General features: G+C 28.6%; 2 protein-coding genes and 3 long non-coding RNA genes across 8 annotated transcripts; 3 read left to right on the top strand and 2 right to left on the bottom strand.

The window, feature by feature from the left end:
* Positions 1-10,011: 10,011 nt before the first annotated feature.
* Positions 10,012-11,724, bottom strand: LOC137816195 (uncharacterized). Its single transcript, XR_011081779.1, has 2 exons — positions 11,669-11,724; positions 10,012-10,971 (listed from the first exon to the last, which is right to left on the bottom strand). It is a non-coding gene; the product is annotated as an uncharacterized lncRNA (long non-coding RNA).
* A 6,723-nt stretch (positions 11,725-18,447) lies between these two features.
* On the top strand, positions 18,448-18,993 carry LOC137816194 (uncharacterized). The gene is made up of 3 exons (XR_011081778.1): positions 18,448-18,677; positions 18,756-18,855; positions 18,931-18,993. It is a non-coding gene; the product is annotated as an uncharacterized lncRNA (long non-coding RNA).
* A 761-nt stretch (positions 18,994-19,754) lies between these two features.
* LOC137814289 (uncharacterized) lies at positions 19,755-21,713 on the top strand. The gene is made up of 5 exons (XR_011081630.1): positions 19,755-19,819; positions 19,929-20,475; positions 20,555-20,833; positions 20,912-21,013; positions 21,090-21,713. It is a non-coding gene; the product is annotated as an uncharacterized lncRNA (long non-coding RNA).
* A 2,732-nt stretch (positions 21,714-24,445) lies between these two features.
* LOC137814288 (actin-depolymerizing factor) lies at positions 24,446-26,463 on the top strand. The gene is made up of 3 exons (XM_068616928.1): positions 24,446-24,696; positions 24,874-25,139; positions 26,083-26,463. The coding sequence occupies exons 1-3, from the start codon at positions 24,673-24,675 to the stop codon at positions 26,231-26,233; spliced, it is 441 nt and encodes a 146-aa protein (XP_068473029.1). The 5' UTR covers positions 24,446-24,672; the 3' UTR covers positions 26,234-26,463.
* A 2,491-nt stretch (positions 26,464-28,954) lies between these two features.
* Positions 28,955-31,819, bottom strand: LOC137814287 (inorganic phosphate transporter 1-4-like). Of its 4 annotated transcripts, none has more exons than XM_068616924.1 (2): positions 31,650-31,819; positions 28,955-30,892 (listed from the first exon to the last, which is right to left on the bottom strand). In XM_068616924.1, exon 2 carries the CDS (start codon positions 30,829-30,831, stop codon positions 29,206-29,208), a length of 1,626 nt encoding a protein of 541 aa, XP_068473025.1. In that variant the 5' UTR covers positions 30,832-30,892; positions 31,650-31,819; the 3' UTR covers positions 28,955-29,205. The 4 variants fall into 4 exon arrangements, with proteins under 4 accessions (XP_068473025.1, XP_068473028.1, XP_068473026.1 ...); XM_068616927.1 differs by lacking the exon at positions 31,650-31,819 and adding an exon at positions 31,492-31,647; XM_068616925.1 differs by lacking the exon at positions 31,650-31,819 and adding an exon at positions 31,411-31,582.
* Between the last annotated feature and the right edge of the window lie 38,764 nt (positions 31,820-70,583).

The following is a 70,583-nucleotide window of genomic DNA, read 5'->3' as shown; positions in this document are numbered from 1 at the left end:
TAATAATATAAATAGTATTAATAAAAATATATATAAAATTAACATTTTTATAATATTAATAATATTAACATTATTTATAATATTAATAAGTATTTAATAATATTAATAAATATTTATAATATTAATCATATTAAATAATATTAATAATATTAATATTATTTAATAATATTAATATTATTTAATAATATTAATAATATTTAATAATATTAATAATATTTAATAAAATTTAAAATATTTAATAATATTAATAATATTTAATAAAATTTAAAATATTTAATAATATTAATAATATTTAATAATATTAATAATATTTAATAATATTAATAATATTTAATAATATTAATAATATTTAATAATATTAATAATATTTAATAATATTAATAATATTTAATAATATTAATAATATTTAATAATATTAATAATGTTTAATAATATTAATAATAATAATATTTAATAATATTAATAATAATAATATTTAATAATATTAATAATATTTATTTATATTAATAATATTAATAATATTAATAATATTAATAATATTTAATAATATTAATAATATTTAATAATATTTAATAATATTAATAATATTTAGTAATATTAATAATATTAATAATATTTAATAATCTTAATAATATTTAATAATATTTAATAATATTAAATAATATTAATAATAATAATGATATTAAATATATGAAGAATGTTATTAATTTTTATTTTATTAATTATATTAATATTGATAATTATACTTATAAATATAATAATAATCATAACATGACAACAAAACTTGACTGGTGTAATGGTTAAAGCTTCTATGGACATATCTCAATGACTCTGCCGCAGTTGAGTTCTAACATTAATTATATACGGATTTATTTTTTAGGTAATGTTGATTTCCCTACGGATTTTGTTAGACATCCGTCAATTTTCGGTTTTATCCTTATAAAAAAGTTAAAGCAAGTGAAAGTCAGCATGTATATCCTTTTCAATGAATTCATTTTATAAGTTTTAAATTTTTTTTTTTAAAGATAAATAATTTTATATAAATTTCAATTCTAAAAATAAATTTAGAAATTTAGAAATATAAAAATATAAATATTTAATTATGTTTTATTTATATATTTGGTTAACAATTATATATAATTAAAATCATTTAAAAAAATTCCAAAACATATTAATTATAAAATAAAAATATTAAATATATACTTATAATAAAAATAAAATTATTATATATAATTATAATAAAATAAAAAATATTATATATATTAATAAGAATGAAATAAAAAATAATTATATTATAAAATTTATATTTATGCATATAATATATAATCTTTGTATATAGATTTTATAAGATAATGGATTAACCTTAAAATATATATATATATATATATATATATAATCGATTATAAATATTAATATAATTATATAATATAATAATAATATTATATATATTTATAATAATTAATTTTTTATTAATAAAATAAAAATAATGTTTAAAATTAATTTCCAAAATAATAATAAAATTATAAATAATATTATTATTTAAAGAAAATGATTAGGATAAATTTATAAACTTATATTTTAATATTTTATCACACTCATCGCATCACTCAAAAATTCACTACTTTACATACCTTAATTCAAACAACCTAACTTTCTTCATATATTTATCTTAAATAATTTCAAATTCACTCTCTCAAATGATCACCTTTCTTCTTCCTAATCCAAACATACCATTAGAATACACCACCACAACCTCTGAGACAAAGTAAAAATGAAACCATGTGAATAAGAGAACAACAAACATGTGGATAAGTAAAAATGAAATGATGTGAATAAGAGAACACGAAACATGTGCTCTTAAGAGAGAAGTAAAAATTAAATGATGTGAAGAAGAGAACAACAAACATGTGACGCGCTGCCAACTCAAACCAAATAAAACAATGGGAGGGAAGACATGATAGTGCAAACGAAAAAACATGTGACGCCGGTTCTTAAGTATGATATCATAATCGAAGTATCCTCTTATCCTAAGGAACTGATGGCGTGGAGATATTCCTTACTACTCCTACGGTTTAAGCATTCACGATTCTCAAGGACTCAACATTCATTAAGACAGATAAAGTCAGTCACGGGCATACCTTACAATATGTCTTTATTTATATGGGAAACTCACTGCAGATTCAAACAAAAACAAAAAGAATAGTTATGTTCACTGACTTTTTTTATTCCAATAAACTAACTCATTTCATTTCTGAAAAAACAATCTCATATACATGTCACAACATCATTTATCACTGTATACATGTTTATGATTGGTTCTGAGAATTTTATTTCTAGGAATTCAATTCTTGGGAATTACTTTATGTTGAAAAATTGATTCAAATTCGATCTACAGAAAACTCAATTTCTAATTAGCAATAGTGTTGTGGGATGTTAGAAATTATTTAGCATTTAATTTAGACAAATTGAATTCCTAATTGCGAACCCTTTTGTCAAACATGCAAAATCTGCTTGAAATTTGGTTGGATAAAGTTTTTTACTTTTTTTTTCAAAAATAATGAAAAATGTACAAAATTTAGAAAAAATAAAATAAAAATGTATTTAACTTGGAATTAGTTTAAATTATTTTTTTAGTTAAAATAATTTAAAATTAATCAAATCAACACTAATATTTGTTTATCTTAAAATTTATATATCAATTTAAATTGCATTGGTCAACAATAACAGTATTTTAAAAAAAAGTTTTTTGTAAAATGTCCCTATTTTAAAGTATAAGAAAAAAGATTTTTTTATGAAGGAGATAAATATTGATAAGGAGATAAAATAGATGAAGGAGAAAGTGAGATTGAAATTTTTTGAGTGAGGAGATTTATCATCTTTTAAATTTCAATTTTTATATTAAAAATAATTTATGGTTCCTATTCATGATCTAAAAATACATAAATTCTTAACATAGCAATTAAGTTGACACTAACTTATATTTTTTTTAATAAAGAATGAAATTAATTAAAATGAAAAACAGTTGAAAGATGTCCCAACCCATATAAAAAAAAAAAAAAATACTTTCACCATGTATAGAAAAATGATTCCCACAGAATAAAAACTCCAAAAAAAACCAAAAGAGTTGCTGGCATGACAACACCTATATTACAGCAGAACAAAATACTGCACCTACAATCCTTAAAAAAAAAACAGAATCCAAAGAAGCATTTTACAAAAAAAAAAACTTAGATAAATATAAAAATAAAATAAAATTAGTATCAACTACACTAACAGTAACCTTGTTTATTTAAGTTAGCTTCAATGCTAGTTTAATACTAACATAAACAATTTTACTTATTAACAGTTCAATGGTAATTTAATATTAACATAAACAATTTTATTAACAGAAATTAAAAATAGTTAACATCCTAATGAAATTGACTAAAATCACTCTAGTAGTATCCACATTAAGCAAATTCTATTAGTATTAATTAAGAAAACGCTAATATGACATTAACACAAATATTTATTTATTAAAAAAATAAAACTAATTTTATGTTTTCTATTTTCTTTAAAAAATAATATTATATATCACATTAAGTAGATTATTAGCATCCACATTAAGTACTCTCTATTAACATATCTTAAACTAAACTAATCTTATACTAATACAAATATTTATTCAATATTATTATTTTAAACTTAAAAAAAAAAACATAATAGTTAGTTTAGCTAATTCTAATAGCAACTCAATTTATTTGACTAACACTAACATTTATAATCAAATTTGATGTTTTTTTTATAATGACGAGCATAAGATAATTTTTTATACGCTCTTTGCTAGAAAAGAGATTAAATAAAATGAATAAAAATAAAGAAAAGTGTAGAAATAAGAGTGAAAAAAATAAAAAATTAAAGGAATTTGATTGAAGAAAAATAAAAATAAGAAAGAATAGTACAGTTAAAAAAATTTGAAAATTATTTTAACCTTTTCTCTTTTCTAACAATAGAAATTAATTTAAACTCTTTAATTTCTTCTCAACCAATACTTTGGGGACTTCAAAATCTTATCCCTAAAGTCCTCTTACAAGTGTGTGAAGTATAGTTATATTACAGTGATGAAACTCCAAAATTTCTATTGGAGTGTATAGTTTTCTTTTAAAAGTTCCAGCAAATTAATTTTTCTCATTGAAAATTAAATGTGGACCATGAAGCCTTCGAATAGTGGCTATAAAAGGTGAGATAGAGTGTGTATTCACATCCTTTGCTCAAGATAGATCAACATGTGTGGTAGACTACTAAGTTGAGTATGTCTCTCATCTATTTCTATTTTTATTACATTATTAATTTATAGCTCTTTCTCCTAATAATTTTCTATTGCTTCTGTTCTTTGGTTCTATGTTTATAACAATGCTCTATTTCTATTGTTTCATTTATACTTCAATTTAAAAATTGAAAATCTACTGAATTATGAACCAAACTTTATCAAATTGTATTTGATTTTTTTTTCAAGCCATGCAATTAGGTACGGTCAGTGCTTTGGCATGAAAAGGTGACCTAAAAACAGTAAAATGTATCATACTTTTTTTTATTCAGTATTTAAATTAATTAAAATAAAGTTATTTAACTTTTCACAATAATTGTTAATCTTGTGTGAGGTCCAACTCAAGATAAACTGATTGAAATGGGAGCAAGCATCCGAATGATATACTGAGGTCTCCCCCAATCCACTTACTACACAAACTCCAAACCTTCCAAGCTACCTTGCATTTAAAGAAAACATGACTCTCATATTCCTCTTCATCCTCGCACTGAACACACAAATTACTTTCTAAAATAAGCTCTCTTTTAACCAAGTTCTCACGTGTTGATAACCTATCAGTCAAAACTCTCCAAATAGTAGTCATTGAAAAATGGTAAAGCCTTAAGGTTCCAGAAAACCTCATATATAGAATCATATATGTACCCTCCTCAACCAACCTTAACCTACTATACGCCGAACTAACAAAATAGTTTGAACTTTCATCCAACTTCCATACTCATTTATCCAAAACCCCTACGGACAAAGCCTTGTCCTCAAGAAGAAACATTAAACGGGCTTCCTCATCCACTTCCCACGCAAACAGAGAGTGCCTCCACTCCACCACCTTCCAAGACCACTTGTTGTTGTTTCAATTCTCCACTTGTGACACAACAACACCTTTATCTTTAGTAATTGAATACAACCTCGAAAATCTTACTTTTAAAGTCTCTCTTCCAACCTGAATATATTCTCAAAATTTAAAATTAAACAAAATTAATAGAATATATAGTATATAGTATGAAGAAGACTCATATATAACATTATTACTGTTTATTTTTCTCCCTATATCATGAACATAATTGAACAAATTAATACAACACATACAATATGTATGTGTACATATTGTAAGTAGATTTAATTATCATAGTTGACACTATTAATATTTATTTGCCTGCATGTGATGAACAAAATTGGACAGATTAAAAAAAAACACAGTATATAGTAGGAAGTAGATTTAGTAAGCATAAATCATAATGAAATGTTAATGTCATTTGAAATTTAACATACATGTAATTAAATGACAAAATTTACAGTAATTTAAAATTTTATGCCTAAAATGCATAAAAAAAACAAATTTTCAAGAAAATAATACATTGGACACACTCAACACCAACATATCCAATTCAACTTCAACATCATAATTGATACAACAACAGTAATCTAAAAATAAATAAGAAAATCACAAAACCAACTTTTTAGTACATTGCATAGCTACCCAATCCACTTTGTTATGCATTACTAATATATATTAAAATTAATTTGTTGTGCATATTAATATGATGTTTTTCTTGCTAATCTACTTTGTTACTGTTTTCATTATCAACTTATGTATATAAACTTCTATTTACAATTTTTAATATAGAATTTTAGTGTATGAGCATTGTGCTATGTATTTCAAATATATACTTAATATAATAAATTGAATTTACTTGAAAGAGCTTGAAAACACATTCATCATTCAATCAAGATTACTATCACTAAATGATGAAATCTTTAGGATTGTCGCATCTCCTTCAAATTCTTTCATGCATTCTGCTATTGACTCTCTCATTTTCTAAAGAAGATCGAAAGGTAAATAATATAAATTCTATATATTTTGACCTAGCTATTGAAATTGTTTGTTATTACAAAAATATACTTTTAAAAACATATACTCGAGGTATCTCTATTGTACAATACTTCACTTTGTATTTTTTTTTTCTAGACTAATTTTCACATTCCTTCTATATGCTCTATCTGTGAGAAGTTATATCTTTCCAAAAATTGCTCTTAGGTTTTTATTTTTTTATGATTTTTTAAAATAATTCTAATTATATATATATATATATATATATATATATATATATATAAAAGAAAATATTGGATTGCTTTCAAGTTAAGAGGAGTTTGGATTATATTCAAAATAAACAAATTAACTTAAAAATGACTTTAAATAAGGTTGAACATATTATTTTAAAATGTTGAAACATCCACATGAAATTCACGTAGTGGGACTATTATTTAAAAAAAATAAAATTTAATTCATCTTGTTCATACACTACAGATTTACATAGTCTACATGGGAGCATATCCAAAGGACATGGAAATCACATAATCATTTCACACCAGTATGGTTCATAATCGTTATTATATTGTATGCATACATTCATTATCATTGGTTATTGAAATGAGATCACATTGTGTAAATGATATTTTAAACCATCATTTCACACTTAAATAAATTCTTGTTTTATTATAGCATAATATTTTATTATAAAAAAACGGTTCTATAATATTGTTTTTACTATTTGACATGTTAAAACTTTATTTTTCTTAGTAATATAAATGTCACTATATTGTAACCATCCATAACCCTTCAGACGATAACTATAGTAATAATCAAATAATAAAATTTAAAAAAATATTTTTATCGCAATTCAATTAAAACTAAAGAAGAAAAAATAAATTATTTTTCAACCACATCTATGGTACAATAAATTCAGAGGAATACAACTAAAAATGCTATGAACAATAAATCAAGAGAATGCATAAATCTATAATGTTATTGTAATTAAATTTAGAAATTTTAATATAAATTGAAATTGAAGATATTAGATCTCTTATTACCTATTTAGGTATTAAAATATGGAGTGTTTATATAAATGTGATTATATCACTACAAGAAAATCATGATAGAAACCAATTTCTAGAGACCAAAATAATTAGTTACAATAGTAATTAAATTAGAGATCATTTTAGAAACTAAAAAAATGGTTTCTAAATTAGTTTCTATTATTTAGATAGTTTCTAAATTGGTATCTAATTAACAACCAATGTTTTAACTACCAATTATTTAGTTTCTAAATTTGATAGCAAAAATCTTAGTTGCTAATTAGATACCAATTTAAAAACTATTTAAAAATAATATAAACTATTTTTTTTTAGTTTCTAAAATAGTTTCTAATTTAGTTACGCAACTAATTATTTTGATTTCTAAAAATTGATTTGTATTTCATAATTTTCTTGTAGTATGGAAATGAAATAAAGTTTGGGCTAGAAAGAGATGCAATTCTCCCATTCAACAAAGAACAAGGGTACCTCTCTTACATTCATAACAGTTAAATAAATTATTATTTTATTATAATATAATATTTTATAGAATATTTATTTTTATTAAGGGTACCTCTCTTACATTCATAACAGTTAAATAAATTATTATTTTATTATAATATAATATTTTATAGAATATTTATTTTTATTATTTGCAATGTGAAAGAAACTTTATTCTTGCTAATAAATGTATTCCTGATAACTATAATGTAATTGATGGTGGGTAAAGAAATAGGAGAAAAATGAATTATATATGTATGACAAGAAAGCTCCATAAAACACTGTGCATGACCAACCTCTTCATCACCACTTTAATGAGATTATGACCAACCATAATGTTTCTTAATCTTTCAAGCGGGATAAAGATCATGAAGTGTACATGTATACTCTAAAACTGCTTAGGTATGGAGTGTTTTTATCAACAAAGAATAGTATAAGATCTACTTTAGGATATCTCAACCTCGTACACAAAATCCATAAAATCCAAAACAACTAAAGATATTGGTTTCTAAAAGAAAAACCCTACAACCAGCTCAAACAAATTCTTAAGGATCTAAAAACCCATTTCCTGTACGCAGCCAGCACCCATTAGACCACATTCTTCAGAGCCAATTGAAGTAACAGAGATTGTGACCGCAGAGGCTCATTTGCACCGCTAGACATTAAAAGCTTAAGAGGAATAATGGCCTAGAAAGTGCCACCACGTGCCTCCTCATAATAAAAACCAGCACAGATACAACTTGCAAAAGGCATAGAACCAAAGAGGAGAAAACTACAGACTTCTTTTTATATCCCTTAACTTGCTGAGGTATGGAGTGTATTATTATAGTTGCTGATTTGAAAAAAAAATATGTATGATAAAAGTACAACTTACCAAAAGATAAAAAAAAGGTGAAAGCAATGTTTGGGGCAGCCCAAAATTCTGACCTATGATGGAAGAAGTTGTAGTTCTTAATATCTTCCACTGTGAATCTAACTTCACCAATGCAACCCCAAGATAGCTACTAATGAAAACGAGGTAGCTACTAAAATATTGAATGGTCCCAGGTAAGGGCCAAGTTTAGTTATTAGAAATGATGCATGCTTATCTACTCTATCAGTGATGACTAAAAAGCAAACCCTAATATTCACCACTCTTGTCTTGATTCTGCCACAAGATGTTTTCAAAGAATCTCTAGAAAATTTCACAACCCGCTTTTATCAATATTATATTTTTAAAATTAATTTTGTATTTGTGCTTGTGTTTGGTTTTGAGGAAGGGGAGGTAAGAAATAATGTGTGATGTTTTCTGGGATGGAAGAGAAGGAGAAATAGTTTTTGAAACTTCTGGATTAGGATTCCGGGTATTACTCAATTTTGAATTTCAAAATGGCTATCATAGTTTTTTTAAATACACATGCCTCGTGTAATGCCATCACTTTCCTTAAATTGAAATATTGAAACAACTAAGTCAAAAGGGAAAAAGAAATTGCAGAACCCAAATTTGCCAATATTAGAAAAGAAAAATATTCTTAGACAACCCAAGTTTAGCTTGTGCCAAAATACAACTAATGAGGTGGAAAAATATTCTTAGGTGGTAGGACTGCTTTTGTCAAGTGAAGAAAAAAATTGAAAGAAAGATTCTTAGATGACAGAGGTAATTTTGTCAAGTGAAAGAGAAAATTGAAAATCATAACGTAACAGATAATTAAGATAATTAATATGATAAAAATAAAATTGAAAAGTTAAAAGTTTATTTTTTTACGTTTTAAAAAAATTATTCAATAATTTTCTTTTAATAATATAATAAAATATATTATATTTAAATTTAAAAAATTTTAAAAAATAATTAAATTTTTTGATATTATTAATTATTAAGTAATTAATTTTTTAAAATATTAAAGTCTATCCAAGATAAAAGTTTGATAAAAATATTCAAAAAATTAATTAAAATTAAAAAAATTCTCATATTTGTGTTACATTATTTCAAAAACTAACCTTCTCAAACAAATTTATGTTATGATTCCCAAATTTATATTAAGCATATAAAAATCTATTTTTCTCAAAATTAAATAAAAATTTAAATAATAAAAGTTATAGGTTATTATGAATAATATATTTTATAATCCAACAAATTTATTGATTTATAATTTATGAAATTCATAATCTTATACTCAAGCATTAAAAAAAATTGTATACCTAATATCTCTTTAAAATAATTTGAAATTTTAAACCTTAAACATAAAAGTTATAAACTTATTTATATTATTAATATAGTAAAATTTAATAATTTCTTTTATTAACCATATACATTCTTATTTTTTTTTACAATATTAATAAACATTCTTTATAAGTTTCTCCTAGATTATTGTGAGAAATTCAAAAAGTTTAATTTTGTAACCTAATCAATATAATACATACTCATTACATATAACAAAATACTATCATCAAAACAACTCTAAAATTTATAAAAATAAAAAAGTATTAAAAAAAAAACATGAACGGGGCAGCAATGTGTAAGGTTCAGCAAGTTGAGATTCAAGCTGAACCACAGATTGAAGAACCACAAGCTAAGCCATATGGCTTGTTCTCAAAGGAGTTCTTAACTCCTTTGAAACAAGCCATTAGCTTAGCCTGTTCCGGTTCTTCAATATGTGGTTCAGCTTGAATCTCAACCTGAAGAACCTTAGACATTGTTGCCGCCTGCTTCATGATCCTTCTGGAAAAGATTTTGACTATAAAATGCAATATCAAGCAAGAACCATGTGCTTGATGTACCAAGGAGATGCAGTCCATGGCGAGTTAAGAACTCCTTTGAGAACAAGCCATATGGCTTAGCTTGTGGTTCTTCAATCTGTGGTTCAGCTTGAATCTCAACCTGCAGAACCTTAGACATGTCTGCTGCTGCCTACTTCGTGTTCTAAGATACTAGAGCAGTAACGGGCAGTTTCCGACATCTTCATCCGCCAGTAGTAAGTCAATGCCGCTGGGAGTGCTCCCACCATCACAATTATCCTTCAAACATAGTCTGCTTGTAAAACTGTTGAGGCAGAAGCCCATTAGCACCTGAATTTGCTCATTTGTCTTATAAAACTCAGACATTCCTCTTAAATAGCGTATCCGGACACACTATCGAAAATATACTTTGTATATAAATCTTTATTGTTAATTTATATAATTCATAATTATATAATATAAATATGTATCCCCGTGTCCTACATTTTAGAGATTATACGTATTTTTTCATATCAGTATCATATAAGTGTTTGTACTACATTACTTTTCAAGCGAAAATTACAAGGTTATGTCTGTATCTCTTTATCAAAAGCTTTCCTTTTCTGCAGAAGTGTAAACGAGAGTCAGACTTGATCAATTGTGAGAATTCAATAATAGCTGATCAATCTGAAGAAGTTATCAAATGAAATCAACCAATACACGTACAGTTACATCACCTGTTAGTCCACTATGAAAAAGTTGTTTACCTATACAATAACTATAGATTACACCACTAGTTGAAGTATTGAACCATCCAATAATTCATAATTAAGGCTAAGAAATTAGCCTCTATATAGTGACCAAATATAAGGAAGATAGAGAGCTCTCAATACAAAAGTTATTAAAGTTGTCAAGCTACCGCAGAAATTAGGAAACTGGAAGGAACTCGTACCATCTCAAAATAAAAACAAAAAGTAGTAAATAAGGACTTTCTAGATTCTCTCCTCACTTCTTTTTATTAAAAAAGTGCAATCTAAAATAACTTGGCAGTAAATTTCTTCGAAAATTATTATGTTTTTAAATTGTTTCTAAAGAGAAAAGAAAACAGAAACAAATCTTTGGATAAACAGAAATATAGTTGAATCTCATTTGAGAAATTTTCATACCGAATGAAACCATACATGCACAAGGTGCGTCCTTTGTAATATTAGAAGTGATGAGAAATAGCAGAAACAGATTAGGATGAAATCAGTATCTGAAATGTACATTAAAGGAGACACATGAAATGAATCTGAACTACAAAATTACAAAATTAATTACCTGTAGTGGAGAAAGGTTGTAGAGAGAAGAGAAAGATGTGAAGTGCAAGATGTGGGAAATGTATGAAGGGAGGGGGAGAATTTATAGGAAGAGAAGATACCAAAACATGACATAAAACAAATACTCTTTCTTAACACCAAATTAAAATACCTTTTAAGCCTACCAAAATTTACTATTTCTCAAATTTTCTTCTCTTTTCAATACCATGATATGTTAGTGATGTGTTATACAAATCATGTGATACCTAAACAAAATATGTACTTAACATATTTTTTTAAAGTTGTGAAAGCTACCCACTTTTTTGTTACACAATTAGGTACCAGAAAATTTGTTGTGGGATGAGATCACTTTATACTCTCCTAGTTTCAACTATAAGTCAAATTTATACCACTCAACTTAATTTACCTTTTACACTATTTGGCCAAAAATGTCATTCTTAGTTATATGTCATTCTTATTTAGTTTTTATTTATTTATTTGGTGAGTGTTAAATATCATCACAAAAAAATATACATATAAAAAAACTTGGATTTGCTTTCCATCATATATATATATATATGAAAACTCTTCATATCTAAATATTTATAATAAAAAAATGAATAAAGAGTGAAGGAAGAGAGAAAGTGAGAAAGAAAGAAAGCTTAAAATTGTATGTGAAAGTGAGAATGAGACCTTTATATAGAAGAAATGAATACAAAGTGAAGGGGATGAGAGAAAGTGAAAAAAAAAAGAGCTTAAAATTGTATGTAAAAGTGAGAATGAGACCCCTTTTTTTATATAGGAAAGGAATCAAAAATATTTTGTGAGAATTCACTTTGCTGTTCTAGTTTCAAAATTCTGAATTTGATATTCTTTCGCTAACTTTCTCCATAACAGCTTTCCATCGTGTATATATATATATATATGAAAACTCTTGAAAACTTTTCATATCAGCAACAATCATTATACCCAAAAAAGGATTAGTCGCTAATCCAGTTAATTAGGAAGAACTTATAAATATTTAGAAAATATACTATTTTATTATATCTTATAATAACTACTGTAATTTAAAGGTTTTATACAAAGATTTAAAAAATGATAAATATACAACTTTTAAAAATAATTTCACTAAAATAACCTAATTTTTCAATAAACACATTCGTGTCAACGAGGATAATTAATTATAGACAAATTAAAATTTAAAACATTAATACTTATTGAAAAATAAAATTAAAAATTCCATTTCAAGTATTTGTTTTATAAATTCATACATTTTGGGAGGAAGAAAGTGATTTTTATTTTATGAAAAATCTAATTAACATTCTAAATCAGTTGAGATTAAGTGATTTTACTTATATTTGCGGTTAGAGGTAATATATGTATGATTAATTTTTTTGTCTTTCTTAAATTTTTTATTGGTGTCTAATGTGCGGCAAAGTGTAATCATTTCTCAGACCAAAATCTCAAAATTTCAACCCAAAAAATTTCCTTTTTCTGGATTTGGTGCTTAGAAAGGAGAAAACTAGAACACAAAAAATACCACGAAACAAAAAAATAAAAATAAAAATAAAAATAAAAGGAAAAAAATAAAAAATAAAAACACAAAAAGTGGTCTTACCTCCATATACCTACTTTGTCAAACATCATAGATCTAATCCTTGATGGCCATAAGGAGGGGCTTCTCGGGATCAGAATCGTCTCTATCTGGAACTCGAAGTCGCACGAAGAACCTCTATACAGAAGAATCTCTATACAATGTCTCCAAAACGATATAATAAATGACAAGAATGAGAGTGAAGAAGTGGGTGTAGAAAGGCCACTGTAAACCATGTGAAAAGAACTTGTATCTGGAGATGAAACAAGAGAAAAACGCAAAGACAATAAGTAACCATTCTATAAAATGGGAAAAAAATAACATCATACTTTATTGAAATTTAAAAAATGCATTGTAATTTGTTTTCCAAAAAATAACAATATTTTATCTAAATTCAAAATTTCTCTATCAACTCTGTTATTTGTTTCCTAAAAAAATAAAATATATTTTATCTAAATTTAAAAAAATTTCTATCAACTGTTATGTAATTATTGTTTTTTAAATAATATAAAAAATATGCTTTGATAATTACTCAATGACAATATAACTAAAATAGAATAATAAAATAAAAATAAATTTATATATATATTAAAAACAGTCGTAGAAAGGAATCCTGTATAAGTATAGATATAGTATTAGGAATTAAATTCTTAAGAAATAAAGAAAATATTTATCTCAAATTTTAAAATAATACGTATGCATAGCACAGTGACAGAATGTTGTTTCCTTTTTTAACATGAAATTGGGACCTTAGTTCACATTTCAAGGTTAGGTTGTCTCACCATCGACTTTATGGCATATTTTGTTGACTTTATCTACACGCCTCTTTCTAATCTCAACCCATACCTAAACAAATTTCGAAATAATTGAAAACATATTTTAACAATTTAATTAAATAGTATTCACACATTGATTTATGATTTACAATAAATCCATAAGCATAAATTAAGAAGATTTTAGTATTTATTATTATTAAGTAGATCAACCTATTCAAATAACTAAAACAAAAATGAAGTCAACAACTCAGTAGTATGTTGTTAAAATAGAATTAGCAATTAAAATATTGAAGCACTAAATTCATACACCAACAATTCAGTAATCAAAATTTTATTATCTACTTTTTTTAGAATTTTAATGTCTATCACCAAATTAAATCAATCATTAAATGTTTAAGATAATAAGATATATTATTTTTGTTGCTAAATTAATTCTAATAAATTTTTGGTTGAGAAATGGGTTGTAACTAGCATTTTCTTATTTGAATTTGTTGGCTAATTGGTCGCTAGTATAATTAACGATCACATTTTTTTTTTATTAAGAGATTAAAATTGTCGGTCTCTACATTAACATTTTTTTTATAGTAATTAATTAACTGGGGACTAATTTCATTTAAAAAATATTGTTATCCTCGAGAAGACACTTCATCTTCTAATCCAAATGAATTATAACTATTTATTTGACACATTTACGAAATAAACAATATTTATCATTATCATCTTAACTTAGTACTACATGAATTAAATTGAGATAGATCCCTCTCAATTAACTTGCTAAATCAAAATACAATTTTTTTAATGTCTAACCAGATTTGACTTGTTAATAATTAATTATATTTACTTAAAAACCTTGTATCTTAATTATTTAATACTCACATTTTTAACAAAGTCAAATTCCTAAATAAGACTAGTAACAATGTTTAATAATAGAGAGTTAACATGTTTTCACAAGTACTTAAAAATAGTTTTAAAATAAAAATGATATTTGAATAATTTATTATTAAAATGAAAAGTGTATATAAATAGAAGAATCAATCATTTAAGTTTTATTTTAATATAATAATTATCTTTATAAAAACCATTTTATTTTCCTCCAATGTCTTCCTTCTAAGGTTTTGACAACCTCCTTCATTAAACTAACGATCAAAGATTACCACTAGACTCTTAGCAGTGAATACAACAAAATTGATCGATTATAATTTTAGTTAGAGTAAGTTTATTTTTTCTCATTTTTCCTTTGGATCAATTTTGAGTTTTAGTGTACCTGAGTAGATATGGTTGCATATGATGTTTATAGCTTCAGAATTAGTTCCTATTAATTCGTCCTATTTATGTTATGGATGTACGGACTCAAATCCCTTACACACTACACCAAGATAAATAAATATGTGATATTACAAATATATCATTCACTTTGCTACCAAAAGCTTGGTGACACCAAGCTTAATGAAGGCAACATCATACCAATTTGCATTTGTCTTGACTAATATGCTATTAGTAATTGTCATATTTAATTTGAAAATTATATAGTAAAAAACTTTATTTTGTTTGAGAAATATCAAAATACCGTGAAAACATAATTTTTTTTTTTTTTTGTGTTGTGCACACTTTATTACGCTATAACCTTTTTTGAAAGACGTATTATTTTATTACATAAAAATTAATACTTATTAGTATAATTGAACATTTTCATAATCTCTCAATAACTTTTTTATTTGTTCCAAGGAGAACAATAAAGAGTAACAATTTGGATGTATGTGTGTGTAATTTGAGAAAAATCTAAGATCTCAATGCAATTATTATTATTATTATTTTCTAAAGGCATTAATATTCAAAACAAGAATATTCAATCTAATTGAATCCAAATATTGTGGGTTATTATATTTTAAGTGTTTTGATCAAACTCATTTTAATAAAATTAAAATCATTGTTTAATAGTTTAGGGTTAAGTTTTGATATTAAACTCATGAATCCAATCGAACTCATATGTTATATAAAATATATTTTTTAATTTTAGTATATGAAAGATGAATATTGTAAGAAAATTACATATATTAAACATATTATATATATATATATATTTACTTTGTCCTAACTTTCTTACTTAAACATTTCTTATATAAACTTTAATTAAAGTATCTCAACTACTTTTTGTAATTTCTATTTACAGATTCTTTAGTCATCTTTTACTTCACCAATATACTATAATCTAAACTTTCTTTCTAATTGTTAATTTTTTATAAAAAGAATATTTTTTTATAAAATAAAATTTTAAAAATACTAAATTTAAAACTAACCCAATCTCATAAAATCAATTTATAAAATAAGATTTCCAACTACTTACATAATATAATTTAATCTTATCTTTAATCATTAATTAAAGTAAAGTATTCTTATATGTAAAACTCCAATAACAATTTAAAAAAAAACATAATCTATACTTAAACATTAATATCACTCACATTATATAGCATAAATTGTATATATTACTCTCACTACAAGGAAATAACAATTTAGTCACCGAATTTAGCGACCGAAAATTAGTGGTCGCAATTTGCAACCGAAATAGCCACCAAATACCCGTAGTGTTAGATCTGCGACCGAAATAGCGACCGACTGAATTATTTATCATGTTAGTTAGTTTTGCGACCGAATCCGCGACCGAATATGAGAGTGAAAAAACCATTGGTCGCTAAAGTGGTGGCTGTTTCGAATAAATTGGGAAAAATATATCTGCAACCGAATTAGCGACCGAATATGTTTATTTTTTAGCCACCGATTTTATTTCGGTCGCTAAATTTTATTGCTTTTTTCTGCCACCGAATTAGCCACCGATTATGTTTACTTCTTAGCCACCGATTTTCTTTTGGTCGCTAAATATAAATGTTTATTTTTGCCACCGAATCAGCCACCAAATTTATTTAGTTTTTAGCCACCGATTTTGTTTCGGTCGCTAGATATAATTGTTTATTTTTACCACTTTTTAGCCACCGAATTTCTTTTGGTCGCTAAATATAATTGTTTATTTTACTACTATTAATAATAATAAAATTGATTTTTATTTTAAAAAACTATACAAGGATCACACAAACTTTTGAATATTAATGAGTACTCGTCCGTTTAAAAAATAATTAGTTGTATTACTGGTTTCTTTTTCTATTTAAAAAATATATGTCAAATATATTTGTAATTTCTTAAATTTAAACAAAATTTATTAAATACTCTTTTTAAAATATCAGCTAAAATAAAAATTCTAAATAAAATTACATAACAAAATATTATTATTAATAAAATTAATCCTTTAAAAAAAAGTAAATTATGCTATATAATTAAATTTAAATAAAATGATATCTTTAAAATAACTTTAATTTTATAAAAATAAATAAATTTTTAGAATTAAATTGTAAAGAGTTTTTTAATTATTAAATTTTAATTATTAAAATATCCATATTTACTATCATGGATATTTAAATATTTATTTAATATTTATTTTTAATTTTACACAAATGCTATATTTTTTAATATTTTTTAATTTGAAATTTGTTTTTTTTTTAAGCTTTGGAGTTATTTGGAAGTGCAGGTGTTGTTAGGGCACGAAATACCCAAAATTGCTTATAGGAGTGAAGAAAGGTGCAGAGGAAGCTACAGTGGTGGTCGGAGGAGGAGGAAGCTGCAGCGGTGGTCGGAGGAGGAGGAAGTTGTAGGTGATGGTCGTGGTGCGAACGGAGGTACGAACAGAGGCGAACGAAGGTGTGAGCGGAGGCGAGCGGAGACGAACGGTGTGAGCGGAGCCGTGCGGAGGCGAACGGTGCAAGCAGTGCGAGCGGTGCGAGCGAACGGTATGCCTGTCTTTTGGCTATATGATTGATTGAAAATAGCTACCCCTAGAGTCGTATTCTTTTGGCTTTTTTCTTTTCTTAAAGCTTCATCTTAGTTCTGTCTATTGAAGTGAAACTCCAATTCTGATTGGAAAACAACAGCAAAAGCATATGTAAAACTGCATCTAAGTTTTGTTCTAGTTAATAGCTGTTTGAGTTGAGTAAACATATTTGACCATCATTTCAATCAATATATCAATACCTTGGCAGTGAATCCCCAACAAATAGCAGTTTTTTCCCTTGAAGCTTTCTGAGGGCTAGCTTTGGGTTGAAACTGCAAAATATAGTCATTTTGGAATGTAGTTTACATAAACTAATCATACTTGTATATGATAAAAATGTTTATATACATAAAGCAAGTTCTACAATTACAATTGGCAAGTTGGAGTGAGGAACTTACCGTGGCAAGGTGCAATCTTCTGGCTGTCACGTGCAATCTTCTGGCTGCCACTCCCAGTGACGATAGTCAGAATCATTCCTCCCATTCTTGACACAAGAAAATTGTCTATCTATATATGGGCAGCTTATGTCAGCTTACTTGGTGGAGGAAACATCTACATTTGCCTCATTTTATTATCCTGATCATGTTGAAACAAAAAGGACTAGGATCCCTCGTAATCTTGAAGTAGGCGAGGGTTCTTCACGTGCTCCTCCTATTTCAATTTTCAATTATCCAGGAAGAGAAATCGGAAAATGCATGACATATTATCTAAATCAAAAAGACTTTGATGCTGCCCAATTGTATGTTCTTCAAAACTGTGAAGAGGTTCAACCATACTTTGAGTAAGACAATGTTCACTCATTTGAAAAGAAAGTTAATTATGTTGCATGAGGTTTGAATAATCAATTTCTTTGTTGCAGTATTTATGTTGAATATTTAAGAGAGATTAGTCCTACTGCTTCAGAAGCTCAAATTGGCCAATACATTTCATCCTATTTTGCTACATGGTTCAAACAATATGTATGTTTTTAATTTGCCTTTTATACAAATTTTACTTTTAGATAGACATTGTGTAATTTATAATCTTTTGTTTAGGTTCTAAATCCAGAAAATAATATTGAAGATCCATTATTGGTTAACTTAGCATGGGGTCCTAAGAGAAAGGTTCAATCATGGTCTATCTATGTTATTAATGGATACAAATTTCACACTGTTCTTTGGAGTGAAGGCATGAATTCCACTAACTATGGTGTTTATGTACGAGGAACCAATGGTCAATCAGAGTCAGATTTTTATGGAATATTGTCTAATATTATTCAATTGGAGTATACTGGCTTTCCAATATTGAATGTAGTTCTCTTCCAGTGTGAATGGTTTGATAATACTCCTAATATAGGAACCAAAGTAGATAAGAACTATGGGATCGTTCAAGTAAAAGAATCACGGAGATATAATAAAGCATATGATCCATTCATATTTGCCCAATAGGCAAAGCAAGTTTATTACACCAAATATCCAGAGGGACACCAAGGTTGGTTGGGAGTAATTAAAACAAAAGCTCGTATTAGAATCATTGATAACACAGTAAGTGAGGTTGAGCATGACACTCCATACCAAGATGATGAGCTTCTACAACTTGAAGTAGTGCTACATGTTGATCCAGAATTCATTCATGATTCTCTTGCTGATGTTGATGGGGGGGGGGGGGGGGAGGGGGGGAGAAGAAGTAGATATACAATTACTAAATGAAACAAACATAGATGAACAATACGAGGAGGAATACATTTCAAGTGAGGATAACATTGAGAGTGATTTTAGTGACACAGATACCTCTTCGGTAATTCATGCATTAAAATTGATTATATACCTTGTCCAAATTATGTTTAACATTAATTTTATTGTGGTTTCCCATAATTGTAGTGAATAACAGGGAAGAAAACTGACATATTTGGTTGACATATTTGGTTGTAGAAAACACAATCAGGTTTGAGTCTTTTGATCATGATTACTTTATTTGTTTATTCAAAATTGATTGATCCACTTTGATTATTGTATTAATTACATCTTATATATGTAATATTTTTTACTTGCAGATGACACCAAGGGGTAGAGGTGGTGGTCGTAGACCACCTAATCGTGGTGGTCGAGGTGTTCGTGTTGATGATATATCTTTACCCAATACCAACATTCCCCCTTCGTTTGTTCTTCCAACAACTATGGAGTCTACACATCCTATTTATGAAGGAGCTGCCCCACTTCCTACACTTCACGGACAAGATATTGAACATCATGTAGGAGAATCAAATCCTACTATCTTTTCTACAGAGCCAACTATGAATCAACCTTCACCGATACAAGACTCTCTTACACCTGACAATGAGTCTGGCAATGTAGTTGATCAAAGACCCTGGCTTCATGCAGAAAGAGGAGAGTAAGTATATTTTAATCTAATTGTAATTCGTAAATATGATCTAATTTTCATATATCATTTTGACAATATGTTTTGAACATAATTTTTCACCTGCAAATGGACCTTCCAATGTAATCTCACGAATCATCAAGCAAAAATATGACGAACCCAGTCCCACTTGGAAGAAGGTTCGTCTTGAGCTTAGAGATAGATGGTTTGGAGAGTTCAAGGTAATTTGAGTTATGATTACATTTAAAATGATATTTTATTTTTCTACAATGTTTTTTTTCTAATTTATTTTACATGCAGAAAGAGTATAGGTGGGATATGGAACAAGACCAACTCATTAGATCCATTTTTGATACAAAAGCCTCCCGTATCTTTAAAAATGCTATGAGTAAAGTTAGGCATGGTCAAGATAAGGGGACCTGGATTCCACAACTTGTTCGAGCAACCTTGGACCAGCATTGGAGTTCTACAGAATTCCAGAACAAGAGTGCTATTGCCAAGGCGAATCGGGCTGTTGAGAAGGGAGCCTCAGCCTACTGTGGTGGTTCCATATCTACCGCAACTCACTTTGAGAAAATGGTAATATTATAATATTTCTTCTCTTTCTATATTTAATTTAAATACAATCTATTATATCTTTTTATTGAATTTATGTAGACTAAAGAGCTTGAATGACAACCAACTGCTTGGGAGGTTGTAGAGAGAACAAAGAAATTGAAGACTGGAGAATGGGTCAATGACAAGACTCGCGACCTTGCGGTATGTTTAAACTTTGTTATAGTTTAATTTTTACTATATGTTTTCTTCGTAATAATCAATTTGACTTCATTTTCAGGAGAAATATAAGAAACGTCGAGAAGAAGCCCAACAACAGCAAATGCTTGAAAGCGCATCTTCGCAAAACTCTCATGTTGCCTCTATTGATGACAATGAAATATACATCGATGTTGTTGGAAGTGGAAATAAAAAAGGGAATGTCTATGGTCTTGGTGTATTGAGCAAAAGGTTTAATAGTTCAACAAGTGCTCACTCTGCTGCAAGTCAAGCTCCAGTAGTCCATCAAATAGAAGAAATGCGTGAGATTATTCAAAAGCTAAATGATGAACTTATGACAAAACGTGTCAAGGAGCGGACACTTGAAGAAAAGATGGAGCTATTGATGAAAACTCATGAAGAGCAAAGTGAACGCATGCGCAAACAAGATGAGAAGATGCAACTCATCCTACAACACATTCAAATGAATAATCCCGCATCAGGCTCTTCAGATCCTACTACCAGTGGACATCATAAAGGAGACCAGAGTAGAGATGACAGTTCAGAAGAAGATTAGTTATATGTTGAATTATATCATAGATTTGACTCTTTTAACTAGTTTTCAACAGTTTTAGTTGTGTAGTATGATTTACCTTTAATTTGAGCACAACTTCTTCTTAAACTATGTATTTGAAGTTCATTACAATTGAGCTTGATTGAATTTTGAGTATCTTTATAAGCAGGTCTAAATTTTTTTATAAAATGGTCAAAATACCATTTTAAATAGGTACTAATAATACAAATAAAAATAGCCACCGAAATTGATTTGGTGGCTATTTAGCCACCGAAATCAAATCCGTCGCTGTAGAAGTCTCCATTTAGTCACCAAAAGATTTCTTGTTAGCGACCGAAAATGGTGGTCGCTATCACCTTCTAATTCAGTTACCGATTTAGCCACTGAAATTTGGGTAGCTAATTTGGATTTTGAATTTCTGTGACCAAATTTTCTGCGACCGATTTAGTCACCGAAATTTCGGTTGCTAATTTGGTTTTCGAATTTTGGTGACTAAATTTATCTGCGACAAATTTAGCAACCGAATTTTCGGTTGCTAATTTAGTTTATAAATTTTGGTGACCAAATTCTCTGCGACCGATTTAGCCACCGAAATTTCGGTTGCAAAGTAGCGACCACTTTATAATTCGGTCGCTAACGGCTTTGCGACCAGGGTTTTCGCTTCCATCTTTATTTGGTGACTGTTTCGATCGTAGATATGATTAACGACCGATTATAGTGATTTTAGCGACCGAATTTGGTGGTCGCTAAAAGTGATTTTTTTTGTAGTGTCTCTTGTACTAAATTATCAAAAAAAAAATGTGACACAAAATGAATTAATGACACAAAATCAACCACAATCAAATATGCAGTAGTACCAACACAAGATGCAATAAACCAAAATTTCATGAAATATATAAAATTTAATTTTAATATAAGAACTGATGAACTAGTTAAAGTTGTTAATTCTCTAAAGTGTTCAACCAAACAATTCGAGATTCAATACATTGACAATCAATCTCTCCTCTTGTTTATATATAAAAAAAATTATAGGAACACTTTAAATTAGAGGTAGTACTTAATATTTATATTGAATTTCAAATGAGAAACTAAAGTTCACTTAATGCAATGTATTACACAATTTCAAAGAAACTTAGCAACATAATACTTGACTATCAAACTAAGTTTATACCTTTAATGAACCAATCATTACAAACAATTATATAACACACACTACAAAAAAATCATTAAATAAAAACGAATTTTAGAGACAAAAAATAATTAGTTACTATATTGACTAAATTAGATACTATTTTAGAGACTAACAAAATTTTTGGTATCTAATGTAGTTTCTATTACTAATAAATAGTTTATAAAATGTTATCTAATTAGCTACCAAAATTTGTAACTAAAACTTTGGTAACTAATTAGATAACAGTTTAGAAACTAGTTTATAAATGTTATTAATAATAGAAACTACTTCATATACCAATAATTTTTTTAGTCTCTAAAATAGTATCTAATTTAGTAAATATAGTAATTATTTATTTTTTGTCTCTAAAATTGGTATCTATTTAATAATTCTCTTGTAGTGACACATGATTATATAACTCATAATTTAGAAAATAATAGAAAATAATAAGAAAATAAATAAAACTTGCAATGAGAATTCTTCTTTATCATAAATTCATTTTAATGTACCATATTTTTATAAATTAAATATCATACTTTTATAAAATTGTAAATAATTACAAAATATTAATTATTTACCTCATGTTCTTCATCCTTTCCATTAATCCACTATAACTAGGGATGACAAAAAGATGAGACGGTTGTGAGTTTAACCATACTTGTAAAAATTTATCCTCATCCATATATCCAATGACTATAAAATTTTTGCCTCATCCCCATCGTTATCAGGTAATGATACTCATATGTTATGCTGATATTTGTCGCCCTTTTATTATTTCAAATATTTTTTTACAAAAAAAAAATCAAAAGACAGAAAAGATGTTATTGTCAAGGTTTGAATGTCAAAAGAACACATTCTAAGACTTTACACTATTGTACACTTGAAATTGAAAGTTAGATATTCTCTTGTGAAAAAAATAATATTAAAATAGAGTTGAAATAATCAAAATGTATGTTTTAAATAAATGAAGAAGATATTTTTAAATATTAAAAAAAATTATATAAAAAATTTCATGCTGACATGAATAGTGAGTTAGCATTGACGTAAACAATATAATATTATAATATATTTTATATTGGAATTCCATTTGTTATGTCAGAAAAAAATTAATGTCATATGCTTTCAAGGACTCATTTCAATTAATTCAATACTAAAAATATAGCTAGTGTTTAAAGTTACATTTATGAATTATAGAATTCAAAATGATTTTTTTAAAAGATAAAATAGACTTTTTGAGTCAACTATGATGTTGAGTGGAAGGTATAGAGGTGTAGAAAGTAACAACAGGTCTTTTAGTAACACTTTGGTTGTGAAAGAAATGTAAAATAAAAAAGTGTTTCTTCCACACCCCTACATTCTTCAAAATACCGAAATTATCCTTTATAATTTTAGGTGTTTTCAAAATAGTAGTTTCGTAAGTAAAAGATATTTTCGGAATAGAAAATTCATAAAAAAAATAATTCCAAAACATCTTTTTGAAACACATTTTTTTATTTATTTCTGAATTTATAAATCTGTAAAACATGTTCTGGAAAAGACGTTCCGAAAATATTTTGGAAAGAACAATTGGAGAGTCATTTTTTAAAGGGGGAAGAAAGTCTTTTTCAAAAATGAGGGGTGCAGGAAGAAATTTGTAGAGGTGCAGGAAGAAGTTGCCAAAATAAAATATACGCGGCGAAGGGATATGGCGAGCATTGAACAAAAGTGGGTCCCATGTGCGGTGGAAAATCCTTGTTTTTTTCGCGGATTCACGTTCCCGATTACACTTTGCGTTGCTAGAACGCACCGCCCTTATCACCATAACGTATTCTGATCTCTTTTATTCACTCAACAATCTTTTCTTCAACTCTTTATAATAATTTCTCTTCACTCCTAACCTTCCATACTTCACTTTCTCCTTCTTCAACTCCACTCCTCATCATGTCTTTCAGAGGCCTAAGCAGGGTAACATTTTCCTTCTCATCTACATCTCTTACACTTTCTTCTCTTTTCTTTTCTGTCATGTTTTTCTTTCATTGGTTTCATCAAGTTTTGGCATGTGAGTGTTCGTGTGTGTGTGTTTGATTTCAAAATCACGTCTTGGTTTGAAAGTCTTTTGACCCAGATGCGTTTAAATTCCAGCCAAATGCTTCATCAGGCATGGGTGTTGCTGATGACAGCAAAAACACCTTCATGGAACTGAAGCAGAAGAAGGTCCATCGCTATGTGATCTTTAAGGTTGATGAAAAGAAAAGGGAGGTTGTGGTTGAGAAGATCGGTGGCCCCGCTGAGAGCTATGATGATTTCGCTGCATCTTTGCCTGAGAATGATTGCAGATATGCTGTCTTTGACTTTGATTTCGTCACTTCTGAGAACTGTCAAAAGAGCAAAATCTTCTTCATTGCATGGTTAGTTTAGTTTCTCTCTATGTTTTGGTTTTATATGTTAAAGAAAAGGATCTCTAATTTTGTCCACAAGTAAAAGCTTGGTCGCACTAACCATGGCATGATAATTGTTATGTTTTTCTTGTGCAAACAAAGTAAATTCCGCACCTTTTATGATCATATGTTTGGCAGTTTCTAAATAACCATGCCATGCTATTCTTGTAAGCTCGTGTTAATATTGCCTTGCCTAAGTGTCACTCTTTGCTTGTTCTCTCTGATATTATAGAGCTGAATGTTCATTGTTTTATTTGTCTTGGGGTTAAATTTCTTGTCTGATTCATTCCTTGGTGGGATAAGAATTTGTTGTTGATTAGGTAGCCTATCTTAGTAAATATGGTATTTTGAGATTTTTGGTCCATGTCTGAAACCCCTCCTTTTCCAATCTGGATTATCAGTCTCAGATACCAGTATTTAAGTTGCGGATAGACCATTACTGGATAGAAGTTCTTATGTTTATACGAAAGATGATACATAAGTAATTTATCATAACAAACATTATCATGTTTGATGCTTAATTTCAACCATATCAAGAGTAGGTTTCCATCATCATGTATAGTTGACTGGTTTATTTTCTTTATTTGCTAGAAGAATGCCAAACCCTGCCTTTACATATTTACCTAGCTTTTCAGAAAAAAATAGTATAAATGTAAATATCAAATACTCTTCTAGTTGAGCTGATTTAGCACTCTAATTATTGCATCTTTGGAGCTGGTTGTCCACGGAAAGACTATTCTGTCTCTGATCAATCATTGTTCATTTCTTGTTTGAGGGGAACAAACTTGGATTGGACTATTTTTATTCCTGCCTACATCCATCTTCAACATCATGCTTCTTAATTTACATTTTATGTGATTTGATTTGACCAGAAGTATCATTCTTAGTTGTTTCATTGCATGATGTGGATTAGGTCCCCTTCAACGTCTCGGATCCGTGCGAAGATGCTCTACGCCACAACAAAAGAGAGGTTTAGGCGTGAGCTAGATGGTGTTCATTATGAAATCCAGGCTACTGACCCCACTGAAATGGATCTTGAAGTGCTGAGAGATCGTGCACATTGAAATGTTTATGTACTTGAAATTCATTTTCTTTTCAGAATCTACTAGGATTTTACTTTCAATGAATTACCTACTTCATGCTTTATCATCTGCAGAGCCCATCTTGCCACATAATTATGCTTCCAATAATATGAATCTGAAGGGCGATGGGTTTTGAAGCTGAGTTGTTATTGATGTAAATCCCAATTTGCTAAACCTGTGTTATAGAGCGTGACTTTATGGATCCAGATAAATGTGGTGGGTATAAAAGTATATGTTCGTAGAGTTAGCAAAGAATATCTAGAAAATTTCACAACCTGCTTTAAAATTAACCTTGTATTTGTGCTTGTTTTTGGTTTTGAAGAAGCGGAGGTAAGAAATAATGTGTGATATTTTTTGGGATGGAAGAGAAGGAGAAATAGTTTTTTAAAAGGTAGAAATCATTGTACTATTTCTCATTATTTACACGTTATTTCGGGCCTTAGAACTTTGACTATTTGAAAGAAGTAGTATATGATAATGATACATTGATAACTTTATTTTTTATATAACCATATTACAACACCTAATATTATTATTTTAATATTTTTTATATAATTTGATTACAAATTTATTTTTTATTATATATATATATATATGTATATATTTAATTTTAAATTTATTACATCAAAGATTGTATACTTCAAGAGTTCTTTATCAGTAGTGTGATCAGAGTAATGGGCTAATGGATCTTGGAGCCATTTGGATAACCTTATAACGACTATTGCTTCTTGTATCATACGAATTAATTGGGTTTGCACTCAATCATGGTAAGAAAAAGACAAAATTACCCTCTAGGTTTCAAAATTAAAAATAGATTTTGGCTTTGTGGTTTGGGGTTCTCATTTTTGCTTCTGTCTTGGGTATGTTTTCTAGATCCACTGAATTTCGTTGGTTATTTGCATTTGTTTACAGTGATTTTTGGTGGTATTTTTACACTCATTTAAGACGTATTTTGTCGTTCTATACTGTCGTTGTTGCAAAAAAAGTAACATCCTCTTTTTGAAATTCTGGATGTATTACTGAAATTTGATGGGTTCTTGCAAAAAGGTAAGATTTTTTTTAAACGGCTGGATTTAGGATATTGGGATATATTACTGAAATTTAAATTACAAGATGGGTTTAAGTACAATAATTTTATACTTTTAAAATGAATATGAATTCGTGTCCTGGGGATTATAAATGACATCAATTCGTTATAAAAAAAATCATTTGAGAACACAAATTTTAGAATAACTTTTCCCGAACGAATTGATGTTCAATCTAAAAAGTATATTTTGATAATAACTCTTAAATACAAAAAGTTCAAAAAAAAAATATTTTTCTACAACTACAGAATGCGTCTGAAATAGGTGTTAAAAATCACCAAAAATATCGTAAATCATCTCACACAAGTGTAAATAATCAATAACACAGTGAGTCCAGAAAAAAATACAAGACGGAAGAAAAAGATGAGAACCTCAGCCACAGGAGCAGTGCACATGAATGTAGAAGAAGGAAAGCCAAAATGTATTTGTAATTTTAAAATCCTGGAAGGTAATTTCGTCTTTTCCTTATCGTGACTGGGTGCAGATTACAATTCATATTCATATGCTGTCGGGAGTAATAGCCCCTTATAACTTAGGGGGTTGAAAGAGGCCTCAGCACATATATTGAAGGAGATTATCACTGAAGGAAATCAGTTCTGGAATTGCTGCGTTTATTTCTAGTCAAATTCCAAAATACCATAGCCTCACATTCCTAATTTTAACTTGTTTTTAAGACTTTCAGAGTGAGTCTTCATATGCGAGCTTCGATTCAAATACATGACCCCAAACTGTTTCAACTTTTGCAGAGGAAATAGTATTCTCACTGTACTCATCATTTAGTAGTACATCACCGAATAATTTAACAAAGCAAAAGGACCCAAAATTCCAGCACAGTTCGTGAAATAGAAATATGATTACGTGATTAATCTAATACCTGCTAAAATATCAAATTATTCAGTTTTGGGGTCCCATTGATTATATAATTATCATCCATGCCATCACTGAAGTCGTTATACCGGCATGGAGTTTTCAACTGAGAATATAATATAAGTGTGAAAAGTGAGATGTTGTGGTGAAGTATGAATTTGTGAGATATAAAATAAGAATAAATTATGTAAAAGTTACCTGTAGCTCATGTCCAAAGAAAAGTCTATTGATCATTGGTTGAAAGCAGTTTCCATCGAAGAATAACTTGATCTGTGTGGACCATAAAGTGATGCGAGAGGTAGACAATTGAATTGAATATAGTAAGTTAATAATGAGACTGAAAACGTCAGTGCAACTCCCCACTACAACTTTTGCTTTCAAATTTCAATTAGCAAACGTATTTGAAGTGTACAAGTCAAATATTTGTGCCGTGGACAGACTGGAACTGCAACTGCTAGAATTATGGTCATATTTCACGTCTATACTCACATTGAAAAGTAAATAATCTTCATCTGTTTTCACGTAAGCACCTAGGAAAAGGGGCACAGTTCAGAAATTTCAGACGATAAGATTCTTATACTATTTATATTCGTACTGTTCCATCACGGAAACTTATTCAACTGTAGTCTTTTTTATCTTAAGATTTCAATTACACACATGACTAGTGTAATGCCATCAGTTTCCTTAGACTTAAGAAAATTGAAATATTGAAACAACTAAGTCAAAAGAGAAAAAGAAAATAAAGATAGCATGCAGAACAGAGCCGGTCTGTGAAACTAGTTATTAAAAGTTCTATACACCAATAGTGATTATACATCAACTGTAACTCAAATTTACCAATATTAGAAAAAGAAATAGCCCTAGTTCCTAGTCCTGCTACATGATGTCCAGGCAAAGTTTAACAGAAATATTGGCGAGGGGCAAGGAAAGCTTTTGTGCTTTCCAAGTCTAATTGAAGCCACTCTGCTTTATTATAGCAACAACATTATAGATGAATATATCCTAAACATATGGAACAGTTTTGTTGTTATTGTTGTTAATAGAATGTGACTTCTCTAACTCTCCCTCGGTCCCAACATCCTCCTCATTCTCACCTGACATCTCCTCCAACGATCTTCCCTTTGCCTCAGGAACCAAGAAAGTAAAGAAGAAGCCTAAAATGTTAACTACACCTAAGACGATAAGTGCATTTTTTACACCAATACCTGCAGGGTACCCTGCATCAGCTTTGCTTTTGTCCTTGTTTTGTGCCAAGTACAAGAACCCAAAAGAACCAACTATAGCTCCAAGCTTCCCAGATGCTGATGAAATTCCATGACAAGTACTTCGGAATCTAGCAGGGAAAATCTCTGCTGGCACCACAAATGTGGTGGCATTAGGCCCAAAATTTGCAAAGAAAAAGGTCAATGAATACATCACCACAAATCCTATCCGGTTATCCCTATGAGTCCAGTGGTCATAAGGGATGGCAAGAGCAAACATGAAGACAGTCATAAAGAAGAACCCCATCAATTGGATAGCAAATCTTCCTATCTTGTCAATGAAAGCCACCGTGAACCAGTAGCCAGGAACTGTACTGCACAGAGCAATGAGTGTTTGAGCCCTTGCAATTTTGTAAACCTCCTCAATAGCATTCATGGTTTTGGCCGGAGGTATCCAACCAATTGCACTGAAGATATCCTTCTGGAAAAGATTTTGACTATAAAATGCAATATCAAGCAAGAACCATGTGCTTGATGTACCAAGGAGATGCAGTCCATGGCGAGTTAAGAACTCCTTTGAGAACAAGCCATATGGCTTAGCTTGTGGTTCTTCAATCTGTGGTTCAGCTTGAATCTCAACCTGCAGAACCTTAGACATGTCTGCTGCCGCCTGCTTCGTGTTCTTGGCTACTAGAGCAGTATAACGGGCAGTTTCCGGCATCTTCATCCGCCAGTAGTAAGTCAGTGCTGCTGGGAGTGCTCCCACCATCACAATTATCCTCCAAACATAGTCTGCTTGTAAAACTGTTGAGGCAGCTGGATCAACCTCATATGCTGGAGCTTCAAACCACTTATTGAATGCAGCTGACATTATAATTGCAAATATACCACCTGCCAAAATGCCAAACCCCTGCATGGCAAACACTGCAGCAATGAAGGCACCGCGAGTCTTCTTGTTAGAGTACTCAGACATTATGGTAGCAGAAAGTGGATAGTCTCCACCAATACCAAATCCAAGCCAAAAGCGAAAGAAGCAAAGAGTTGACATAACAGATTTTGCACTATGACCGAATGAAAGGCCGGAAGCAACGGAACATAATACCATCATCATCAGAGTCATGCCGTAGACTCTTTTCCTTCCCATCTTATCACCAAGCCAACCAAAGAAAAGCTGACCTGAAAGTGTTCCACAGAAAGCCACACCATTTACAGCAGCTGCGACATTGGGAGGCAATGTACCGGGCTTTGGTGCACCATCAACATGGTAGTATATGCGGCCGAGCAACTTTGTAACAAGTGATATGCAGAATAGATCATATGCATCGGTGAAGAAGCCCATTCCAGCAATGATGATTGCAGTGAAATGGTACCATTGTGTTTTTGCCACATCAAGCGCATTTAGCACCTGAATTTGCTCCTTTGCCATGGCTTTTCAAGCCAAAATTACAAGGCTATGTCTGTATCTCTTTATCAAAAACTCCCCTTCTCTGCAGAAGTGGAAACGAGAGTCAGACTTATCAATTGTGAGATCTTTGATTAAACAAAAAAAAAACTAAGAATTCAATAATAGCTGATCAATTTGAACAAGTTATCAAATGAAATCAACCAATACACGTACAGAAATTAGCCTCTAGAAAAGTTGTCAAGCTGGAAGGAACTCGTAAACTAACTTGCCAGTAAATTTCTTCGAAAATTATTGTTTTTAAATTGTTTCTAAAGACAAAAGAAACAGAAACAAAGCTATGGGTGAGCAGAAATATACGAAGCGAGAAACAGTTTCAAATGCGCCCCAGATGCAAACAAATTTTAAGAAACAGTTATGCATTTATTTATTTTAAAAAGAGGTTACAGATTGAAGATCCTATAATATCTCTAGAAAGCAAAATTTACGCAAAAGTCAATGTTCTCAAAACTGAAACAATACCGGAAAAGAAAACTGGTTAATTTTGAAATTATCATAACAAACAATAATTAGACTCCCAGATAATATCGAATGAAACCATACATGCACAAGATGCGTCCACAAGAAGTGACTAGAAATAGCAGAAACAGGTTAAGATGAAATCAGTATCTGGAATGTACGTACATTAAAGGAAAACACATGAAATGAATCTGAAAAAAACTAAGAACTCGGGGTAGTTGAGTGATGGTCCCGTGATGCATGCATGGGGTGACACATTAGAAAGACTTTGGCAATGCCAAAAGAAAATATAATTGCAATAATAATATTATAAAATGAATTACCTGTAGCGGAAAAAGTTGTAGAGAGAAGAGAAAGATGTGAAGTGGGGAAATGTATGAAGGGAGTGGGAAGAATTTATAGGAAGAGAAGCTAAGAAAACATGACATAAAACAAACATAATACAGTTTCTAAACCAAATATTCCACTCGCATATACCCCTCCTTTTCCGCCCAGTCAAGTCAACCCCTCTTATGCCTTTTAACACCGTTCCTTCTCCGAAGCCCTTGGATCACTCTGCATTCTCTCTTTTTTTTTTTCACACACTATTTTATACTATATAATACTCTTTCTTCACACTAAATTAAAATACCTTTTAATCCTAAAAAATTTATTATTTTTTAAATTTTCTTTAACTACATCATATATTATGCAAATCAGGTGATACTTAAACAAATATGTACTTATTACTGGAAACGTTTAGTCAACTTAATGAAAAAGACTAAATTATTATTTAAAAAATAACACAACCATCTTAAAATCTTATAAATAATGTTCTATCAACTTGTTGTTATTATGCATAATAGTTATTTTAATATATAATAATTTTTTATTGATTAATTTATACAAACTGTTGGACGGACTTAAAAAAAATTGTAAAATATTCTATACAAATAATTGTAGTTCAGTTTAAAAAATTGAAATTTCATTTATACGCAAGACGTTTTTTCGTGTTTAATGAATAGTATGTAGAAATAATTTTGTACATGGTATTGTTTTTATTAGTAAATAATTGATAATATAGTGTCTTTATGAGAGTTTAAAAGAATCTTTCTGTGGTGTTTCATAAAAAGAAACTAAGTATTTTGGCTTTAAGAAATTGAAATTCCATTCACACAGAATTGATGAAGTTGTTGCGTGTTTTAATTTGCTTATAAGAACTCCATCGTCTATAAAAGTGGATAGTTTAATTTGTTGTTCAACTCATGGCCATGGAATGGAACCACCAAAACTTATACTCTCTTACTTTCAACTGTACTAGTCAAATTTATACCACTCAATTTATGTGTTGGATCGATGATTAATTAGTTGTGATTTTTAAATTGCAACAACATTTTAATTAATATTTTTTTGTTTTGACTTTCAAGTATCATAATGAATTAATTCATACGTGTTCTCTGTGGCTTTCTGTCTTTTACATCCCTCAATTATGGTCGCTATTAAATAATAATAATTGTTCTTCTATGAATTCATCTTTCTATAATGTTTTTTTTAAGCCAACACTGTGACACATACATATACATACAAAAAATCATTGATTATTTATTCGATAACTATGTGTAGATAACACACTGTGTCACATGCTCTTTCGTGACGTGATTTACTTTTGATAAGTGATCGGTGTCTTTGTGTGGTGTGGAAGAAGAGTCGGTAAGACATTTACTTTTTGAATGTATGATCTTTTGGAGAATTTGGGGTATGTGTCTCGAGTGGTTGAGATTGTCTTCGGTCCTACATCGTGATGCACAAATGTATTTTAGGATGTTCAATCCTATAGGTTTGAATCACGCATTTATCAGGTGCTGGGGGACATTTGGGTAGGTATTGTTAGTGAAATCTGGAATCACAGGAATATGGTTGTGTTTGAGAATGGGCGGGTAGACTTAGTGGAGGTGTGGTACAAAGGAAGACTTGGTCTTGGGTCACAGTAAAAGAAAAATTGGCCAATTTTTCCTACTCAGATCGGTGTTTGGAACCTCACTGTTGTATGAGATATTAGAAAGACTGATTATTTTTGCATTATTTAACTAAAGATTTTGCCCAGTAGTAGAGGTGTGTTTTGTGCAGGTTTCATCGGGTTCGCTTATCTGGCAAGGTTGGATTAAGGTGTGTGGTCTGGGCTGCGCTTGGAAGGTGTCGAAGATGTCAGAGGTTAGGTGTGTTGAGTTTTGGCACTTGGTTTGGCACCTTTGTTTGCTTGCAAAGATCCTGTTTAGTAGTGCGGTGCATGTCCTTTTTTGAGAGTGTGAGCTCATGGTGGGTTGATGTAACTATATTTGTGGGCTTCTATATCTCAGATATTATTAAATATTTTTAATATTATTAAATATTTTATTAAATATTTTTAATATTTTTAATATTATTAAATATTATTAATATTATTAATATTATTAAATATTCTATTAAATATTTTTAATATTATTAAATATTTTATTAAATATTTTTAATATTTTTAATATTATTAAATATTATTAATATTATTAATATTATTAAATATTCTATTAAATATTTTTAATATTATTAAATATTTTATTAAATATTTTTAATATTATTAAATATTTTTAATATTATTAAATATTTTTAATATTATTAAATATTTTCAATATTATTAAATATTTTTAATATTATTAAATATTTTTAATATTATTAAATATTTTTAATATTATTAAATATTTTCAATATTATTAAATATTTTTAATATTATTAAATATTTTATTAAATATTATTAAATATTCTATTAAATATTATTAATATTATTAATATTATTAAATATTCTATTAAATATTTTTAATATTATTAAATATTATTAATATTATTAAATATTATTAATATTATTAAATATTATTAATATTATTAAATATTATTAATATTATTAAATATTATTAATATTATTAAATATTATTAAATATTATTAATATTACTAAATATTATTACTATTATTAAATATTAAAAATATTTAAATATTATTACTATTATTAAATGTTATTAATATTATTAAATATCATTATTATTATTAAATTTTATTAATATTATTAAATATCATTACTATTATTAAATATTATTAATATTATTAAATATCATTACTATTATTAAATATTATGAATATTATTAAATATTATGAATATTATTAAATATTATGAATATTATTAAATATTATTAATATTATGAATATTATTAAATATTATTAAATATTATTAATATTATTAAATATTATTAATATTATTAAATATTATTAATATTATTAAATATTATTAATATTATTAAATATTATTAATATTATTAAATATTATTAATATTATTAAATATTATTAATATTATTAAATATTATTAATATTATTAAATATTAAAAAAATTAATATTATTAAATATTATTAATATTATTAAATATTATTAATATTATTAAATATTATTAATATTATTAAATATTATTAATATTATTAAATATTATTAATATTATTAAATATTATTAATATTATTAAATATTATTAATATTATTAAATATTATTAATATTATTAAATATTATTAAATATTATTAAATATTATTAATATTATTAAATATTATTAATATTACTAACATTATTAAATATTACTAATATTATTAAATATTATTAATATTATTAAATATTACTAATATTATTAAATATTATTTATATTATTAAATATTACTAATATTATTAAATATTATTCATATTATTAAATATTATTCATATTATTAAATATTATTCATATTATTAAATATTATTAATATGTATAAATTAGTTATGGTTATTATTATTTATGAATATTAATTATAATTTTATAATTCTTTATATTATTTTAATAATTTTAATATTATGTATATAACTATTATGATAATAGTTGGTAGGTAATATAGATCCGTGGGTGATAGTTCGTAGGTAATAAAGATTCGTGGTAATAGCTAGTAGGTAATAAAGATTCGTAGGTAAAAGTTGGTAGGTAATAAGATCCGTAGGTAATAGTTGGTAGGTAATGTTGAATTTACCTACGGATTCAGAATCTGCGGGTAATGTCTGTAGGTAATGTTGTTCGTAAGTAATATTTGTAAGTTATGCTGAATTTACCTACGAACTCAGATCCTTGGGTAAAAACCCGTAGATAATATTAATTTTTTTTGTAGTGTTAATTGTGTATATTTTTATTGAGAATTTATATGTTATATGTATTTGAATATATGCTTTTGGTATGGTATATTATTATATATTAAAAAAAATATTAAATAAAAATTAATTTTAGAGATAAAGGATAATTAATTATTATATTAAACAAATTAAATATTATTTTATAAATTTAAAAATATTGGTATATAAAATATTTTTTATTGTTAATAAAAAATTAAATTAATTTTCAAACATGAAAGTTTTTTATAAAAAAATAAAATAATATTTAATATTAATACTAAAATTTTAATTACTAACTATGTTATATTTTAAATTAATTTTTATAGATACTAATTATATGAAAAGTCGTCAAATTAAAAAAATTACTATGCCATTAATATAAATAATTTGTACAAATAAAATGTTTACAAAGGGAAAGTTTGCTTTCACTTCTTTTCTATCTACATTTACTTGACAAATTTTTTTCAATATAAAATATTATATTATAGTAATAAATATATATAAATAGAACATTATAATAAAATAATAATTTATGAAGTTGTAAATTGAATGGATGAGAAAAATAAGTGTTAAATTATCATTACTTTAAAAAATGGAAAAGGTTTATAGGGCACTAGTTTTTTTCTCTCACTTTAACTTTGTAATCTTTTTTAAAATAAAATATTATATTTTCTTAATAAAATTTAATATAAATAAAATTTTAAAATAAAATAATAATATATTTAATTGTTAATGAAATGCATTTAAAAACTGTCAACCTATCATTGTTATAATCTGGTATTAATTATTAATATATCATTATTCAACGTATCAATCTCGTACACAAAAAACACAACTCAAAAATGATAGGTTGACATATCATTTTTTTAATAATACTTTTTCATGTGATGACAAATGATTGTTGTTACTTGAGGTGTCAGCCTAACTGAGATCTTAAGTAGCATAATGATGTCTAATATGAAAATTTTTTATAAAAAAAAATTATATTAATTAAATTACAATTATAAACAAGTGTTTTTTAATGTATAGTTGTCAGAGTACCATTTTTTATATCTTAGTTATGAATCAATCTTGACTTAAATCAATTATAATGTCTTGATTTTATTGTCCATATTTATGTATTTTTTGTCTTCTGGATTTATCTGAAGGGTCTTGATGGTTTGATGAATCTATGTTGAATCTCTAGAGAAAGTTAAAGGTAAGGGAATCACGATTGGGTAGTTCATGTGTTTATTTCGATGTGCTGGAGCCAAAGATGATTCCTTTCATGCTAGTCATAGTAGCATGGATGATTTTCGTATCATTTTTGTCAATTTCAAACTCTATACATTACTCAATAATTTCAATCCAATTTGCAAATTAAGATGTTGTCGGAAAATATAGAATAAACATATAATCTAAAAGTAATTCTAAAATTATATTATATATTACAAGAAATAATACTAATAATATTTAATAATCAATAAGTGAGATAAATGTATGTAGGTTAATGAAGTTAAATGTTGTGTTATTCAGTCGTTCAACTGTGTAAAATAAATTAATAGTTCAACCAATATGGTCATCATACAAAATAAATGGTCATCGTATACAAAATAATATGTTTCCATTAATGTAATTTCCCAATCAGCTCTCCCCAGGCTGCAACTGTGTTGTGGCCTTGTGCTCGTGCGGGTTCAAGTAAATACTACACAAAATATTATCAATATAGTCATAGTACAAAATAAACTGTCGTCGTACGTACAAAAAAAAATATGTTTCCATTAATGTAATTTCTTAATCAATTCTTCCTCCGATCACAACTGTTACAAAAAACATTATTACAGTAATCACAGAAAAATGAATGGATTTTACAAAAGACAATTTATCCTCCTACAGTTGAGTTTTCTTCCGATGATGGCAAGGTATTTCATTCTTCAAACCATTCTCGGTAGCTAATAATGTCATTTTTTTTTATTCTCTACCATGTTTTTGAGTTGTGTTTTATGTACGAGGTTGATATGTTGAATTTTGATAATTGGTACCATAATATAACTCTGATTTTTTTTATTAAAATAAATAATTTTAAAATTATATTAATTAAATTACAATTATAAACAAGTGTTTTTTAATGTATAGTTGTCAGAGTACCATTTTTTTTTTGTTCTTGTTTGTTTTTGTTTTAATTTTTGTATGTGTATTGGGCAAATTTTTGTATAAGAGTGATATTTCATTTGACAGGAAATTTTTTTTTTTTCTTACTTTTATATTCTAGGAGTGTTTTTTTTTAAATTGCATAAACATATCCTAATTATGAATCAATCTGGAAGGGGAGAAATTCGGGTATATGGTTAAATCGGCTTACCTCCGTCTAAGGGGGGGATAAAGTTTGAGAGAATGGGACGGTGTATAATAAGTTTTGGATGAGTAAAGTTGTACATACTGCACTAGTTACGACTTGGAGGGTGTTGGAAAACAAGTTGGCCACTAAGGCTAACCTGGTTAGGCGCGGGATTACGGTTGCAAGTTCTATTTGCAGCCTGTGCGGGATGGAGGAGGAGACTAGTACCATCTATTCTAGGAGTGCAGATTTGTTTGGTTACTGTGGAACCATTGTTATGTATGGCTGGGTGTGCAGGATGTGTTTCATAATGTCCCATTGTTAAATTTTTTCCAGTAGTTTAGGATGAGCAGTGCGCCGACTTCGGTGGATGAAGTTTGGGGAAGGATTTGGATCGCAGTAGTTAATGAGGTCTGGAGGCACATAAATAGGGTTATCTTTAAAGGGGGAGTAGTAGATGTACTTGAGGCTTTCGCATTGGTCCAACTAAAGACTTGGTTTTGGGTTTCATCCAAGTCACGATCTGCGTTTTTTTCCTTTTCTGATTGGTGCCCATAGATCTGATGGTTTGTATTATGATCATGATTGAAAAGCTCATGTATATGTTTAGCTAGATGTGATGGAGCCAAAGTTGATTCCTTTATGTGATGTTTTTTATTTGATCCATTAAAGTATCATCACAAATACGTTTTAAGCATTATAATATATAATAATATATAAAGTTTAAAAAAAAATATATAATAAATATGTTTTAAATATTTTAATGTATAATAGTTTTCATATGCATTTTTTAGTATTTAAATAAAAATAAAAATAATAAAAAATAGATAAATTTATTTTACTATTATAACTTAATTTTATATATAATTAAAGAAAAATATATTTTATTATTTAAAGTAAAAATAATACAAAATTAGATAAAATTAATTTCCTATTATAAATTTTCTTTATATATAATTGAAGAAAACTATATGTTTGGTACTTCAACAATGAGACCACTTTCCATATTTCATCCTGCTTTTACCATTTTTTTTTATCAGTAATAAACAATGAATAAAATGTGAACCATTTAAGGGGTGGTCCAACCCTTATACAAAGCACACGACCTTTAACCTTTTCCTCTCGACACGTCCCCGTCAACGTCTAAAGATACCACTACTTAATTAAAATCAGAAAGAATAGCCTACAACACTCACTTATTCCAAACAAAAACCTCATGATATCATCCCCATACAGACCAAAGGGTCTATACACCAATCAGAGAAGGAGAAATTCGCAGCCTGCGACATGGATGTAACCCAAGACCAAGCCTTTAGTTGCACCAAAGCAAACACTTCCAATGCATCAATTACACCCCCTTTAAATATTACTTTGTTTATATGCTTCCAAATCTCGTTGACAACTACGATCCAATCACTCCCCAAACCTCATTTACCGAAGCAGTCACATCACACATCCTAAACTAAGAGAAATTTAACAATGAAACATTATGGAACGCACTTTGTGATGGGAAAAACGCACGCGAAAGCAACACACATAATCTCGAATCAACTGTAGAAAAATAAGCGACACAAGATTTAACGTGGTTCGGTCGCCAACTGTAACCTACATCCACACGGGCAACTATTAGGTTTACATTATATCATGTTGCACACCAATTACAAGTACAATGATCTCTTTAAATAGAGATAAATAGAGATAATAAAGGGAAACAATGATTAAGCCCACTCACTAAAACATGGTGTCTACTCAGCCCAACCCAATTGGTCCTGGCTTCATACCCAACAATCTCCCACTTGAAGCCACGGAACAATGTTCACCTGCGCTTCAACTGTGTACATGGTGTCTTGTCAGCCCAACCCAATTGGTCTTGACTTCATACCCAACAATCTTCCACTTGAAGTCACGGAACAATGTTCACTTGCGCTTCAACTGTGTACATGTATTTCTGTAATCTGTCGACAAAACTCAATGTTCCACCACTAGTTGCCACCAACCTTCTTAATCATTTTGAAGACTTCGTTAAAACTCCCCTGAGTTTCAACACGTCAGTCACTGAACCGTTCTCTGTTCCTACTGACTCCCACTTACAGGAACTGCCAGATCCTGGATCAACCTGAGAACAAACACTCTCCATATTCAACAAGAAATTTTTTGGAGAAGTTTCAACCGCTGGAATACTGGTTCTCCTAACCCACTGTCGTCTAGGAACCTCAGCTGAAGCACAACCCGTGCTCCCACTGCCACAAGTACCTCTGACTGGTCTACCTGAACCTTTCCATGCTCGTTCATCCTGAATCTGACATGTGGCTCTGAGTTTCTCTCTTGTAAAGACAACCCTCTTCTGCCCACGAGATTTTGTGAACCGGACTTTGTTTATCTTCTGAACTGGGATGGTCACTCCCTCAGACACGGTAATCTGACTATATACAAAGAACCTCTCTTTCTTCCACAGGCCATGACAAGATTTCCCTTGACGACCTTCCACTGCTGATTTCCGAACTTCACTTCATGTCCCTGTTTGTCCAACTGCCTAACAAAAATCAAACTTTTCGTCAAGCTTGGAACAACTTTGACATCCTTCAAAGTCCAAAAACCAACTGGTGTCTTCAACACTATGTCACCCATGCCCATAACATCAAGAGTTATGTTGTCTGCTAGTCTTACCTTTCCAAAGTCTCCAATAACTAGATTATGCAATGCTTCAGAATCCATGACCCAGGAATCCACACTGCTATCCGCGCAACAGACTAAAATGTCCTCGTCCGCGAAGTCTTCTGCAATGTTGACTTATTTATCATTTGGGCATTGATTCTTGAAATGCCCCACCTCCTTGCAGTTCCAACATGTTACACTTGAGCAATCCCGAGTCTTTGACTGACTCCTTCTTTTGTTCTTGCTCCTACTATCTCTGATATTTCTCTTACCTCTGATGACATATAACGATTCACTAGATAATTCCCCAGAACTCCTTCTTCGGACATCCTCGCCCTGAACTTCCTGAGACAGTAGACACACTAAGTTCTTTTCCCACTCAAAAAGATTCTTTCTCCAACCAAAATTTCATTCCCAAAAGTTGTTGTTCCAATCCACTAGCTCTGCCACCGAAGAAGCTTTTGAGACACTTAGTGAAAACAACCTCGAAAAAAAACTTTTCAACGCCCCCTGCCCTCCCAATTGTCTTCCCAAAACAAAACTTCCTTCCCATTACCCACCTTCCAAACATGCATTGTTATTGATCCACAGTGTTTTCAATGGGGTTTGAGATTCCATTCACTAGTGCAGATAAGTTAAACAAATGCGGCTATTTTAAATTTACAAATGCGGTCATAGAACCGCATTTGATCAACACGCATTTGTAAATCTGGAATTTACAAATGCGGTCCTATGACCGCATTCATAAATCACATTTACAAATGTGGTCATTTTAGGTAACCGCATTTGTATATTATTCTGAATTAGGGAGTGGGTTTGGGGTTTAGGATTTATGAATGCGGTCTTGGTAAAAACCGCATTCATAAATCACTATTTACAAATGCGGTCATTTACTAAGACCGCATTTGTAAATGCGAATTCACTATTTACAAATGCGGTCTTGGTAAATGACCGCATTTGTAAATAGTGCTTTTTTTTTTTTGGTACATCCTGTTTTGTGCAGAAACCATATATTTAAATAACCTGCATAATGATTAAACCCCAGCCAGACAAATACAAAAATGTAGTAACCAATTGAAATCATCAAAATGTACATTTACAAGTGATCAAATTACATATAATAAAACCACTAATATTGTTTACTTATGCTAGAGTTATAAAAATTAATGAAGTATGTGGACCAAGAATCTCTAACATATGAAATGCCTTCCTCACTCATTGGTGTTTCTTCTGTGAATAACTGCATTGCAAAGTTGACATAAATTAGTTTCTAGATATATATATATATGTTCAAGAATTATAAAAATGATTTAACATATACCTCCTTCCAACCAGTTTTAACACCTAGTCTTATAATGATAATCATCCATTGCATAATGTAATAGCCACACTCATAGCTTCCTGGTTGTTTATTACACTATATAATTCAATAAAAAGTAATATGTTAGTATATTGATAAACAATGATAATAGAGAAAGAAAAAAATTACAAACCTTTATTCTTATCCAGTTCAAATTATTTGAACTTGATCGACCTTTTAGGATGTTATATCCACGCCATGAACTGGTTAATACAAAAAACCTCGTTAGTAGATGGTTAATTAGTAACATATACAAAGTTAAGTTTATACTATACTTACGTATCAATGATATCCTTAAATTTTGTGGGCATCTTCTTGTGTAGGGAACAAAACCACACAGCAGTCTTATCAACCATTGATAAGACAAGTAACTGCCAATGATGCCTATATGATCATTGAAAAGAGTTAGTAAATATTTAAAACATGAAATAATAATAATTGATGACATATAATTAAACTTACTCATTAATGTAAGGGCATAAATAAATTTGTTTTCCCTCTTTTTCCAGGATGTTAGTGATGTATGCTTGAGTCTCAGTTGAGTTTGGTCCAACGGGATTAGTATATGCAGGATCTACGAATCCATACATATTTTCCTTCCCCTCAGTGATACAGACTCTATGCAAAAACCTACAAGTTTTTAGTTAAAGCATAATCAATAATAATTTAACATAAAGTAAATTGAATAATAGGTAAAGATACTTACATCATAAAAAATTGAATTATACTTATATTGAGCTCCTGGTTCCCAGATATAAATTCTGATAAATCTGTGTTGTAAATCATCAGTGGCAGTTCAGTGTTGATTTGAAAAAATGTATTATCCCACGGAATTGGAAAAGGATCATTGCCAATCTGACTAACAATGAGACGTAGGGAAGCCATAGGATCGTCAACTGGAACCTCACGCTTCTTTTTCGGACTTGGTGGCTGAAAAGGTTCCTACAAGATAAACAACATTTGTATTAAATTATATGTAATATATAAATATAAATAAAAAATAATATAATGAAACGAAATTAATACATGAGGTTCGGGCATAGATCGAATGAGCTCTCTGGGCCAGGCAACGAATGTCTGAAATGCATCGGCCACAGTGGTTACCTCATCTGAAGGTAGTGGAACACGAGCATCAGGAAATCGTACTTTTTCAACTGTTACCTTCGCCATATCAGGGGAGAGAGGAACGTTATGTAAGGTGGTGGCGTTTTTATAGACTTTTCCAAGTGCCACCACCCGAGGAAGTTTGCCGCCCACTACCAGTAGCTCACAATCCTCTGTCTGCCCATTGATATCATCCCCTGATGTTGGAGGAGCCGCACAACTCCCCTTTGTGCTCTTGGGAGTGGGACTAACAAGGGGTTCAATCGGCTCAGCACAAACTTGTTGCGATAGAAACTCTTGTCGCATTCGATCATTCTCCTTTTTCATCTCCAGCCACATCAAATCAGTCTCCTTTCTCATCTCCTCCATTATTTCTTCACGTAACTTAGTCTTCATTTGAGTTTCCTTCTTGGAGGAGGAGGATGGTTGTCGTTCTGAAACTCCAAAATAAAGTTTAATTCCGACCCCTTGTCCAGCGGCACGAACACGACCAGAGTGTTCAGGTCGTCCAATTGCTTCAACCAGGATATCGTGACGACCTTCAGCAACAAATGTACCGTTGGATTCCAAGGAATCCTGCAAGAGTACACAAAAATCATATTTTCAATCATTAATATAATTAATGCTTTAAAAAAATTGAAAATAACAAAAATAACTTACAATTTTTTCGATTATAACCCCGGATTGCTCGGAACTTGGTGCACCGGACTTTTTAATTCGGGCCCTCTTCCATTTTTCATGGCGAAAAGGTGGTGGAGGAGAAGTGACCCCTGTTTCCACATTCTCAGAATACGTCCCCTGTTGAGATTTCTCCTTTTCCACCATCAGTGTTTGCTCAAGTTTTCTATACCCCAAACGAGACATAACGTGCGGGGTAAGATTCTTCAAAGCTATCTCTTGAGCTTTCTTCCGACGATCCTGTCATAATTGAAATAAACAAACTGAAGTAAATAAGATAAACTTATTAATGTAATATAAACAAAAAAGTTACTTCACTTACCATCCAAGCCTCATTTTCACGGCTTTCTCTAAAAAGACGCCATGTCTCTTCATCAATATGTTGGTACTTTAAACATGGATTTTCGTCTTTAAGGTCGCCAAAAATGTATCTCGAAGTCAGTCTTGACTTAAAGGTACGAAATTTAAGTGCGATATTGGATAATATCTTTGATCGAAGCGGTTCCACATCAGGAATGTCAAAGTTTGCCTAGAAAATAACATCATCAAATTAAAATTAATTAATCAATATTAAAAAGCATTATATGATAACAATAATAATGTAAAGCTTACCAGAACATCCTCCCATAGCATGTTCCGATCAACCTCTGAAACCTCATCCCATGAATTAATCAAAATGGAGAGCCTCTCACGAGAAACAACTCCAAGATAGCTCATAAACTCATCTGCCTTAGAACCAAAAGCCACTCCAGTGTTGACGTCAATGTCAACATGTGTCTTCTCACCAGCAGCACGTCTCAATGCAAGACGCTTCAATCTAGTAGGTCCTCTACTGCCTCGTCCAGATCGAGGTCTATCTGGAGTCTGGTCGTCATTCATGTCTCTGTTAAAAAAATTAGGTAACAAACATTAGTTAATGTGCATCAAATTAAAATCATATAAAAATAATACAAAAAATTCTAAATGTTTATTTACATGTTGCATGTGGGTTGAATGTTTATATGTAAATTCCTTCACTATGGTCTTTACGGGTTGCATGTACATCATCAAGTACATCGTCATCTTTATTAGTTATCATTGGTGTGAATGAACGAGTTTCGCCATATTCAATATCATCTATGGCTTCCCCTTGTTTTTTCCCGTGTAAAACGACATACCAATGTTCTGACGTAGGATCTTTCACATAGAAAACCTGAGATGCTTGTTGAACCATTATAAATGGCTCATCTCGATACCCTATCTTTCGAAAGTCCACTAGTGTGAATCCTGATTCATCAATTTTAACCCCACTTTTATTATCAACCCATTTACACTTGAAAACTGAAACGGAAAACTTAGTGTAGTCAATCTCCCATATCTCTTCTATAAACCCATAGTATGCCATTGATCCAAGTACTGGATTTGTATCTTTCGAAGTCGAAAACTGCATTGACTCGGCTTCAAGAGTAACACCAGAATTTTGAACTGTACTCTTTTCATCCAGGGACTTCGTGTAAAATATACAATTATTCACTTCGTACGCTGTACATGAAATGACATCAAACTTCAATCCAGCAGCCAACCAAGTCAAGGTCTCTGATGCCGTTGAATCCTTGAACACCTCATCTTTAAACCAAGGCATGAAAGTTCTATTATGTTCCATCAAGACCCATTTCTCTGCTTGTCTTGGGTTATTTGCCTTCACAATGGCTTTATGAGCTTCTATGTAAGGTACAACTTCATCTGTGTTATTCAATATGTACAAATGTGCTTGCAAGACTTCTGATCGAGATTTGCTTACAATATTCACACCACGTAAACATTTACTTGTAGAACGCCTGTGGTGCCATGAATTAGCTGGAACACCTATTGGATTTGCTTTTGTCATGTACTCTGAACAAAATTCAATACTTTCTTCAGCTATGTACCTTTCAATCATTGAAGCCTCTGGACGATAATGATTTTTCACATAACCTTTCAAAATTTTCATATACCGCTCAACAGGATACATCCATCTTAAGTACACTGGTCCACACAATCTAACCTCTCTTACCAGATGCACCACTAGATGAACCATGATGTCAAAAAAAGACGGAGGAAAAAACATTTCCAATTCACACAAGATAACAACAATTTCATTTTGAAGTTCATCTAGTTTTGAGGGATCAATGACTTTACAACATATGGAAGAGAAGAATGAGCACAAACGGGTTATGGTGTGTCTAACATTTTTTGGTAAGATCCCACGGATAGCTACCGGCAACAATTGTTGTATCAAGATGTGACAATCATGAGACTTCAACCCAATTAACTTCAAATCTTGCATTGACACTAGACTCTTCACATTTGAGGAATGTCCTTGTGGCACTTTCACACCCTTTAGACATTGACAAAAACTAATTTTTTCATCTTTTGACATTGTGTAACAGGCTGGGGGCAAATATGTACGCTTACTCATTTGTATGGGTGCCAACTCGCCGCGTATGTTCATCTCAATCAAATCTAAACGAGCATTTAGACCATCCTTCGTCTTCCCGTTAATGTTAAGAAGTGTACCAATTAAGCTATCACACACATTCTTCTCAACATGCATTACATCTATACAATGTCTGACTTCTAACCTCGACCAGTACGGAAGATCAAAGAAGATTGATTTCTTCTTCCAAATATTTGTCACAGATGACTTTTTTTTGGACTTGCCGAAAGTGTGGTCTATGTTATTTACCTTTTCGTAAACCTCAACACCGGTTAATGGAGTTGGTGGACCACTACCCTCTTGGTGTCCATTAAAGGCTTTTTTCAACCTCCGGTAAGGATGATGACTTCTAAGAAACCTCCGATGCCGAAGATATACTGTTTTCCTTCCATGTTTCAATTGTTGAGAAGCAGTGTCTTCTTCGCATATTGGACACGCTTTGTGACCCTTAACACTATAACCTGATAAGTTACCATATGCCGGAAAGTCATTGATGGTGCAAAATAACATGGCATGAAGCTTGAAAGTTTCATTAGCAAATCCGTCAAATACTTCGACACCCTGGTCCCACATTAACTTCAAATCTTCAATTAGGGGACTTAGATAAACATCAATATCATTCCCTGGTTGTTTCGGACCGGATATCATCATAGACAACATCATGTATTTTCGCTTCATGCACAATCCAGGAGGTAAGTTGTAAATAACTAGTAATACAGGCCATGAACTGTGATTTGTACTCATATTTCCAAACCGATTCATTCCGTCTGTAGCTAAACCAAGTCGGATATTTCTTGATTCTTTACCAAATTCTGGAAAGTCATCATCAAATTTCTTCCATTGAATAGAATCAGCTGGATGTCGGTACATGCCATCGCATTTCCTCTCATCTGCATGCCATCTAAGATTCTTAGCATCGTCTGGGTTTGCAAACAAACGCTTCATCCTTGGAATGATGGGAAGATACCACATAACCTTCATTGGGGGTCCATGCTTTTCCATGTCATCAATAGAATCATCATCTTTTTGTTTCAACTTATAACGTGATAACCCACACCTCTAACAACTTTTCAACAATTCAAAATCTTTCCGGTATAATATACAATCATTAGGACATGCATGTATCTTTTTGTACTCCATACCCATTGGACAAAGAATCTTTTTTGCCTCGTAATTACGATTAGGTAGACTATTTCCCTCTAGAAGCATATCCTTCAACAGCTGGAGCAATTCCGTGAAGCTTTTATTAGTCCATCCGTTTATTGCCTTCAAATTCATCAATCTTAACACCGCCGACAACCGTGTGAAGTTAGTTGATCCAGGATACAAAGGAGTCTCTGCATCTTTTGACATACTTTCATATCCATGCGCTTTTGCAAAACACTCAGCTCCCACATCACGAATCTTGTCCTCCAATCGATTATCATCTCCATCATCGTGTACTGCTTCATCCATGGTAGAACCCACATATTCTTCAGTTACGGAAACACGTGGTAAATTTAATAATTCACCATGTCATGTCCAAGTTGTATAAGATCGAAGAAACCCATCACATAGCAGGTGTTCCCTCATGATATTCACATCCAGTATCCTTCCATTCAAACAGTTAACGCACGGACACCTGATCTTTGCTCCATCATGACCACTAATAATCGCGTTACGCTGCGCAAATTGTATAAATTCCTCTACTCCCCTTTCGTACTCATCACTTATACGAACAACATTAATCCAACTTCGATCCATTATATATTCTGGAATATAGTTAGGATTTTCTAATAATTAGTATTCTCTTCAATCTCACACATTTGCCGAGGGTCGAACACCCCCGGACTCAATCCAAACACGATATTTCTATTCTAAAAGTAACAATAACTAACATAACATAAAACTTTTATTAAAATGTAATTAACAACTAACTAAATATGTCACTTCTAAAATTAAAATTCTAGAACAAAGTTTAATACACTATAGAATTATAATTCCATAAAGATTAATATCATATTCATTTTTATTTAAGTAAAAGTAGTTTAAAGTGACAATTATAAAAAATAAATGATGCCAGGGAAAAAAATAAAGATATGCAAAGAGAAAGTGCAAAAAATAAAAATAATTACAAAAATAGAATTTATATATAATATAAATTTAAGAAAATAGAAATTATATAATACAAAAATTCAAAATACACACAAATATATAAATTATTAGTTATTAGTTATACATTCCAAGTTGTATTAGTTATTAATTAAATATATATTATAATACAGAAAAATAAAAATTCAAAATATTAAATATGAATTCAAAATTTTAAATATAAATTCAAAATATTAAATAAATACAACACCAACCTTTAGGTTGATGGTGATCGGAGACGAAGACGAAGGCGTAGGCGAAGGCGGTGGCGGAAGCAGTGGCGGTGGCGGAGCAGAAAAAACCAGCGAACCAATAGAACAGTAACCACCTATATGCAGAAAACGAGTAAGGAAACGAAATGACAATGCCAAGGAAGTGAATAATGACAATGACGAAAACGAAAACGAAAACAAACGTTGAAGCAGAGAGAGCTGAAACTTACAATGCAAAGCGGAGAGAGCTGAGAACGTTGAAACGAAGAGCGGAGAAGACGAAAGTGAAAGTGAAAACCAGTGGCGCGCTTCTATTTTTAGGGTAAAATTGATTTACAAATGCGGTTCTAGGGTAAGACCTCATTTGTAAATCAATTTAATTACAAAAATGCCACCGCGTTTTTTACAAATGCGTTTAAACGCAAAGCCGCACTAAATAAATGGTCGTTGTTTTCAAATTTTGTACTAGTGATTTGACGACAATGAAGAAGAAAACAATGATGATGAAGTTCACCTCTGCTTAGATGTCCACCGAGACAACGAAGAAAAGCCCCATGTAAGACAAAATCTCATACATAATTGGTTCATATATAATCTTTTAAATTAGATTGTCAGTGTGTTTTCCCTTAATGTCAAACTTTAATATTATTTTAAAATATTCACATGTTTGGTTAGCGTTATCCATTTTAGTTTTTCGATTAATTTTATTTATTTATTAAGAATTTAAAATAATTTTAATATATTAAAATCAAAAAATTATATTTAATTTTTTAATTATTATAATAAAATTTCAGTCATTTTTTAGTTATATGTAATAAAAATTATTTTTTGAAAACTTATTTCATTAATTTTTTATAAAAATATAATTTTCTTTAATTATATAAAAAAATTATAATAGTAACTTAAATTTATCTAATTTTCTATTTTGTAATTTTTATTTTAAATACTAAAAAAATATATTAAAATTATTATATATTAAAATATTTAAAACATATTTATTATATAATTTTTTAAAATTTTATATATTATTATTATATATTACAATATATTATAATGTTTAAGACATATTGAAATCATATTTTATACATACGATTTATTTTTGTAAAATTTTTTAACATATTAAAACATATTTAATATATATATATATATATATATATATATATATAAAAGATACAATTTTAATTAAAAATCATATTCCACATGTATGATTTCTCTTTTCTTTCAAAATGTGAATGAAGATTTTATCTTATCAAAATCATACTCTCGTTGACGAATTGTCCATTTTGAAAATAAAAGAAAATTGTCCATTTTAAAAATTTCGAAATAAAACTACATCACTTTCAGAAAAAAGAAATCCAATTTGAAAGAAAGGAAGTGATTTTTATTTTATAAAAAATCTAATTAACATTTGAGATTAAGTGATTTTACTTATATTTAGGATTAGAGATAATATTCTACAAGATTAATTTTCTTATATGTCTTAAATTTTGTATTGGAAATAATTTTTTTATTAATGGATAGTGTAATTTTTATATTATTAATATATAGTATTAGTAATTAAATTCTTAAGAAATAAGGAAAATATTTAACTTAAATTTTTAAAATAATACGTTTGCATAGCACAGTGACATACAGTGTTAATAATTTACAAAAATCCAAAACACATAAATGTTGTTTCCTTTTCAACATGAAATGGGGACCTTGGTTCACATTTCAAGGTTAGGTTGTCTGATCCATTGACTTTATGGCATAACCTTTTGTTGACTTTTTCTCCACGCCTCTTTCTAGTCTCAACCCATACCTAAACAAATGTCGCAAATAATTGAAAACATATTTTAACAATTTAATTAAATAGTACTCATACATTGAGTTCTGTACACAATCCTCTGATACATAATGTTATAATGAACTTATTCATTTCAAGATTCGTACATGTAATAATTTTTTTTAGATGATGTAGTAATTTTCTTGATATTACTAAAATTAATATAAGACTTTTTATTCATTTTTTTTTATGCTTTACAATAAATCCATAAGCATCAATTAAGAATATTTTAGTATTTATAATTATTAAGTAGATCAACCTATTCAAATAACTAAAACAAAAATGAAGTATGTTGTTAAAATAGAATTAGCAATTAAAATATTTAATCACTAAATTCATACACAAACAATTCAGTAATCAAAAGGTTATTATCTACTTTCTTAGAATTTTAATGTCTATCACCAAATTAAATCAATCATTAAATGTTTAAGATACCATCATCAATAAGATAATTTTGATTGCTAAATTAATTCTAATAAATTTTTGGTTGACAAAAGGGTTGTAATTAGAATTTTCTTTACTATTTGAATTTGGTGGCTAATTAGCTATTAGCGACCAAATTTTGTTATTAAGAGATTAAAATTGTTGGTATTTACATTAACATTTTTCTATAGTAATTAATTAATTGGGGATAAAATTGACTAATTTCATTTGAAAAAATAATTATCTTCGAGAAGACACTTCATCTTCTACTCCAAATGAATTATAACCATCTATTTGACACATTTAAGAAATAAACAATATTTATCATTATCATCTTAAGGTTGTTAGTACTACATGAATTCAAAATGTTGGGATAGGATCCCCTAAATTAACTTGCTAAATCAAAATACATATTTTTAATGTTTAACTAGATTTGACTTTTTAATAATTAATTATATTTACTTAAAAATCTTGTATCTTAAGTGTGTTGTCAACCTCAATTTGTTATTTTAATTATTTAATACTTACATTTTTTTAATAAAGTCAAATGTCTAAATAAGATTATAACAATGTTTAAGTAATTATTAAGGAGTGAGTTAACATGTTTTTATATGGATCTAAAAAAATATATAAAAAAAAAAATTTAAAGTAAAAGTGGTATAATTAGAATTACATTTGAATATTTTATTATTAAAATAAAAAATGTAAATAAATAAAAGAATCACTTATTCAAGTTTCATTTTAATATATCAATCACCTCTCTAAAACCATTTTTTTCTCCTATATCTTTTCTCTAATATTCTGACCACCTCCTTCATCAAAATGACTATTGAAGGACTTCATATTAAGCAAATAAAGTTATTTACATTTATGTTTTTATTATTTTATTTTTTTATATATTATTCATGTTATATAAATATGGAGGTTACATTTTTAACTCATATTAAAATGTTTTACCACACTCCTATTTATGTTATTGGATGCATTGACTAAAATCCCTTACAGAACAAGATAAATAAATGTGATACTATAAATTTATCATTCACTTTGGTACCAAAAGCTTCATACCAAGCTAATGAAGGCAACATCGTACCAATTTACATTTTGTCTAGGCTAATATGCTATTAGTAATTGTCATATTTAATTTTAAAATTATATAGTAAAAAACTTTATTTTGTTTGAGAAAATGAAGTGATTTTACTTAACATAATTTTTTTTTTATGTCGTCCACACTTTATTACACGAAAACCTATTTTAAAAGAAGTATTATTTATTACACAAAAATCAATATTTATTAGTACAATTGAGCATTTTCATAATCTCTCGACAACCATTTTTAGTTGTTCCAAGGAGAGCAATAAGAAGTAACCGTTTGAATGTATGTGTGTGTAATTTTTTTTATTTAAGAAAAATAATAATTAGTTGAACGTTTTCATAATCTATTAAGCATGAATTTTATGATAAGAAGCATCTTTCGCTTGTATTAAATTAACCATATGTGTATATCTTTTAAGGGGTTAATTATATTTTTGTCCTTAAATTTTGATGTGAAATTGGATTCCAGTCCTTTAGTGTCTTTGGTTAAAATTGTGAAATTATAAAGTTATTGAATCTTTCTATTTAACGATTTTGTAAAGACATCATAAGAAGCATAGTGCATTAACGATTTTGTCACAAATAAAGCTATACGTAAATCAACTATATGACTCTTACTATTTATCCATATTAACATACTTTCCATATTCATTAAAGTACATAAACTAAATATATTTAACTTTAATTTTTTAATTAATTATATTTAATTTTAATAAACTATGAACTTTTTATTTAATATTATTAAAGTCTATCATTATATTATTATTAAAATTATTAATAATATTATTAATAATATTAACATATTAATATTAACAATACTATTAATAATAATATTATTAATATTGTCATTAATATTATTAATATTGTCATTAATATTATTAATATTGTCATTAATATTAATATTAAAATTATTAATAATATCATTATTAATATTATTATTATATTAATATTAATAATAAGAAAAATAAAATTAATAATAATATTTTTATTATTAGTCTATTACAGTTAAATATGACTTATTAACAAAAGTTAGAATTAAATATATTTTTAGTCTCTAAACTTTGATGAAAATAAATGGTTCCATTGACTAGACAAATAGTGAAATGTTAGATTTGTTCCATTATACATAACAAAATCATTAATGTTAGAATAATGTTATATTACAATTGTATAATAAAATTCATAAGTTTATAATTGTGATGTGAAATAATACAATTCCAAAATTATTCTGTTTTAGTTCAAAATTATTTTTCTCAGTGTTGAGTTGTCAACATATAAACATTTTTTTATGTTATCTGTTTTTGAGGATGTCTTATAACTTTCCAAAGTATAAGAATTTAATAACTCTAATGTGTAAGAATTTAATAACTCTACAATTTTAGTAAAAAAATGAGATCTAATTTATCTGCTTTTAGTAAGAAAAATGAGATTCAATTTCACATCAAAATTCAGAAATTAAAAAAGATAGTTAATTCTTTTCTTAAGACGTGGACAACATAACTTCAACCAATTTTATCTATTGTATTTAGAACTTCAACCAATTGAATAATGCAAACAATGCAATTTTATTTATTGTATTACGAACTTCAACCAATTTTAATTTGGTGCTCGTGGAAGTCAACCTTGGTGCTATAATTGCAAGTATAAAATTCCGTATGATTCTCCGTTTGGAGGTTTTGCTGTCCCTCTTCACATTTTTTTATCAAACCATTTGCAATTTGTTTAACATTCTTCTTCATCCGTTCTCGATCTTATTGATTTTTATTTACTTTTATTTTTTTTAGCCGTTTTCAAATTGATCTAAGAAGTTATGCATTTTTTTTAATCAGTAATAAAAATAAATAAATATGAATCACATTAGAGGTGATTCAACCCTTATACAAGAACTCAACCATAACCTACATCACAATTCTTACTCCAAAGTCTGCCTAAACAAAACTCTCATAGCTAACCCAGAGGAAGACATGTAAGGGAAACAGTCATGCAACTTAAATGAATATGTTATGAGATCATCCTCATACAAACCAACGGTCTATGCACCAATCAGAAAAGGAAAAATTTGCAAACTGTGACTTTGATGTAACTAACCAAGCCTTTAATTGAAACAAAGCAAAAACTTCCAATACATCCACTACTCCCCCTTTAAAAATTATCCTATTTCTATGCTTCCAAACTTCGTTGACTACTGCGATCCAAACAACTCCCCAAAGAAGCTATGCATATTAAATCTGATTCTCTCCACTATGCATAAACCCACACATACCCACCATACTTTCCACTTTCTTTTTTGTATCATACTTTTCATTTTCTTTTTTCTTTCATGTAAAAACATACTTTCATTACTTCTCTTTCTCTTTCCATGTTTTGATTAATCTTTGCAAAACTCTAATTTGATCTTTATCTTATGAAGTTGTAATTGAAATTTGTGACTAGATGGAGGAGAATGACTTAACAAAAGAAGTTGTGGACACCATCACAACAAACGGTAATTCTCTTTATATGCATTTCAATTTGTGAAACACTAATTTGGCACATATATTATGAAATTGTGATTAAAATATGTAACTAGAAAAATAAGAAGGACTCAATAAGAGGAATAATATATAATTAGAATGTAAATAATTACTAACTTGGGTCAGTCGTATGATTTTAATATAAGTTTCAAGTTATAGATTAGGAGACTATAATATTCTAAATAAAATTATGAATAAATTAATATTCCAACTTAATTATTTTAACCATACATGACATGTTGCTCCCCACTCTGTGTCTCCACTCAAGGAATATATTTTATCACAACAAATTTGGTGAAACAATGATGACAGTACAAACTTAACGGTAAATGAAAAACTGCTAAATATTGTATTGGAGAGATTGAAAATGAACCCTTGGAGTTGTAAGAAATGATTACAAAATTGAAAATGAATTGACCACATTCTGTGATCCACCTATTTCCTTCTATCTTTCTTTCGGCCACAAACATTATATTTATGAAACCACTAAGCGTTTCAGAGCTAAAATTACGGGATTCACTTTTTGCCATAATTTACCGTAGAAATATATAATGAAAACCACACCACAAAGAAACTCTACCTAGCTATAAGGGAAAATATGTTTGTTTTATTAAAAAAATAAGGTTTTGACTTCGAGTCTTACGTGTGTAAACAAAACTCCGTTGTCTAACCATCTTATAAATATTTCTAATTGGCATAAAGTTGTCTCTCATAAAAAAATAAAGCTGACTCTCATAAAAGATGTGATTCAAGCAAAAAAATTAATAAATCATGTATATGATGAAAAAAAAACAACTATGTCTTGTACTTGTTATATAACTTTTGTTTAATAAAAGTTAATATGTTTCACATAATGTCCCGGTCTAAGAATCTTTAGGTCTCTAAGTTAGTTATTAATTATGTTTTGTCTTTTTATGTTTTTTGTCAAAATGGATATATATCTTTGTTATTGTCTAAATATATCACTTTTATTATTTATTATATCCTGATAATTATTTCTAATTAGTAGTTACATAAATATGTTATGAAAAATATTTCTTAATGTCTGAATTTTATAAAATCATAAATGGTATTGTTATCGTAATTCATTAATAGGCAACGAAAGTTCAAATATTAATTTTTAAGATGTTGGTGTAATTCATATTCTAAGATGCTATATTTGATGTGTTCACGAGATCGAAGTTTTTGTCAACACTCGTGACATGATCGATGGTTGGTTCAGTTATGCACTTGGATAACTCACAATCCTCCAACTTTAGTTTGAAAAAAATGAAAAGATTTACTAAAAATTATTTTAGTATCGTGAACAATCGATTCGGTCACGCACAACTCATAGTCTCCAACTTTAAGCCGAAAAAGAGAAAACTACTAGTAAGATGTCAAGAATTACTCATATGACTAAATCCTAAACCTTAAACCCTAAACATAATATGATTTACAACCTTAATTTAAACTGAAAAGTAAGAATAAACTAATAGAATGTTGTCATGACTCCTCATGTATTATTAGCTCAGCCGCATAAGACGGTTCAATTACTAAAAGGAACCGTCTCTTAATTCATGACTATGTTCCAAATCAAAAATACCAAACCATTTCACATGCTTTCAAAATGGTTGATTCCGCACCCACTTAATATTCTGACCAAACTCGACCAAGTAGAAAAAGAACCTACAGAATGAAAATATTCATTAAAAAAAACTAATTTTTCATTAAAAGATAAGATAATCTCATTCAATTAGTTGAGTCAATGAAATTAAAAGAACATAGTCTAGATTTTTTATAATTAATCTTTCAACACTCTAATGATCATCTTTAAGAAAAAAATGTTTTCATTACAATTTTTTTTCCTTTATAAGACTCAATTATGTGAAATAACTTAAAAGAAAACAGATAACTCAATTTGTTATAACGTACTCTTATTTTGTATATGAAAACTTACTTGTTAATATAGTCACACAAATAAACTTTTCTTTTACTTTTGCTAAAATCAGAAATATTGCCAAAATCCATTAAGTAACGTGTCGTGAGTGCATAACTATAAAAGATGTGATATTTTGATACCATAAAGAAAAAATATCCATTTGACAATATACAATATCAATAATTTAATTATATAATTTTTTAACTTAAAAAAAATATTATTACATATTATTATATTATTAAAATGAGTTATTATATAGATGCTTTTCTTTTGGAAAGGGTGAAACTATTATTTTCCAACTATAACCAAAGTCTATGGAGCAAATATTAATAAGTCAACTATTACGTACAAATTTGATCTCATTATAAAACAAATCGTTGTAATGCATGCGCGGTCCCTAAAATAACGCCAAACAATGTATTCTCACCAAACAAAGCTATAAGAACAACAAAATGGAAACAAATAGTGATTGATTGGAGATAAGGATATTACAGCACTGTTTAGAATGCAAATTGCAAAGTACATAGAAATTTTAGGAAGTATGCAACTGATCTTTTAAAAACAGTATCATTATATGAATGTTGTATTACCGGATGGCCGAAACGTGGAATGATCTACAAGGCCGAATGAACTTAAGATCAGACAATAAACTCATGATTAACTGTAAGTAAATCAATTTAATTATAAACTATGATTAAGGTATAATTGGGCTCTCGTCTGAATCTAAGAGCAGACCCATAACAGCTGAGGCCCATCCCAAAGTTATAAATACTAGAGGAGACCCAGCATCAAAGGTAATCTTTCACTCTTAACTCACCTACATAATGTACTCGGACTAACATGAGTGTCGGAGCGCCTTTACAGGTACCCCACCCCACTCATATCAGAGAAGGAAAGTACAAACCGAAAATCACTAAGCCTGGAAGCCGGGAGGACGAGAAGACGAAGATAGAAGGAGTCAATTTAAGAAAAACCTGACCTTGTAAGAACACGAAAAGACGAAGACAGAAGAATCAATGAGAAAGAAATAATACAAATTCAATAATATAACTAAAAAAAACAAAAGAGATTAACCGTTGTAGACTGAAAGCCTGAAAATTTAAGAGTCTAAGGTGCACTTTTTTTTGTACATTTGGAGGAAAAACCTCAACTTGCTTGTGGAAAAAGCTTCAAAACCAGTCTCAAATGAGAACCCAAGTTCGTTGTTCACCACATATACCATCATAAAAGTTGGAGCATGAACAAATATTGTGCCCATAAGTTGAAATAAATAAAAAATTAAAATTGTAAAAAAATAAATGAATTGATGTATTATTTTTTGTGGTTAGTACTATAAGCGGTTTTCTGAGTTTCGTCAGGAGTGTTTTATAGTTGTCTGTTGGAGTGTATTGATCTGTTTGGGGGAAAGGGTTATCTTTTTTATAAGGGTTGGACCACTCCTGAAATAATTCACATTTATTTATTTTTTCTTGCTGATAAATTTTTTTTTATTCTTCTTAATGATTATACTTGATAAATAAGTTTGTTGTTAAACATATCTTGGGTTTGTAATTATAACAAAATAAAAAAAATAAAGTTTAAAAATCAATCATCATTAAATTAATTTGTGACTGAAACAACGATCAAATATATGCGATAGTTAATGATGAAAACTTCACTCGTTAATGAAGTTAAATTAATAATTAAAATAAAATAATTTTCAATAACTAATTTAGAATTATTATTCTTAATGTTAACAATCTCTTAGAGAGAATCAAACTTAAGTCATAGAATCTATAACCATACATTATAAACATAATTTTATTATTATTATTATTATTATTATTATTATTATTATTAATTTTAATATTATTATAATTAATATTAATATTGTTAATAATAATAATATTATTATTATTAATATTAATAATAATTAAAGTAATATTAATAATAGTAATCATAATAATAATAAAATAATTATATTTTGATATTATTAATTTACAATAATTTAACAACTAAAATAATTTTGATGACTAATTTGTAGTGATATATTTGTATGTCGAAATCGAAACTAAATTAATAATTTGTAGTGATTTATTTGTATTTAATAATAAAATCAAATAAATTAGTAATTTGAGATTATTTATTGTATTTAACCATCAACATCAAATTTTGAATTTATAGTAATTTAACGATGAAAATTAAATCAACTATTATCTTACAGTGAATTACTATTTCAATCATAAATTACAGTCAATTTATTTTGATAACTACAATCGATACTTTTTCTTTTCCAGTGGATTACACATAAAATCAAAATTGGTTTTTAAGTGAAGCTGAATATTCGTGAGATAAGGTTCTATTGATTTTGCAGAATCCGATAGTCTAGTTCTACCTACATCAACTCAGGTTAACATTCCATGACAAATTTATATGACTTTGGTGTTAGCATGACAGTGTCAGTGGTCACCGAAAAGAACAGTAATTTCAATGGTGACGTTTGTAAGTTTGTTTGCATTTCAGAGTGGAATTGTGGTCACGTTTGTGTGTGGTAAGAAATAATTATCATGGCAACGTTAATCTTTCATCTGATCATTTTCGAACCTGTTCAGCCAATACTCCTTTTTGACTGTTTCCCAATCCCACCAAATGAACTTCATATTTTTTCTTAATGTTTTTTTATGCTAAAATTATTTTGAACGTAATAAAATTTTGTTTGTATTTTGTAAAGGCTATCAAATTAGCCCTACATCATATTCATAGCAGAAATTCGATCCCTAAACCCTTTTACATGTATCGTGTGAAGGCCTTGCTTTTGTATCCTTACTTCAGAATAAAAAGCAATAACAAAAATAGAAAAGACACATAAAAAGGTGGAAGTGGACATGCAGGATTACAGAATTTATTCAAAGGCAAAAGAAAAAGGTAAAGAAGATGTGAATGGCTTTATTAGTTTTATATATATGATTTAGAGAGAAAAAGAAAAGAGAAAAAAAGAAGAAAAAATATTTTATTAAAAATTATTACTCATTTGTATTATTGATAAAAGATAAAACATCAAAATAACAAATACTAACAGTTATAATTAACTAATAAAACAGTTACAACGTAGATGAATTCTCGTTTTTTTTTTCATAAAACTGAAGACTTTGAGTTTTAATATTTGAACCAAAATTAAACGTGGAATATCTTAAATCAATTTCACACTAACTCAATGCAGGTTTAGTCAACAAATTTCGCTAACATAAGAAAATCGATTTTGTTAGAATTTGAAATTCATTTTAGAAACATGAATATTAAAAGGACCATTATATTTCGCAACTTGTACTGTTGGATCGAATATTTCAAATATTGACTGAAGAAACAATATTTGATGAAGGTAAAAACATACTCCTAACCTATGAACTTCGAACATTCCTCTTAAATTGTGTGTCAGTGTCAGATACATGTATTGAACATCGATATTCGTAGGATACGTATCCGTGAAGTGTCAAATTCAAAAAATAATTGTTGTATTTTTTACAATTCTAACACGGTTCTAAGACAATTTTAAAAAGAAAAAATACATTAATTTTTTAAAAATTAAAACTTATTGTATAAATTTTTATTATAATTATAAAAATAAGAAACAAATCATTTTGAATCAGCCACGAAAAATATTTTTCTGCTAAAAAAAATATGAAACATACTTATGCACGTAAATCTTTATTGTCAATTTATATAATTCATAATTATATATATATATATATATATAATATAAATCCGAGTCTCCGTGTTCTACATTTTAGATATTATACATAATTCTGTGTCTGTGTCCGTGTTCATGTGCTACATAGTTCCTAACCAATTCATATTTATGATATTTTGTACATTTTATTCTACATAGTATCTGTGGTCAATGACTCGGTTAGAATTTTCTTCTTTCTGTCTTCAAACCCTTCACTTAATTTTAATTTTAAGCAATCCAATAAGAGTTTTTATTAACAAGTTGTTTGAATATTTCATATTGCTTCGTTTTATTTAATGCTAACATTAAACAACACATAAAGAATAGTGATTTGTATAAGCTTTTTTTTTCGATTTTAATATATGAAATACAAAAATATATAATATATTTTGTCGATAAACCATCTATATAATATTTTTATGGTAAACTATTTAACAATTATCTATATTTATTAATTTAGTAATATAGTATATAAGAGAGGATTTAAAATCAATAAAAAATTATTGTGCTTTAAGTTAAAAATATTATATATATATATATATTTCCTTTTCTATAAAATTATCACCTATTCAAATATCAAACTTAAGAATAAGTTTTTTTTTTCCTTTTTTGAAGTTACAAGCTAAGAGATCACTAAAAGTAGACCTAATTTAGCTAAAGAGAATTTTTATTGTGATATATTTGTTCTATTTGGTTTCAATTATCTTTCCTCTTCTCTCCATGCATATGTTATAGGTCTTTTACAAGTTAAGACTTATAGCTTGATGAAGAGGAATGTCGAAACAATTCTTTCTTTTTCTAGAGTTCTCATTGCTTAAGTGATAGAGACTCAAAGTTCTAGATGAGATTTTGAGACTTAGTGGAGTGTACAACAAATTATGCTACTATAAACTAACATTTGAGCGAGGGAGAGCTAGTGTTGATTCTCTCACCTCAAAAACTAGTATTAGTCAAGCAACAAATTATTGCTAAAACAATGAAAAGCTAAAATTATTGGGAGTATTCTAAATGGTTAGTGAATTATAGTATAAGTCATTTCGCTCAAGTGATGGCATGGAGTATGAGCAACAAGAGGAGCAATGATGGTCACACAAGCAACAAGTGAATGCTTAAGCGAGAAAGATATAACTTCATAAAACTCGGTAACCATAGCAGTCTGAACTTCAAGAAACAGAGAGAAAACACCAATAAATTCTCCATACTCCCACGGAAAATGCATCCACAAGTAGCAAGATCAGGAAATCCCCTAACAACCCCATTAGTGTTAATTTTAACTCAGCAATGAAAAGAACTTTCATCTAACAAGAGGATGACGAAGAACTTTATCAGTACGAGTATTAATGCCAAAAAAATCACGGTGAAATCCAACACACCATTATTCATTAAAGCTTTAGACAAATTTCTCACTAAACAAGTTAAATCTTTAATTACCGAAATAGCCCTAAAACCATCAATCTTATTCTAAAATCTAACATAATCTCTCATAAATAAATAAATAAATATTTTTGTCTAAATCATGCCAAAATTACTTCATAAAAAAGCGTTTTTAAAAGTATTTTTTCAAAAGCCATGTTAATGAATAAGTTAGACAATATTTTATTAGATAAGTCATATGCATTGCTATTTAAAGAATGAAACTAAGATACAGTTTTTTAAAAACTATTTTCAATGTGAAACTCATCTAATTTAATGAAAGAACCATTTTAAAACACTTAAGAAACAAAATATTTATCGATAAATAATTAGTCCAAGTGACACTATAAATAGTAATCAAATAAGGTTTTATATTTAAGACTTGTAAATAATTTTTTTGAAAGAAATTTTTTTCTACAAATAACTGGTCCAGTTTCCTAGCAAAAGAATAGTTATAGATAAAATCGCTAAATACTTTGCACAAGATTAAAAATAGTCCTAAGAGTTTCATTTTCAAGTTTTGTCATTTTTTTAAACTATATTTAAAAAATCATAGATATCATAAATACATTAATAATTTATTTTATAATAGTCTACAACTTGAATCCATAGTTGGAGAATTTGGTGTTGCCATTGGAAAAAAGAATTAGCATGGTCCATATTGGAGGCAGAATGGAGTGGAATATTTTTGTCTGAAGAAAAAACCAATTTGGAAAAGCTTGGGATGATGGAATTATAGAACAAGAACTAATTGGTTGTTAATATGTCTCTGTTCTTATTCACTACTTTTTGCTTAATCAGTGGTATTCTCTCTCTCTCTAGAGTCAAAAAGTTCAAAATACTTAATTGTACTGCAAAAATTGCCATTTTGCTCTCAAACCACAAACCTAAAGAAACTTCTTTAGGTATGGGAAAGCACGTGTAAAACTCAACTCAATTTCATAATTTCATTTACTTTTTGGTGAGTCAATTTTATTATAAACCCACTCGATCCATCACCAAATTCACTTTCTTAAACAGGTTTTATTCTTCCAAATAATTTTATATATTTATTATAGTATAATGAAAGTAAATTGATTCGACTCATGTATTTATAATAGTATAATTAATGTAATAATCTATTTTATCAAATATTATTATAAAGATAATAAGTGAAAATTAAAGAGTCAAACCTATTGCGTATACAAATAAATTAAACATTTAAGTCATTCAAACATTATTGAAAAACATTATAATATTGAGAAAGATCAAACTGCTAACCTACATAATTAGAAATAGTAAACAATTATAATAATTAAATAATTAAAAATGATAAAAAAATTATAAAGAATTATTATTTGTGGATTACACGTCAACTTAACTTGAACTCGTTTAAATTACAGGTTAAGTAAGTCGGACTCAATTTGATTTGAAGTCAACGCAACTCAAATATATATATGTTGTGAACTAAATTGGTTCGTAAATTTAAACTTATTTTCACAATTTTATAACTGTATTTATGTGCTTTGATGAAACAACAATCAAAACTATTTATCTTTAACTATTTAAAAATAAATAAATATGTATTATATAGAAAGTAGACACATGATTTTATTCTATTAAATAAATATTATAATTTTAGTAGATCTTACAAAGATATATTAAACATTTTATTTCAATCTTATATTATCATCAATAATTTAATTACATATTATATATAATAATAATAAATAATGCAAGAATTGCAACATCTCACTAAATATAACATTAATACTAATCATTATAAAATAAATAAACATTTAAATCATATGTACAGTATACTATACTATGCTTTAAAGTTTTCCAAAATAAACTTCTCTCTTTATGGGAAATTATATATCCATATATCAAGGAAGGAAAAAAAAAAGCAAAACAAAAATTCTATGCATACATATATACACGCATACATATTATATCATTCTTCTCAACCATAGTTTAAAAAAAAAAAAACACAATCGCACACAAAATAGAGTAAACTAATATTTTAAAATTTGATGCATATACATATATTAAATTATATACTTAAACTTCATAATTTATACAAGTCATTCAAATATCATCTATATATTCTCAATGATGCATATTCCATAAATTCATTAAGCATATATTAAAATTAAGTGTGTAACTCTCAGTCGGCTACCTCTCATGTCATACATCATAGACATCGTTTTCAGATACACTTGATTTTATTTCTGAAAGACACGTATGTTGAATTAGACTACATATATCAAAATCAAGTGTGTAATTCTCAATCGACTAGCTCTCATGTCATACATCAAATGTATCATTATTACATACACTTGACCACTTTCGAAAGGCACGATGTTGAATTAGACTCCAAAATTTATATATGTTATACTACCTTCTTTAATCTGTCACCATAACAAAACTAAGTAATAAGAACACAATCTACTCAAAATATTGAATAAAAAAGACAATCATATCCAATCACACAAACCACACACTTAACATAAGCTAATTAAACTAACAAAAATTATAAATACTCATTGAACATTTTCATCCACAAGTTTTATTTCATTTCATCAACCATAACACTACATATTTACATCTATTAGATTTATAAAAGTCTATTCCATCGTGATCATTGAGTCTAATTCTTTTTTTAGAACCCACATATTTAGAGTATGGTTCTCCAAGATTCTTACAAAACTTATCTACAAACCTCCATCAATTTTTTCCTACCTTATAGTTTTAATTTATGTGATTAGGATTATTAGAGAATCTAAAAACTTACTAACTTAAAACCTAACACTATATTAAAAAACTTAATTTTATCATCTTAAGAATGATAATTATACATCACTCACTTGTGATTTATCATTAATGGCTCATTTGTAATCCTAGCATTGAATCATCCACTTTTAATTTCTCATCTACATAGTAATTATAATTTATCACTCAATTACCCACCTATAATTCTTCATAATTTATAAAACATCATGTAAAAAAATTTATACCATTTTATTATAATATAGAGAAATGAAATATTTTAAATAAATTAAAATGAATTGATTCTATATTATCTATAACCTTTATAATTTTTAAAATAATAAAATATTAATTTTTCATTTAATTTGAACTTTCTTTTATAAACTTATAAAACAAATTCTTTCAATTTTACTTCTATTTTAAAATATGAATTTATGTTTATAGTTTACTTTAATTTGTATACTTTGATATCTTTGATAACTGAATGAAAATGTTGTAAATTTATCATTATCATCTATCATTAACAAAATATCATTTCATATCAAGATTTATGATAGTGATGAGATCTAACAATGATTAGATTTAAGATTCATATCCATTTTAACTAATCAAATTTATTTGGATTTTTTCCAATTCATTTAAAATAGATTAAATCTATTATGTCAATAAGATTAAATTCATCTCGATATGAGTTCTGGCTAACTCAGCTTGACATGAGTCCGGGCTCACTCAACTTAACATAGAAATTAGTTGACTCAGCTCGACATCGGTTCAGGCTGATTTGACCTGAGCCCAGACCGACTCGACTCGACCTGGGTCTGGGTCAACTTGGCTCTACATGGACCCGATGTCGACTCAACCTTGGCTCGGGGTGAATCGGCCCCACATGGATGTGGATCGACTCTGCTCAAAATTGGCCTGAGTCGACTCAGATCGACATGGGTCCCTGCCTGCGCGACTCGACTTGGACTTGGGTCCACTCATATCGACATAAGACGAGGTTGAAAAGGCTCGAGAGTGACTTAGGCCAACTCGGCTCTACATCATCCAGAGCCACTCGACTCAACAACTTCCAGAGCCGACTCGGCTTGACATCAACCTGAAATGGGTCCGGACCAACTCAGCTCGACATCGAACCGGGCCAACTCGACCTGACATCGGCTCGAATGGGCTCGGGCCGACTCGGTTAGACATCGACCCAAGCGGACTCAGCTCGACATCGGCATGTACCGACTCGACTCGATTTCGGCCCGAGTCGACTCGGCTCGATATCGGCCCGACTTGGCTCGACACCGACCCGAGTAGACATGGCTCGACATCGGCTTGAGATGGGTCCAAGCCGACTCAACTCGATATCGACCATGGAAGACACATCTCGACATCGGCTAGAGTAGACACGTCTCAACATCAGCTTGAAATTGGCTCGGGCCTACTCGACTCAACACCGGTCTGGGTAGACACGGCTCTGCCTACTCGGCTTGACATCGACCCGAACTGAGTCTGCTCGACATGGGCCCGGGTCGACTCGACTCAAATCCGGCATAGGACAACTCAGCTCGACATCGACCCGAACTTACTCTGCTTTACATTTGCTTGAGTCGACTCTGATCGACACGGGCCCGGACTGACTCAACATCGTCATGTTCTCGGTCCGACTCGGATCGTTATGGACTCGGACTGACTTAGCTCAACATGGGCTCAGATTGACTCAGTTCAACCTAAGTCTGGACCAAGTCAAAATCCATCCAAAATTCAATCCAAAATCCATTTGGGATAATCCAAAATTGTATCCAATATATCTAATTTATATCCAATTAAATGAATTGGCCTTTTTTGAATTTAGATTTGAGATAAATTCATTTAAATAGATTAAAAGTAATATGAATTTGGATAGTATAAATTCGATTTGACAATTTGAAATTTTTGCCAACTCTTATAAGATTTATATATATTTTTGTTCTTTGTTATAGATACCAACTTTTAGTTTATTTAGTTTATAATTAAGTTTTATTTATGTTTCTTCTTTTGTTAAAAAATAACCCCTTTAAATGTTTTATTGTATATTAATTATATATGTATATATGTTAAAATAAGATGAAAAATCATTTAATATAGTTTTATAAATACACTAATAAGAACTATCAATAAACATAACAATACTTTTTAATTATGGTCATACTTTAATTTAAATAAAAAAAACAAAAGAATAATTTTAATTTATTTATTAAAAACATAAATAATATTAAAGATTAATATATAGCTATATATAATTTAAAAATAATTGCAACTTGTTTTTTTTTTTATTGTGGACACTGTCGTACCTCGAAACGACGCACATGACCAATTCTTGACGTAGAATCCCTTGTTTATAAATATTTAATTTTAACTTTTAAAATATTTAATTTATATTTTTTTTATTTATATGTTGTTCATTTTATCTATTTTTCTTCAATATAAGATTGTATCACATTTATAAAAAATGTATGACTAATACAAAAAAATGAATTTATTTTAAATTTTAAAAAGGTGATTATAAAATAACATAAAAAAGAGATTATATATATAGTACAAAAGCTTTTAAAAACTGTTAAATCGTAAGTCTGATCAATTAGACAAACAAAACAAATATTAAAATATTATTGCTATTAATCTATTGTCTAAACTACCACCTATCAGGTATTGTTATCTTTATATGATTGAAAATTTTAAATATATTATATTAAAAATTGGACATTTAGTTTTATTAAAAATTATATTTTATTGTATTAGACTAATAACATAATTTATTTAATTTTTATAAAAAAATTTAATCCATTACTTATATAATATCGTCTGTCACTTAATTATTTATATATTCATATATAATATAATATGATAATAAGACATGTGATCTTCGTCGTCCTTACCTTCATTATAGATAAAAAAAAAATCAAGTTTATATTTTTTAAATTCATCTTTATTGAAGCTTATTAAATTTGGATAACTTGTGTTGTGAGGTATTCATCACAGTTTTTTTTTATAATTTTAAGCTATATTTTTTATGGTTTAGAATTTATTTAGACAAATTTCATAATAAACACTTTTAAAATAAATAAATAAATAAAAGGGTTTCTTTAGAAACTCATATAATTTCTTGATCTTTTGTTCTTTAAATCATATATATAAGTTAATTTTAGTTCATCTCATTTTTGTAAAAACTTGTTTTGTGCTATGTAAAGTAATAATTAAAATTTATTTTATGATCAAGCACTGATATACAAAAACGCTAGACCTATATATATTACATGTTTATGTGTACGGTGAAGATACTGAAAGTGCATTCTTATATTTTTCTTCTGGGCTTCGTTTTATAATTGTTTGGGAGTGCAACTGAAATAAAGAAAAGGCTTTTACTTTACTGCATCTCCATAATTATTAACTGAACCCCTCTATTATGAGAAAAAGACTAAAATACCTTTCTTCGTGCACCTAAAAAGATAGAGTTGTTCTTAAAACTCATTTTAAAACTTATTATTTACGTTATAAATATTTTTAGCACGCATTTCGTATATTCCAAAAAAATAATTATTATATATATTTAAAGAAATTTGAAATATAAAAAATTAATTTTTTTTGGTTTAAAATATTTTATTTAAAAGTTATTATTTGTTTGAAATGTAAAAAAGAATAATTCTGACTATTGTATAAGAGAATGTGAGGGTTGATTTATAGTATATAGAATTTATACTAAGTTGTTATATGATGAGACGATAGTTGATATTAGATCCACTTCAAAAAATTTGAAGTATAAATCTGCATTGTATAAAAGTTTACTTAATTAAAGAATAGCTGAAAACTTGTACTAAAGGTTATAACTTATATTAAAAAGATGTTTAATTAACTTTTAATATGTAACTATGTTTGGTTTAACAGAGATTTTTTTTTTCCCCATAGAATCATTATTAACAATTCATCAAATATGTATCATAAAGAACCACAAAAACGTAAGACCTTTTTATTCAATTAAAATCTAAAATAATGAGGACAATTTTGAGTACATCCAACTATGTAATATAATTTTACCACTATATTTGGTTGAACAGAAAAAAAAAATTAAATTAAACTATATTTTGAAAAGAAATATTTTAAAGTTCATATATTTATTATAAATACAATATGATATACGCACTTCTTTTACTTAATAAATGTTTTATTATAGCTAAAAAAAATATTTTAAAAAGTATTAAGATAAATTTGGGTTGTTATGACTCAAAATATAATTTGAATCTATCCTAACACTAAGTCTATTTTCTATTTTAAATTCTTTAAAATGAACTTCAGATCAGACTAAACTGACATTAAATCATGTTACCCTAAAATAAATACATTCACGAAATAAAATTAGTGTTGCTAAAAAATAAAGATCAAAATCATTTTCACCATTTTATAAATAATTGTTTTCAAGAAAAAATGGTGAAATACAAATGATATCTTATTTTTTTAATTGAGAAAAAAAGTCAAATAGTTCCTAATTTCTTATACTCCTTTTTTTACACTGTAAAGAAAACTATAATTTGCTGAATTACAAATGAAACCTGTACAATAATGATATTATCAATATATTTTATCCAATGGTATAAATTATAATGTTAGCATTTTCATACCTATTCAAATTTATCCTAAACAGTGTAGATAGGGTCTCTCAAAAAAATTAGTGTAAATAAGGTATACAATTTCAAAAGAGGACAATTTGTACTTCATACTTTATTTTTTTTCATCTCCACAAAAGAATGAAATGATAATTTTACCTTCCTCTTCTCTTTCTCTATTAGGGTGTGTTTGGCTTAGGAAAATTATGTGTGGAGATTTAAAGGAATGAATGTGTGAGGATGTGAGAAGAAAGTGAGAGTGTTTGGATTATGATATGTTAGAGTGGATGTGTGAGGAAAATTTCTGAGAGTTTGTAAGTGATGTGATGGTTGTGAGAGAATTTTAATTTTTTTAAAAGTGTAAAATCTTACTTTAAAAATTTACCTTTGCCTACTAAAAAAATTTAATAATAAAATGAGTTTCTTTTGTTTAAAAATGAACAACTTTCACATATTTTGTAGTTTTAAAAATTATAATTAAAAAATAAATATGTATTAAATGTAAATAGGTATAATTTAAAAATTATAATTAAAAAAAATTATTCAACAAATTAAATAAAAACGTAACTTCAAGTAATTTCTTAAAAATATTAAACATATACTATAAAATTGAAAAATAAATCATATTTTATATAATAAAAAAATATTATCTTTTAATATTAAAAACTCTTAGTAATGAAAAATAAAAAATACTACAACAACAAAAATATAACGTAATTAACAATAAAAACCACCAATGCACCAGCACAACATATATTTTTCTTATGAATTGAATAGAACAAAAAAACAAAGAACAAAACGAAACAATTCTAGTGCCAAGACAATAAAAGGCAATGTAGAACACAAAGCAGTGTGCCCAAACCTGGATTGGAAACAAGTATATCTGAATTGGAATAGAAGCGCAAGAACTTGGACTTGAGAAGGAAGAACTTTACCGAGAAGAATGCTTCTAAACAACGTCACATGCAACGCTTATCCAACCTTCTTCTTTGTTTTTCACATTTTATATAAACATGACACATATGACCGTTGCTTGTGTTGATATTTAAAGACCTAATGCCTTCTAAATCACCGTCACGGACCAAGCTCTTGGTTAAGGAAAACATTAGAATCTCTATATGCCTTTTCAGGGAATCTATCTCTACATGCATGGGTTATCTCAAAAACATTGTGCCCACGTGAAACCAAATGAAACACTATGACCATGTGAAACACTAGAATAACTGAGGTTAAATTCGAAGATAAGAGATGCTGGCGTGGTTTTCCCTCTACATCTCTTCATTTTGAGGGGAGAGGATATTTACTGTTCACAGATATATCTTCTCCTTCTATTCCTCATAACACCCTGGATTCGATTCAAATAACTGATATCCTCCCACTTCTTTGCATATGAACAATACATCCACGAAAGCAAACAGACCCTTAGTGTCATTTTTACAACACTTCCTACCTCCAGCGCCACCGTCATAATAGCTCTAAAAAAAATTATTTGTGCTTACATAACGAAGGTGAGGGATTGTGACGGTGGCACTAGAAGTGGAAGGTGATCCTGTAGTGGTACTAGAGGTGAGGATTGCTACAACAATGGTGCTAGAGGTTAGGAACAACTCTGGTGGTAGAGTTAGAGGTAAGGTTTGTTGCGGCTGAAAAGGGAAAGATAGGCAATGGAAAAATGAAGAAAAGGGTAAAATTGTCATTTCCGTTCTTCTCTGGAGGTGGAGTAAGAAAATATGGAGGTGCAGGAAGAATTAAACCCATAAGAGTTGTAGTGAAGCTTTTTGTTTTGGGTTTTGGACTCCATTGGTCCATTTTGCTTTTATTTTTATTTTTATCAATACTAAACTTAGCCCAAATTTAAGTTACGTGGGCTGGGCTATTGTTCATCACAAGTTACA

This window comes from Phaseolus vulgaris, chromosome 1 (genome assembly GCF_000499845.2).
Source record: "Phaseolus vulgaris cultivar G19833 chromosome 1, P. vulgaris v2.0, whole genome shotgun sequence".
NCBI classification, from domain to species: domain Eukaryota; kingdom Viridiplantae; phylum Streptophyta; class Magnoliopsida; order Fabales; family Fabaceae; genus Phaseolus; species Phaseolus vulgaris.
This window is presented reverse-complemented; position numbering and strand designations above follow the sequence as displayed.

Bases quoted from the DNA above. Each gene is read 5' to 3' on its own strand.
- LOC137814288 (XM_068616928.1), top strand. From the start codon at position 24,673: ATGTCTTTCAGAGGCCTAAGCAGG. The intron at 24,697-24,873 runs GTAACATTTTCC...TTTAAATTCCAG, and splicing joins CTTTCAGAGGCCTAAGCAGG to CCAAATGCTTCATCAGGCAT. The intron at 25,140-26,082 runs GTTAGTTTAGTT...GATGTGGATTAG, and splicing joins AAAATCTTCTTCATTGCATG to GTCCCCTTCAACGTCTCGGA.
- LOC137814287 (XM_068616924.1), bottom strand. From the start codon at position 30,831: ATGGCAAAGGAGCAAATTCAGGTGCTAAATGCGCTTGATGTGGCAAAA.